Source organism: Lactuca virosa, chromosome 3, assembly GCF_052849685.1.
Source record: "Lactuca virosa cultivar CGN04683 chromosome 3, Lactuca_virosa_CGN04683_v6, whole genome shotgun sequence".
In the NCBI taxonomy this organism is placed as follows: domain Eukaryota; kingdom Viridiplantae; phylum Streptophyta; class Magnoliopsida; order Asterales; family Asteraceae; genus Lactuca; species Lactuca virosa.
This window is the reverse complement of record NC_136428.1, coordinates 279,946,404-280,018,492: the sequence shown is the minus strand read 5'-3', so window position 1 is coordinate 280,018,492 and position 72,089 is coordinate 279,946,404. Positions and strand designations below refer to the sequence as shown.

Here is a 72,089-nt window from a genome sequence, read left to right as displayed (position 1 = left end):
TCAAACACTGTCATATTCTAATTTTATTAATTATCAGCGACATTAACTACATGAATATTACAGTTATTACGTAGTGCATTCGGTGGAATATATATGCATTCAGTCGAGCATTATATAATATTTATCATCCAACAGAACGTTCTGATCTGTTGTGATGCCAAAGTGGCAAAACTGTAGGCATTGGATGTGATTCTTGTAAATCAACTTTTACGTAATAGACATTATGAATGAAGACGAGAACAATAGATCTATGATGTGAGATTTCTTGCGGACCATGCCAAAGCAGAAAACTGTAGGAATCATGTATTCGGCATAATCAATCAATAATCATTTTGTACAGAACCCAATCCAGTGAAACTTAATGAGTGATGTATGTTGTTTATATAATCCAGAAAAATCATTGCATATCATCTCATAAGCTATCTCTCTATCTCTCTCCTCTTAACGGTGTAATAACACCATGAACATACTACTAGGCATGCATGGGTACTGTTACCCCTTCGGTATCTCTCAACCGGTATCCGGGGACTATTTCACCCCTACTACTACTAACACATATATCATAGCATCCTAGCACATAAAGCATATCAGATAGTGGCAAACCGGACAATTATCACAAAGACAATCATCTCAAACATAATCAACTACTGGTTGGGCCGACATTGGTGCCTTAGACCCACCTCTACTGGAAGGTAACTCACCTCTCTCGGTTGAAATGAGCTACAAATGGTCAACTTCGAGTTTTCCATCTCAACTTAGGGTTTCATTTTCCAGCTCCTACTCGTCGAGTTTTCCATCTCAACTCGTCGAGTAGAGAATTCCCTACACGTCAAGTTGAGGCCATCAACTCGACGAGTTTCAAGTCAAAAATGTCCTTTTTATGCAAAATTCAAATACATGGGAGTCGAGGTGTTACAGAACTGGTATGGTGACCGGTTCCCGTTTCAATTGGTTTAACGGTTTGACCGTCACTTCAACCAGGTATCTAAATTTTTCTTGTTTTTCTTTAATTTCCTGCACACATAAACACACGATTTCAAACATTAGAATACACAGAAAAACAAGTCCAAACATTAAAAATACACATAAAAACAAGTTGTAGATCACACCAAATACATTTATCATGTGATTTTATTCAATTTAAAAGAAGTCTAAATAAATATGAAAAGACCACCTAAATTCGTTATGCAAAATACTTTATTTTCGTGTGTTTTTATTCAACTTAACCGGTTGAACCGGCTCAATTTAATTGATTTAACCATTTTTTTTGTGAAAAGCAACCGGTTCGTTCCGGTCCAAAAATATGCATAAAACCGTTGTTGAATCGCTCACTTACCAATTTCCCTATCAATCGGCCGATTCAAACTATTTTTTAAAACATTGAGAATAACAATCTATTGTCGCTTGGTCATTAACTCTCAAACATTATGCTTTGATCTTCTAATTTATGTTTTATTGAATATAATAGTATTTAGAAATAAATAACAAAAATAATAATTAGAAAATTATTAAATATAAATTTACAGCTAACGTGATACTTTATTTCTATATTACTTGTGTCTATTTTTTTTAGTTACTCTTTTTTGTTCTCGATAATTTTATACGTGTCTATCAATTATTATTAAGCAATGTAACTTTTTCACTAATTGAAGAAAATAGAAACATTATAATTAAAAAAAAAGGCGTGAGAAGGAAAGGTTGAGGATGGGAGGAGAGATGTCATCTCAACCTGGGGTTTTAAGTCAAAGTGGTTTTGCTTTTTGTAAAATGGTTTTGACTTTGTGTAATTCGGGTGTGATTAGCAACACCCTCGATATTTGGACATCGAAAAGTCCCTCTTTCAAAGCTCCAAAGCAGACATTTTAGGTTGTTGGGTCATTCTTCCCAGACTTGGAAAATTCTTACTTTTTTTCGGTTCATGGAAACTTTTTCCCTAACTTCAAACCGTTAAAACGTTTTCATATGAACTCATATTTAGTCGATTCCTTTATCTATGGATTTTATATCATGTCAACTAGAACTTTCATTTACAAAACTATAGATATATGTTCAAGATCTTGAGTTATAAAACTCACTGGATTAATAAGCTTCAAGGAAACATTTTCATTAATTTCAAACCACGCATACACTATTCTGTAACACCCGGTTTTCGCGGATAGAATTTTTGAGTAAATTAAATTTTTTATTAAAATAAATTAATAAGTAAGTAACGTAATAAGTTAGAGCGACATGAGTAATAAAATAATAATAATAATAATTTAATAAATAAAATAATTTAAAACAATAAAGATTAACTCACTAGATTAATAGAAATGAGATTTTGAAGACTTAGTGTCGTTTGGTGATAAATTAGGAAGTCATTGGCGCTCCCCACGGTGAGCTACTCTGTCTAATAAAACCCTTCCCCAGCAGCTACTGGAGCTGCGAGGACAACTCCTGCATCTCAGGCGGCGCAAGGCGACAAGATGCCTTGGCAATAGGCACCGCCCCCGTAATCAGATCGATCCAGAACTCCACATGTCTCTCAGGAGGCACACCCGGCAATTCTTCGGGGAAAACATCCGGGAACTCACATACTACTGGAACGTCAGAAATAGAACTCGGCCTCTCAGTGGCAACTCGCGTATCCATCACGTATGCTAAAAAGCCCATACACCCCTGTTGTAGACTTTGCCTTGCCCTGGCGGCAGAACAGAAAGCTGAACCCGATCTAGTTCCCTCGCCATACACAGTAAGTACTCCCCCATTAGGGTCTCGTATGGTCACCATATGACGCTCACAGTCAATCACGGCTCCAAACCGACTCAACCAATCCATGCCCACTATGACATAGATATCACCCATCGCAATCGGCACCAGATCTATCGGAAACGAAACACCGAAAATCTCTAAGACACATCCCCAGAACACATCAGTGGCAAAAACTGCATGCTCATCGGCTATAAAAACCCTCAGCGGTCGAATCAACGCCTTGCATCTAACACTAATGTGACGACTAAAGGATAAAGACACGAAAGATCGACTCGCACCCGAGTCAAATAACACCAAGGCAGGCACATAACTCACAAGAAAAGTACCTATATGCAGCACAGAATACGCATAAATAAATCTCAAAATAACATAAATAAGGAGATACGTACCAGCAACTGAAGGGTTTTGAGCATTCTAACACTCCTAAGGTGTACATGCAACCCTAGAAACCTTGGATCTATGTTTTACTAAGATACATGCAAATTTGATTTTCCAAGGTTCTTAACCTAACTAGCATGACATGGGGAACTTTGAAACATAAAATCTAGTAGAAGAACATACCTTTTTGTTGCTTGGATTCCTTGAGAACTTTGTGAGCCTAGCACCTCAAGTGTGATGCCTCAAATGTTTCACACAACACCACAACTCTTGGAATAACTTTGAGAGAAGTCCACTATCACTCAAAATCGGCTAGCCCTCTTGTTCTACACATAGTGCCGATTTTGGTAGCCCATGGGGTCCTTTTATAGTTGTGTCACAAGTAGGGTTACACCATGTAAACCCTAATTGACATGGCTTTTCATATTCTATGATCCATGGGTTTATAACCTCCATGGACTATCCATGGAGCACCTTATGGGTTTTAGCCCAACTCAATAAACCATGGATCATTAGCCCATTATAAAAGAATGGATGATTTACACAATCAACCCCATATATTTAATTAGTCTCCTTTTTTATCACCAAATTAATTGTAAATTAATTCTTGATCAAAACTAATTGAATAATATTATTAATATATTAGAACTTATAATATATTAATAACCATAAGTGTCTTTTCTCTCATTTAGTCTATCCAAGTGTTGCAATGCCATTCAACCCAAATGGACCATGCCAACCGGGTCAAGTACATTCCAGAAATAGTTATGAACTTAGACACCTAATCCAATAGTCTCCCACTTGGATAAGTCTAATAACTATAATTGCAAGAATGACTTCAGGAACCGATCAGTAATCGTAGCTCTTTCAAAGTCTCGCGGAACTGAGATGATGATGATACGCCATTTAAGATAAGTGATCATATAATCCTCTGTTCTAGATTTCAGCCGAACAAATACATTGAACAATGTCGTACTTATTGTCCAGCTGTTTGTTTCCTGATTTCCGATTTGTTTGACATAGAACTTAATCGAACACATCAATTTAGTTCTGACCGGGCCCGGTACATAGGTCACAAGAAAATCATCGAGGGGGCCATATATCGCTTCTAATCCAAGAAGGAACAGATAAACTTCGACTCATATGCTTGTTCTAATACTTGTTGAATTATACATAAAGGCACGTTTTATAACATCGAGTTACCAATGCGCTTTCATACAATCAATGTATAACCAACTCATAGTTAACAACTCATATCTCTAGGTTTGAAGACTTATATGATATTACCGTCTCATGATCACTCGAGATAAATTCCATGAAGTGATACAAGTGAACGTGGGTTGAATCTAATACTCATAACTTATGAGCACTCATGAATGTTGTAGCTGATGGGTTTTGAGCACAACATCATTCCTATGGTGTACATGCAAACCCTAATAGCTTTTGGATCTAGTTTGTCTAATGAACATGCAATTGAATATCCAAAGCTATAAACCCTAGATCTATCATATAAGAACTGCAATAAGGGTTTAGTAATTACCTTTGATTGTTATATAGTAATAACAATCAATTCCTTGCTTTGATTGGCTTCAGAAAGCTTAGTGCCTCAAGTGTTGCACCTCTAATGGAGTCACAAACACCACTAAGCAACTTGGATGAAGAGGGAGGAGAGAGGAGGCACCAAAAACGGCTGGAAACCCTAATGGAATAGTTCACCACGTTTTTGGGGCCATAAGGGTTCCTTATATATGCTGGCTATTAGGGTTTACAGCTAGGAAACCCTAATCTGACTGCTTAAGCCCTAAGCAGCCCATGGACCCCTTTTGGAACATGCCTTGGACGATTTCTAATGGGCTTCCCCACAGAATTCGTCCAACCTATTATTCCAAGATGATCCATAGCCCAATTGCAATTATCCTATAATTACAATTCCAGTCCCCCAAGTTTAATAAATCTCTTTTAGCCACAAAATTAATTCTTAATTAATTATTGACTAATATTAATTAAACAATATGATTTCTCCTTTAATATATTATTCTCATAATATGTTAATAAATCATAATCAAACCTTTCTCTCCTTAATTCATCCTACATATTGCTATGGTGAAGGCAACCCAAAAGGACCATGCTCATAATCGGGTCAAGTACATACCAAAATAGTTATGGGCTTAGACACTAATCCAACAGTCTCCCACTTGGATAAGTCTAATAACTATTATGCGTATGACTTCAGATCCTGATCAGCAATCATAGCTTTCAAAAGCCGCTGTCAACTCTGATCTTATCAGATACGTATGTCCTTTAGATAAGGGATTATATATTCCTCCATTCTCAAGATATCGTATAGACACAAGACATGAATTTGATCATTCTCTCTATACAGTTTCCCGACTTCCGATTTATGACGAGTGACAACAGACTACAATTGAACATATCAACTTAGTCCCGGCTTGGCCAAGCGCTTAGGGTGTCATCACTAAATCATCGAGAGGCCCACATATATCGCTTTTATCCCACTTTGGGTAAAAGGAATGGATAAACTTCGACTCAAATGCTCGCTTGCATTTACTGATCGAATCACACGCAATAATAAGTTTTATAACACCAAGTTACTGGTGCGTTTTCTTATTATCAATGCGCAACCGACCAACAAATAACAACTCACACGTCTCGGTTTCAAGAATATATAATGTTATCGTCTCACAACCACTCGTGATAAAAACATGAAATGATTCAAGTGAGCGTAGGTTTAATCCAATACTCTAATCTTATTAAAGCACTCATGAACTCTGCAGCAAACTTGTGTTATGTCTAAACACTTAGACAATCTACAGACATATTCATGACAATCTTCCTTCACACCTACTCCCAACGTATGACCGACTGTGGATGTTTGAATAACCTAGTTATTCTGGAAGTCAAAACATGCAAAGTGAAACACAATAATAATATTAATCCTATATGGCCCCAAAACTTTTGAGCGTAAATAAAAACACTTTTATTTAAACACCATATTGATTACTCATTATTCATTGCTTACTGTTTCAGAAAATCAACTTATTACTTAAATTACAACAATAATTGTCCCATGTTCCAAGCATGCACACTTTGTTTCCTATGGTCCATGCTTTGTGAAATAGATCAATCGAAAACCTTTCCAATGATGCTCATTTCACAATTCCTAATCCTCATCGTTAGTGTAAGAACACAAGGTTCTTGCCACTACTAAAATACGTTAGATTCTAACATTTTATGCAACGATCCTTTCGCAAAGTCATAGCACAAAAGTCACCAAGACTTGGCCAATGAAATTACAAGGTCTCTATCAGAAATTGTTACAAACAATTCTATAGACGTGATGTCTCTCAAGGTACATTCCTTTGAACATCCTTTTGCATAAAATTTTCTAATCTGCATAGATTCTTAATTTCCAACTCCCATTTATGGAAACATTTCCATATTTGCTATATGACAACTCATTCTTAAAAGAATCTTATCTATTCATAATAATGTCAATATAGTCCATCCAATACTATACTTCCAACTACTCATAAGTGACTAATCCTTGGCGAACCTTAGATCATCCTTTGATAGTTGTTTAATTATTTTAGTCAAATCCACTTCTAGTCCTTTTTCCCTCTTAATGCCCTAGGCATTTGGAAAGTTTTAGAATGGTCAAATATTATAGCATATGCAATCGATCCTATACTCGAAGCGTATTGGACACGATGCATAATGTCTCACATAAAGACGTGATACTTTATCATCCTTCTGTCATAATATTTTATGTGCCATGTTCCCACAATTCGAACTATGAAGAGGGATGTCGTAATCATAATCGAATTTTGAGAATGCACTATGTATCCTTGACTAAATTTATTAACATTTCTCGATCTAAGCTTTAGAATTTTTGAAACGAAGTATAATATTCTCTCCCTTAATTATAGCAAAACAACTTTTCAACCTTTGCAACTTTGCAAAGTGAATCTTTGTTTTCTATAATTAATATTGCTAACTTGCAATACTTACCATAATAATCATGCTCCCACTAACATGATGATTATTTTCTTACCAGCATAACACTTATGCTCCCACTAGCTTTGACATGTATTCAGAAAACAATTGAACTTCCAGAAAACAATACTTGTTGAATTCCTTAAGTTCATATTTCTAATATCTAATGCTTTGATAAGCCTTTATCTAAGCTTTTTAAGCTCATACACCTTTGCCTTAGATAGCTCATATGTGTGTCTAAACAATTCAGAATTTATGTTACTAAGTCCCAAATGTTCAGACCAATTGCCAAATCTCACAATTCGAACTATGAAAAGGGATGCCATAATCATAATCGAATTTGAGAATACAATTTTCACAATTGCTATCTACTTAAAATCTCTCTTAGTGAAAGCATTTCCTTACAATCATTTTCATGAAGGAGGGGAACCTTATGACACTTAGATTTTAAAGTGTATGCGTTCCTATCCATGCAAATCTGTCAAAACTAAGGTTTGCAACAAATCCAAACTTATATGGACTGAACTTGTTCAATCTTGATTTCTTGCCTTATGGTAACACAAATGCCCACCATGTCTTCCAAGTTGTTTAGCAACTCACCCCTACATATCAATGTACTTTCCATTGATCAAGGTGCTTGCCTTTATGCATTCAAATGAGAACTCATAGAGCTCACATACATAGTTAACTTAATCTGGAATGGCACATAAACAAAATTATGTCAACACGATAGGTTGCCAACCTCAAGTCGTGTGCTAGTGATTAACTATTGGTTTATTCTTGAATTTGTTCTTGAAATGTTTCAAGACATTTAAGACTCCCACTAACTCCTTGACATATAAGGTTCTCTTGTCAAGAAACATTTCTTGACAAAACAAATATTCAAGAGTTAGTGTAGCTTCTTATCAAGTTTAACACTTCACTCAATTGGTCCTAGTTGGTCTTTGTCTTATCCAAGACATCACAACTTACCAATTTCAAATGTACAAGAATAAGAAACTTTCTTATTCTACATTTGATAAGTGTTACAAACCTACTTAAGACTTGTCACTCATGTCACAATCTTGACTCTAAGACTTGATATTGGAACGAAGTATGATTGACTTCTTGATTTAACCATTTCTACAATTCTCGATTCCTCTTCTTAGACATGCAATTGCACTAAGACTCACTTAGAGGATCAATTGAGACATGGTTCTTAATCATTAAGACCTATCATAAAACACAATAAAAGTTACTCTCCCTTCTTGTTAGAATAGAGAAACTTTTATCTTTCTGCCTACTAGATTCTTCTTATTCGTTCTGCTATTGATTGAAACTCTTTCAATCAACTCAGAATTATACTCAATCTTATAAGTATAACCATATTTACTAAACTTTAGTAAATCACGACGAATATCTTTATTACTCTTGTGGTGGACTTGATCGACGCACAACCTAGTGTACTCGATCTCTTAGTCCTTCACTTGACACTTTGTCAAAGAATTAGTCTAATTTTTCAAATATGAAGTTTCTCATTCATCACACAACGCAGGTTGCATGATTCCAAGTTTCTGTCCAATTGAAACTTGGGTGATGAGAAACTCTCCCTATTTGGTAAATTCTCGACACTTCCACAAATAACCTAATTAAGAATCAAATCCATCATTGCTAATAATGAAACATTCAAACATCAATTTTCATACACGCCATTGTAAAATCGGCCCACTCTTCAAGCTTTAAGAGCTTAGCTCCAATAGTGTGGAAGCCTCAAATGGAATCCCAAATCACCAAAACACCTTGGAAGAACTTGAGAGAATATGTATGCACACTAAAATCGGCCCACTCTTATTTTCATACACTTGTATCAATTTTGTGAGCCAAGGACCCCTTTATATATTATGGAGGATTAGGGTTACATCCATGTAAACCCTAATACCCATGACCTTTCATTTACATAGGATCCATGGGTTAAAAGCTCCCTGGACCATCCATGAAAGCTTAGCCCAACCTAAATGAACTTGGCCCATTCCATATATATAAGAGTCCATATTTAATTAGTTCTTTTTGATCACTTAATTAATTCTAAATTAACTCTTGATCAATGCTAATTAAATAATATGATTCCATATTAATATATTAGAACTTATAATATATTAATATAAATCATAAATATACTATTCTCAAAAGACTATCCATATAAATTGTGCCGGTGAAGTGCAACCCAAATGGACCATGCCGGGTCGGGTCAAGTACATACCAAATATAGTTATGGAGTTAGACATTAATCCAACAGTCTCCCACTTGGATAAGTCTAAAACTATTATTGACTATGACTTCAAAACCTAACTGGCAATCGTAGCTCTTAAAGCCGCTGTCGAACTCTGACCTTGTCAATGACTTGTCCATTAGATAAGGGATCATATATTCCTCCATTCTATATATCATATGGACTGAGACATGGATTATCAATCATTCTCTCTGTCCATTTGTTGTTTCCCGATTTCCGATTTATGATGACTGACTGATTGAACAAATCAAATCAGTCCTGGCTTGGCCAAGCACTCACACGTGTCATCGCTAAATCATCGAGGGGCCCACAGATATCGCTTTTATCCCGAAGGTAAAAGGAATGGATAAACTTCGACTCATATGGCTTGTTCTACTACTTGTTGAATCATACACAAAGGCACATTTTATAACATCGAGTTACCAATGCGTTTTCGTGCAATCAATGTATAACCAACTCATAGTAACAACTCATATCTCTAGGTTTGAAGAATATAAGATATTATCGTCTCATGATCACTCGTGATAAAATCCATGAAGTGACTCAAATGAGCGCGGGTTGAATCCAATACTCAGAACTTATGAGCACTCATGAGTGTTGTAGCACCGCTTTGTCCAACATCTTAGACCTCTACAAGCCAACCCATGACAGTCTTGATTCATATCTACTTCCAACATATGACCGACTGTGGATAGTTTGAATAACTTAGTCATTCAGGAAGAATAACCTAGTTTATTCTGGAAGTCAAAACATGCAAAATGAAACACAAGAATAAATGAATCAAATATGGTATCAAACCCTATGAATATAAATAGACCACTTTTATTTATCACCATACTGATTACTCATTATTTAATTGTTTCGGTTTTATCAACTTTATACCTGAATTAAAAACACTAGTTGTCCCACGCTCCAAGCATGTACACTATGTTTTTCTAAACAATAGCTTTACCATACACCAAGTATGCACTCTATGTTTGTCTGTGATCCTTACTTTGTGAAATAAACCAATTGAACATAATTTCAATGATTCTAATTTCACACTCCAAAATCCTTATCGAAAAATGTGAGAATTTCAAATTCCTATCATTTATCGAAATCTGTTTAGATTTTAAACTTATATGCACTGACCCTCCTGTCATGAATATGTACAAAGTCACAAAGACTTGTCAACAGTCATTATAAGGTATTCCAATGAAGATCAACTCCATGGAAACTAAATCCCATATTCAAAGTGCATTGTTTTGGACATGCTTCTTGCATTAAGTTTTCTAATCTTACACAGATAACTTCCACCTATGGAGACAACTCCATATTCTCATTTTGACTATCACTTCTGAATAAGAGATGCCTCTTTTCAGAATATGTCAATATGGTCCTTCCAAAATTAGCACTATACTTCCAACTGTCCCTGAGCAACCAATCTTTGGTAAACCTCAGATTGTCCTCGACAATTGCTTAATCATTTTAGTCATATCCAATTCTAGACCTTTTCCCTTCTTAATGCCTCTGGGCATTTGGAAAAATTTAGAAATGACAAATATTATAGCACATGCAATCGATCCTATACCCAAAGCAAATGGTACACGATTCATGATGTCTCACATAAAGACATGATTCTAGACCAGTCTTTTGCTACAATATTTTTATTTGCCATGTTTTCAAAATTTGACTATGAAGAGGGATGCCGTAATCATAATCGAATTTTGAGAACGCAATATATAGAATTTCCTTAAGTTGAACCAATCCAACATGAAATTCATATATATATATATATATATATATATATATATATATATATATATATATATATATATATATATATATATATATATATTCTTGACTAAAGATGATTAAGGTCTCAATCTAAGCCTTTAGAACTGAAATGAAGTATATCCTCTCCCTTAATTATAGCAAAACAACTTTTTCAATCCCTGCAGCCTCACGAATTGAAACTTTTGTTTTCTATAATTAACATTGCTAACTTGCAACACTAACAATAATTATCATGCTCCCACTAACATGATGATTATTAGCATAACACTTATGCTCCCACTAGCTTTGACATGCACTCAGAAATCAGCTGGACTTCTAGAAATCAATACTTTATTGACTTTCTTACCAAAGTTCAGATTTCTGATACGAGATGCTTTGATAAAACTTTATCAAAATCATACACCTTTCCTTAGATAGCATGCATGTGTGTCTAAACAATTTCAGAACTATGAAAAGGGATGCCGTAATCATAGTCTCAATTGCTTAGACCTTTTGCCATCTGCTTCAAATCTACTTGGTGGAAGTGTTTCCTCACCATCATTTTCATGAATCGGAGAGAAACCTTATGACCCTTAGATTTTATGGTGTATGTGTTCTTATCCATGTGAATCGTCAAAACCATAGTCACAAGACAAGGATAATGACAAATCCAAACTCATATAGACTGAACTTATGCAATCTTAACTTCTTGCCACCTGGCAGTACAGGGCGTGCCATTGCTTCCAAGTTGTTATGCAACCAATTGAGAACTTTCAGAACTCCTATGCAAAGCCAACTTTAACTGGAATGGGCACAGAATATGTCAACACGATAGGTTATAAACCTCAAGTCGTGTGCTAGTGAAGAACCTCAGGTTTTATTCTTGATTAGTTCTTGAAATTCTTTTTAGGATCTTTAAGACTCCCACTATCCTCTTGACATATAAGACTATCTTTCCAAATATTCAAGATATAGTGCGGATTCTTTATCAAGACAAACACTTCACACAATTGGCCTTAGTTGGTCTTTGTTTTATCCAAAACATCACAACTTACCAATTTCAAATGTACAAGAGTAGGACACTTTTACTCTTACATTTGACAAGTGTTTTAAACCTTTCTTTAAGATATGTCACTCAAGTTACAATCTTGGAGTATGACTCTAAGAATTGTTTTGGAACGAAGTATGACTCATCTTCCTGATCTAACCATTTCAACAATTCATGACTCTTCTTCTTAGTCATAAGAATGCACTAAGATGACCTTCAGAGGACTAATTGTGATATGATTTCTAAATCATTAAGATGATCACAAACATGATAATAAAGTACTCTCCCATCTTTTCAGATTTGAGAAACTTTTATCTTTCTGCCTAATTTGATTCTTCCCATTCGTTCTGCCATACATTGAGACTTTTCCAATGTTTCAGAATTATACTTAAACTTGTAAGTATAACCATATTTACTAAACTTTAGTAAATCAAATAGTCTTAACGAGCTTTGTGGTGGACATGAACAGTGCACAAGAATGTGTACTCGATCCCTTTAGTCCTTCACTTGACTCACACATCCATGTGAACAAGTAATTAGTCTTGATTTTCCAATGCTTGAAAATTCTCATTCATCATACTATTCAACTTGCATGATTCCAAGTTTCGGTCCAATTGAAACTTGGGTGATGAGGAACTTTCCTGATTTGGTAAATTTAGACACTACCACAAATGAAAGAATCAAATCCATTTTCCAATATTGTTGTCAGTGGAATCATATAAGCAACAATTTTCTACAAATGCCATTGTAAGGATACTTCAAATAAAAAAAATTAAACAATTTTCTTTTATTTTAAGACTTTGCGGAAAAACTTATCCTTACAATCCACATGGAAAATTGTTGTTATCTATTCCTTAGCAATATATCATAACTTCTTAAGCAACTGCTCAAAATTCTGATGCGATCGAAATCCACCTTCGCGATCAGAATCAGCATATACTTCCTTTAAGATTTCTCTCTATTCTTTGATTCTTAAAACATCAACATGTGACCCAGTCACATCATGTAATGAGGATCTCAGAATAGAACTTAACAGAGTTAGATAATGGGCTCTACCTGATGTAGAGTCAAACTTATTGACTTTAACATCCTTAGGTAAATTTGGCAGCTTTGCAATCAACGCCCCTTCCTTTGGCAAAATAAACATATGGACCCTTTGGTAATGGGACTATCTCAGACTTAGCCTTTCTCTTTACCATTTGGTCAACCGGGTTGACTATGACCAATCCCTTTCCATTGGGAAGAGAATGCTTTTTCTGGATTTCCAGTGTCACCATTGTCACTGTCCATAAAGTTTTTGGGAAGTTGATCTTCTAATCAAATTTGCTTTACTATCGTTCCAAATCATTGCTGATTCAGCAGCACCAAGCAAATAGATATGATCATTAAGGTTCATGTCATAGTCTGTTTCATAGTAGTCCCAAAGGAACTCACTATGTGACTTGGAAAGTGATTGAACATCCAACTTTCTCAATACTTTGACACCCAACTCTCCCGGCTTGTCAATATGTGACTTCATCTCTAAGATGTGATCACACATAGACCTTGCTTGTCATTAGGGCTTGAGTGACCTTGAACTTGTGGGTTAGGGAGAATAATTGGAGGAGGTGGAGGAAGAGAAGTATGACTTCCATGAGCCAAACTCAGGAAGTTATATTCATTAGGAAAGCTTGGTTTGGGAAGATCATTGTTGTCTAAACCAGACATCAACAATGGGAGAAATTCACGTAAAGTTGATTTAAGTCCTTAATATAACACCCAATATGATATATTAAGGCTAGGACCCAACAAACTATTTTATAACTTGGAAGAGGGATGCCGTAATCCAAGCTATAAAATATTTGAAGGTAGGTGAATGACGATTCACCAATTTCCACCAAGATAAACGAAATGTATTATTAGGTTTTAATTGGTTTTGAAACTCCTAGATTCTTTTGAGATTCATTGAACTTTTCAATAGCATGTTTCAATCTCGAGTGTGCCCTTCAGGTTTTGTGACTGGGATCTCAAGGATCACAAAACAAGGTGTGAAGTAACCGTGCAAATATACTTGGTACCCTTAATATTTACCCCTCAATCGATGTGTCGGTTAACCACACACGCTCCAACGATACTATGATAAACATTAAGTTACCCTTTGCCTACCTTGTTAAGTCCAGGTTAGTGTGCCGGTTAACCACACACGCTCCACTAACAGCTTAAACAAAGTGCAAAGTGTAATTTCATGGATTAGCACCTTATTCACATTTTCCTAAGTAACTAAGATTGGGAATTTATAAGTGTTTAGTTACTTAGTATTTATCATTATACTTATAATGAAGGGAGAATTATAGTCCTTGTCCTACCTGTTCGGCTAACGACCCTCCACCGGTCAAGGAAGCGGTGAGTGAGAGTGGACACCCATTAAACTGCCATTTTATAGGCAGTAACCTTATACCCCCCTTATAGACCGGCTTCGTGAATGAGGCCTACTAATGGTAAGACGACTTGCTCTTATACATATAATATATTAAACTTTTAATATTATAATAGTATAAGGGTGTATTTTAAACATTTAAAATACTTGGTGGTTTAATCTATTAATTGAACTAGACTTTTAATTTAATTAAACTCAAACCATATATTTATGGATTAATAATACTCTTTTAATTAAACGCTTTAATTAACTATTAATAAAGTCCATAAGAGTTAATTTGAACTATTCAACAAAACATCATAATTCCAATTATTAAACTCAAAATTAAAACCATTTAATTAATTGTTTAATTTATGAACCCAAGAGTTTTAGAATTCAATTCTTTTTTTCATAAAAAACTTTTCTCAAATTCCAAAACTTGAGGGCAAGTTTTGTAATTCTTGAAAACCATTGGATTCCATAACTTATGGAATTAATGGTGTTTTATGATGAAACTTTCCATGTTCCATAACTTAAGAACAAGTTATGGAATTCTTTAAAACATTAACACCAAATTTTGTAACTCCATAAAAACTTTGAATCAAAATGTTTTTTTTAAAAAAACTTTCATATCCATAACTTATGGAAGTTTCAAAAACCCTTAAGATCACAACTTTAAAAAAAACTTTTGAGCTCCAAAATTTTATGACAAAATATGTAACTCCTTAAAACATTTAGATCAAACTTTTAAAACTAATAAAATAATCATATCATTTTATCTTTTACTAAATTTGACCTAATTCAACTCATATAACAAATGATTCAAATTTTACAAATAATTCGTTTTTCACAAAACAAGTAATTATCTTAAAATTTGACAAACGTCATGTTTTTTTTTCCTTTTTTTTCAACTTGAAAATAAAACATTTGCATCAATATAACAGAAAACAACCCATGGCTTTGATACCACTGTTAGGTTTTGAGCATTCTAACACTCCTACGGTGTACATGCAACCCTATAAACCTTGGATCTATGTTTTCTCTATTATACATGCACATATTAACTATTCCAAGGTTTCATCCTAACTAGCATATTATGAAGCACCTATACTACAAAGTTCTAGTTAGATGACATACCTTTTGATGTAGCTTGATGTCTTCAAGCTTTAAGAGCTTAGCCCCAATAGTGTGGAAGCCTCAAATGGAATCACAAATCACCAAAACACCTTGGAAGAACTTGAGAGAATATGTATGCACACTAAAATCGGCCCACTCTTATTTTCACACACTTGTATCAATTTTGTGAGCCAAGGACCCCTTTATATATTATGGAGGATTAGGGTTACATCCATGTAAACCCTAATACCCATGACCTTTCATTTACATAGGATCCATGGGTTAAAAGCTCCCTGGACCATCCATGAAAGCTTAGCCCAACCTAAATGAACTTGGCCCATTCCATATATATAAGAGTCCATATTTAATTAGTTCTTTTTGATCACTTAATTAATTCTAAATTAATTCTTGATCAATACTAATTAAATAATATGATTCCGTATTAATATATTAGAACTTATAATATATTAATATAAATCATAAATATACTATTCTCAAAAGACTATCCATATAAATTGTGCCGGTGAAGTGCAACCCAAATGGACCATGCCGGGTCGGGTCAAGTACATACCAAATATAGTTATGGACTTAGACATTAATCCAACAATTAGGTTCATCCAGACTTACCAATGTATTATCACTGATAAGTGTATCACCTTCCGCAGTAATATGGAAACCATAGTAATGTGCAGGTGCATTCCTAACTCTTGTGGAACGCCTCAGAGGTACGGACTCGTCAGTCGGATCAACAGGAGTTTCCTCCTCAGGTTAATTGCTAGGGTTTGAGGTTCCTTCACCACTTGAATCTTGAATTTTTCAAGGTCAATTTGTCTCCCACTGTTTCCTTGGCTTATGAACTCTCTCTCGCGAAAGACTCCTCTCCTTGCTACAAAGACCACATTATCATTGGGTCTGTAGAAGAGGTAACCAAAGGATTTATGTGGGTAGCCGATGAAAATACACCTCTCACTTCGTGGTTCGAGCTTATCGTGAGTCTCGCGCCTCACAAAAGCCTCGCAACCCCAAATCTTGATGTGGTCCAGATTGGGAAGTTTTTCAGTCCACATCTCGTGAGGTGTTTTGGCAACCTTTTTGGTAGGGACTGGATTAAGGATATGGGTGGCAGTCTCTAAGGCATACCCCCAAAATGAGATTGGTAGCGAAGCTCGACTCATCATGGAACGAACCATATCTAACAAGGTTCGATTACGCCTCTCATCCACACCATTAAGTTGTGGTGTTCTGGCAGATGTCAATTGTGAGACAATCCCACATTCCTTAAGATAGTCAAGGAACTCTGTACTAAGATACTCACCACCTCGATCGGATCGAAGCATCTTAATGTTCCTGCCCAGCTGATTCTCCACTTCCTGTTTAAACTCTTTGAACTTTTCAAAGGTTTCTGACTTATGCTTGATTAAGTAGACATATCCATATCTACTATAATCATCAGTAAGAGTCACATAGAAGCGGTTAGCATCCCTTGTGGCGGTTCTGAAGGGTCCACACACATCAGTATGTATGAGATCCAACAAACCCTCACCCCTAGCACACGTACCAGTTAAGGGTGACTTTGTTATTTTCCCAAGCAAACAAGATTCACAACTATCATCCGACTTTAGGTCAAATGACTCCAAGACTCCATCCTTTTGGAGTTGGCCTATGCGTTTCTTGCTTACATGTCCAAGACGACAATGCCATAAAGATGCTTTATCCAAGCTAGTGGAAGAATCAATACACAACACATTATTTCCTAGGTTATCTACAACCGACACAGTTTCATATACACCATCACAAGGTAATGCTTTAAAATAAAGAACATTATTAAAGAAAGCATTAATACCACCACATTCATTATCAAACAAAAAACCTTGTTTGTACAAACCATGAAAGGAAATAATATTTCTCGCCATTTCAGACGAGTAACAACATTTATTCAAATCTAATGTTAACCCACTACTTAGCAACAAAGAATAAACTCCAATCTTGGTGACAGGTGTAACTTTCCTATTCCCCATGATCAAGTTTACCTTCCCATGCTCCACATTCTCACTTCTTCTTAGTCCCTGCAAATCAGAACATATGTGAATACCACAACCTGTATCAAGGACCCAAGAATTAGAATATGGTGAGTTATTAGACAATATAGTGTAAATACCTGCATGGTTGGGTTTCACTTTCCCATCCTTAACATCTTGCAGGTACTTTGGGCAGTTTCGCTTCCAGTGCGACTTTTCATGGCAATAGAAGCATTCAGCCTCATTAGGGTTGGCAGAAGGAGTGACAGAACCTCTTTTGGTTCCACTTGAAGAGGATCTATCAAGGGACTTTCCCTTGGTACCCTTCGAAGGGCTCTTCCTCTTCTTCCTTTTACCTTTCCCGATAGCCAGAACAGGGGCGTTGGTAGGAGTAGAAGTAGTAACAACCGATTTACCTTTAAGACCACTTTCGGCGGTCTTTAGAAGTCCTTGAAGTTTGCTGAGTGTAACTTCCTCCTTGTTCATGTGATATGTCATTCGGAATTGATCATAACACGAAGGTAAGAAGTGCAAAATGATGTCAATTGCCAACTCCTCGGGGGAAGTTCACATTCAATTTCAGCAAACGGTCCACGAATCTTTGCATTTTCTGCATGTGGCCCGTGATGGGTTCACCATCCTTCATTCGGGTTGTTATCATGGAGGAGATGATTTCATATCGCTCTTGACGAGCACTCTGATGGTATCTGTCCATCAAATCCTGGTGCATCTCAAAAGGATAAAAGTCCTCATAGGAATTTTGGAGCTCGGCTGTCATCGTGGCCAACATGATACATGCCACTTTGGTGGCATCTCGCTCATGAGTCCGGAATTCAGCGACCTCCTCTGGAGTAGCAGACGACTCATCAAGTTCCTTAAGCTCCTTATTGAGGACATATTCCTTGTCCTCATACCGAGTGACCATCCTGATGTTTCTGATCCAATCCATAAAGTTGGATCCATCAAAGATGACTCTCCCACAAAGGTTCATGATAGAGAAGGAGCCGGTAGGGTTTGAGCCAGAAGCATCATTGTTGGAAGACATCTGAAAAAGAAGAAGGACAAGTTTAGATTAGATATAAAGATAGTCCTTAATAAGACACCCAAATGTAATATTAAGGCTAGGACCCAGCACAATATTTTATAACTTAGAAGAGGCATGCCGTAATCCAAGCTATAAAATATTTGAAGGTAGGTGAATGACGATTCACCAATTTCCACCATGAAAAACGAAATAAATTAGTAGGTTTTAATTGGTTTTGAAACTCCTAGATTCTTTTGAGATTCATTGAACTTTTCAATGACATGTTTCAATCTCGATTGTGCCCTTCAGGTTTTGTGACTAGGATGCTGAGGATCACAAACCAAGGTGTGAAATAACCATGCAAATTACTTGGTACTCTTAATGTTTATCACCTAACCGGTGTGCCGGTTAACCACACACGCTCCACCGATCTATGATAAACCTTAAGCCACCCTTTGCCTACCTTGTTAACTCTTGGTTAGTGTGTCGGTTAACCACACACGCTCCACTAACGAATTAAGCAAAGTGCAAAGTGTAATTTCATGAGTTAGCACCATATTCACATTTTCCTAAAGTATCTAAGATTGGGAATTTATAAACATTTAGTTACTTTATAATCATCATACTTTTAATGAGGATTAAATTCATTGTCTTACCCGTTGGGCTAACGACCCTCCACCAGTCAAGGAAGCGGTGGGTGAGAGTGGACACCCATTAAGCTGCCATTTTATAGGCAACAACCTTATACCCCCTTATAGACCGGCTTCGCGAATGAGGCCTACTAACGGTAAAACGACTTGATCTTATATATATATATATATATATATATATATATATATATATATATATATATATATATATATTATTAACTTATAATATTATAAAGTATAAGGGTTGAATTTTAACTTTTAAAATTCTAGGGGTTGGAACTAAAGTTTTTAAGGTGACTTTACATGTTTCAAAACTTGAGGGCAAGTTTTGTAACTTTCAAAACTTTTCAACTTTCATAACTTATGAGCTAATGGTTTATTAAAATGAAAGACTCTTCATTTTATGTAACCTATGTGTTCATTAACGGACTTTAAAAGAAAGACTTTTGGTAATCCATAACTTGAGGACAAATTATGGATTCCATTAAAAAACATCAAGATCAAGAATTAAACTAACAAGCTATTTGCAAATAATTCCAATGATCTTCTAAATTCATAAGTGTATGAACATTCATATCAACAATTTCAAGAATCATAAATATCACATACAAAACTTAAAATTTTTGATAATAGCCATTGTAAATTGATGAAACAATGAATCGAGTATAAAATGAATCAGAGTTTAATGATCAAAGTAGGATTGTGAGATTTGAACACATATGTAAATATGATCTTGTTTCAGCTCTATTACGCTCTCAAGTTTTACAGAGTACAAATGACAATTCTGTAAAGACTCCTCTACATGACTCTAGTAAACACTCCTATTTATAGGAGAGGAAAGCGTACAAAAAATATACTAAGGACTATGCGTTAAGCTTTGAATACAATGCCCTAGTAAAATAGATTACATAAGATACGAAGACTCAGTACATTTGAAGACATGAAACCCTTCGACTGATTACAACTCTATTTACCCTTACATAAATGGATTAGCATAACCATTACACCATCTAAAACAAGTTTTATAAGACCAAAACAGTTTAGGGTAATGTTTCTAGTCCATTTCCAGCAGCAAAACTCGAAAATCTGCATTCAGGGTCTCCTACTCGTCGAGTGCAAAAACCTACTCGACGAGTAGGATGAAATAACACATGGACTCGTCGAGTCCCCCCATGGACTCGGCGAGTTCATGCCATAGAATGCAGAAAACTTGAGTTTTTTCAACAATTTGCATCAAGTATCAAGAAAATAAGTCTGGGCTCTGATACCACTGAAGGGTTTTGAGCATTCTAACACTCCTAAGGTGTACATGCAACCCTAGAAACCTTGGATCTATGTTTTACTAAGATACATGCAAATTTGATTTTCCAAGGTTCTTAACCTAACTAGCATGGCATGAGGAACTTTGAAACATAAAAGCTAGTAGAAGAACATACCTTTTTGTTGCTTGGATTCCTTGAGAACTTTGTGAGCCTAGCACCTCAAGTGTGATGCCTCAAATGTTTCACACAACACCACAACTCTTGGAATAACTTTGAGAGAAGTCCACTATCACTCAAAATCGGCTAGCCCTCTTCTTCTACACATAGTGTCGATTTTGGTAGCCCATGGGGTCCTTTTATAGTTGTGTCACAAGTAGGGTTACACCATGTAAACCCTAATTGACATGGCTTTTCATATTCCATGATCCATGGGTTTATAACCTCCATGGACTATCCATGGAGCACCTTATGGGTTTTAGCCCAACTCAATAAACCATGGATCATTAGCCCACTATAAAAGAATGGATGATTTACACAATCAACCCCATATATTTAATTAGTCTCCTTTTTTATCACCAAATTAATTCTAAATTAATTCTTGATCAAAACTAATTGAATAATATTATTAATATATTAGAACTTATAATATATTAATAACCATAAGTGTCTTTTCTCTCATTTAGTCTATCCAAGTGTTGCAATGCCATGCAACCAAAATAGACAATGCCAACCGGGTCAAGTACATTCCAGAAATAGTTATGAACTTAGACACCTAATCCAACAACAACAACCTCACGCACTACGCGAACCTCCTCCGCAGTCAGCTGGAATGCTCTCCCTCGAGCTCTCGGAGACTCGGCCTTCCCCGGCCGACCATCAGTAACACATAAAGCTGCAGGAGCAGAAGCTTGGGCTGATCCCTGAGTTAGCTGAGGACACCCGACCTTCCGGTGGCCAGTCTGGTTGCAATGAAAGCAAACCAAAAATCCCTTGGGACAGTCCCTCGCCATGTGCCCCTCCTTGCCACATTTGTAGCAAATCCCTGCTTGACAAGATCCCTCATGGCTCTTGCCGCACTTGCCACAAGTGCAGCCCTTCTGACCTCCTGCTCTCGAGTCAGCGGGCTTAGCCCGCTTCGTCGTCGGCTGCGACTGCACTGGCCTCATGTCTCTCCCCTGAGACTCTCCCTCCTCTCTGGTCTGAATCTTCAGCTCGATCTCTCTCCTCCTGGCATTGGTCTGCAACTCAGCCAATGTCCGATATGACGAGTTCGCCATGAACTCCTGAATATCTCTCCTCAAGATGCTCAAATATCGACTCACACGTGCCTGCTCAGTAGACACGTGCTCAGGGCAGAACAGCGCCCTCTCATGAAACATCCTCGTAATCTCTGTCACTGATTTTATCTTCTGCTTGAGAGACAAAAACTCATGTTCCAAACGTTCCCTCTCCACCTGGGTAACATAATTATCTCTGAAAAACTTGGTAAACCACTCCCAAGTCACTTCAGCATGATCTGCAGGGGTAAAATCATTCGTCACGAACTTCCACCAGTCCTTCGCTCCCAAGCGAAGCTAGTTTAGTGCAAACCGAACTCTCAAGTGCTCCGAGCACGAACACGTATAGAAACACCTCTCAATGACAGAGATCCATCTCATGGCAGCAATCGGGTCCTGGGTCCGTCAAACTCTGGAGGCTTCGTGTTGCTGAACTCTCGGAACAACAACGAGTCACCACCCTGTGGCCTCGTAGCAGTTACGGCTTTGGTGGCTGCAGCAGCAGCAGCCTCCGTGACAGCAGCGTATCTCTCATCAAATGTCTCAATCAGCATGGTCTTAATGAACCTGAACATCTCTGGTATGGCCTCTCTGATAGCTGCGGCCACCTCCTCATGAATGATCCTGCGGATCTCCTCGTCACTGGTACCAACGCTCCCAGGGTTGTTGCGGGTAATCACCATAGTGTCTCTGAAACACAAACACGAAAATCATCAGAGACTAGTGTTAACACGTTGTCGCACGCGTATTAAGCAAATAAATTATCACTGCTGGTTGCACTAAAAATATAGCACAGGGAAGCAGGGTCGAATCCTCAGGGACACAGCCTAATGGTCAATGCCTTTTTACATCAGCTACAATCTAGTCAAGACTGAAATTATTAAGAAGGGGGATTTCGATTAAACTAAAAACTAAAAATGCAGTGATATTAAATTAAACGAAAATCAATAATTAAAACGGTTTCAGCTCTGCTCTGACTTTCCTAATCATGCAACTAACCCAGATCTGATTATTTGAGATGCGTTTTATCTAAGCTGGTACTGAGAAAAACTAACAAGCTCTAGTAATTTCTCTTTTACCTAAATTAGTTAATCAAAACAAGCTCTTCAATTAACTCTAACTTTTTACTGTCTAATTAAACAAGCTCTTAATTAAATCAGAAAAATTGCATTAAGTTCTTTGTAAAATTCCCAGCAATACCCAATACTTCTCACAAGCTCGGAAGCGTAAATATATGATTTTTCAGTTTATAATAAAGTCAAATCCCAAACACGGAACCGATTTATTACTTGTTACTTATTACTTGTTGACAAGAACAATTACGTATTCTATAACTAATTAACCGGAATAATAAAACCCTAGCTAGGTGATCAGACTAACAAGAATTAAAATCAAACATTCATTAAGAACAAAACTGAAGAATCTAGATAGAAACACAAATCAAAAACCAGATCTAATGATCAATCAAATGAAGAGTACTTGTCTTTGCATAACTGAAAACTAAGGTTTATCCAGACATGGCTAAAATCTGATAAAAACAAATGATAGAGACATAAAACAACTAATCTTACTAATCTACTTGAAGGAGATGATCCACAGTCTTCAGATCTTCAGAAATCGTTGAAATCGGAGAAGAAACGCCTCCAAAATCGTATTTTTGTCGTCTGGTACCTCTGGAATCGCCAAATTAGGTTACTGGAATGCTATCAGGGTCTATTTATACGTCCAGCAGCAAAAGCGACGCGCATGCGATCGCATGGGCACAACCTGTGATCGCAGGTTTTGAAGAAAAAGTGTCTCGTGCATTTTTAATGAAGTAGGATGCTATTTTGGCACTTTTTGGCCAACCTGCGATCGCATGTACACAACCTGCGATCGCAGGTGTTCATTTTTCACTTCCGGATGAATTTTTGGCACTAAAAAACCTCGAATCCATGTTGCGACCTAACCTGCGATCGCATAAAGGCTCCATTCGATCGCATAAAGGCAACATGCAATCGCATGTTATGCCTAAGACGTCTGAAATTTCGTCTACTTTCCATATCATTTTGAATCGCGCCAATCGGAGTTACGGTTCTCGAGATATGGTCAAAATACTGACAGGGGGTCAAAGCTGCCAGCAACATCCTTTAACTTTAGATTGTAGATTCTTTCTTCATGTGATCAATTCGATCGAATGTTTCTTGACAAAATCATCTTGCAAGCATTTCGCAACATACACCATAAGTTTCAAGCTCCATTTTAAGCTCGAAACGCACATCCAACTGCTCCCAAAGCACTGCTCCACTCGGACTATCTGAAATTGACATAAAAACATGAGCAGTACGGGAATTCTAACGAAAGACATGAGCTGAACATTATTTAAACAAATGACATGCAAATATACAAAATATGATGCTAAAATGATAATAAAAACTACCCTATAAGATGTATTAAATAGCATCTAACAAATCTCCCCAAGCTTAAACCTTACTTGCCCTCAAGTAAGAAAAAGATAAAACATTATAAACAAATAGAAAGATGTAGATGACCTAAAAAAATTTAAAATAAAATAAAATGAAAACGTAAACTAAAGTACTTCACTCTCTTTTTTGTCACATGATCAGATTTCACAACGAGGAAGCTCCAATGAAATCACTACCTAGACAACAGTCTCAATACTTTGTATTAACGATTCATAATTATATTTAATAAGGTCAAACCAAGCTTGAGCAAATAATTTTTACACTGAATTAAATTTGTGAAAACAGTGTATTTTTAAAATAATTTCACGAAAATTCGTTTATAAAAACTTAACTTGACTAACCCCTCCTTTTTTTCCGAACTCGTCCAGTAAACGCGGTAAGCTCCATTATGGACAGAAAATCCAAGCTTACCCCTATGATTCCACTATCGAGGGATCAATCTCATTATCCCACACATCTTCTTCGTCTTGATCAACTCTTCAGATTTAACTTGTTTGCTTCTTGATTTCGACTTGAACTTGACTTGGATTTGACTTTGAATTGCATATTTCTTCAAGTTGCTTGATGTACCATTTTTAACATATATATATATATATATATATATATATATATATATATATATATATATATATATATATATATATATATATATATATATATTGACTAGGCGCGAATTTTACTTTGAGGCCCACCATATATTCAATACTTCAAAAATGATAATAGATTGTGGGTATAACAAGAGTTCCCTCCCAACCGCAAAAGGCGCAGAAACTATAGGGTTCAGTACTTCAAGGAATGATAAGGGTTATCCAATCTAGGTTCTTTTTAAGGCATTTAAGGAAATTATTTCTAAAACACTGTTTGTTTTTCCATCCCACACTTCCATTGTAAAAATTATCTGACTCATATGTTGGTTCATATTGAAAACATTCAAAGCACTTGAAAAGAAAATTCTTAAAATTGATTTTAATGAGACCGTTATTTTTGGTAACTATCACACTTCATCTTAACAGAGCTATCGAATGTAAAAAGATATCCTCATCTCATGTAAAATATGTTTTTAAAGATTTTTAATTTGATTTTTTATATACAGAAAATAATAAATAAAAATAACTAGAAATAAAAATCTTTGGGTTTTCTTTGTTTTTTTGAATGCAGAAAAATAAAAAGGAAAATATAATATTTTTGGATTTTTTTTTTTGAATTTTTTATATGCAAATGCAATGCAGAAAATAAAATGCAAAAAGAAATTTTTTAAAAAAATTTAACTAAAAAAACTGCAAAACTAAAATTTTAAACAAAAATGCAATTTTTTACAGTAACCCCCTCCCCAAGCTTAAAATAATGCATTGTCTTCAATGCTTAGAGAGGAATGAACAGCTCAATAAAGAAAATAAACAAAAATGTGCAGCCAGGAAAGAATGTACCTGATAAGTTTGCAAAAATCTGATTTTGACGATGAATGTGGCGAAAAATCTGAATTTCAGCGACTTTGAAGATCCTCTGATTTCCCCAAGCTTGCTTGGAACTGCGACCATCTCTTTATTGAAAGCATAAAACTAAAAACTACTCATCGGGTTGCCTCCCGGAAAGTCGCCCATTTTTAAAGTCGTTGGCTCGACTTTTCCCAACCAGATTAATTAACTGGTGTGGTTGGGACTTCTCTGAAGCTCAACTCTTTTTTTTGTCACTCCAGATCCCTTCAAATATGGAAAGATTGGTGGATCTGGAACTTGCTCAACAGACTGAAAAGAATTTAGATTATCTTCAAATAAGTCTTGCAGATTTTCAAACTTCTTCCTCTTTATGATATTCTTCTTTTTCCTATAAGTCTTCACTTCCTTTTCTTCAAACTTTCTTCTTTTCAGATTCATATCTGAAATCACTTCAACGGAATTCATCACTTTTTCCTCTTCTCCTTCCAAAAGTTTGTTTCTTTTCAACTCAATCTCAGCCCCTTCAGATAACTTATTTTCAAGTTTATCAGCTTCTACTGATATCTTTTCAACAACCAAGATCCCTCCTTTATTTTCCCCAAGCTTATCTTCAGCCAGCTCCCCTTATGTGTATGATAAATTCATGTCGGCAAATTTTTCTTGCATAGAGACATTAGAAACTCACAGCAGCCCTCTAATAAAGGACTGCTGGTACCCATATAATTGACAGAAATATTTTCAGAAGTAAAATCATCATTATTAATTTTAAAGTTCACAACTTCCTCATCAAACTCCATTGAAAGTGTACCAACAAAAACATCAATTTTCGTTTTTGCAGTTTTCATAAAAGGTCTTCCCAAAATAATAGAGTTTGTATCTGAAGTGTCCAAGTTTTCCATGTCCAAAATGTAAAAATCAGTGGGAAAAATCAGATTATCCACTTGGACAAGAACATCCTCCAGCACACCTTTTGAGTGTACTGTTGAGTGGTCAGCCAACTGTATAATTGTCCCGGTCTTTTGTAAGGTTCCTATTTTTAATTTTTCAAAAATAGAATAGGGAAGGACATTAACTGAAGCTCCTAGATCAAGCATGACTTTTGGAAAACTAAGGTCCCCCAATTTACAAGGAACTGAGAAAATCCCCGGATCCCTGCACTTTGGAGGCGAACCTTTTTGTAAAATAAAGGAGATATTTTCGCCAGCTTTTACAATCTCATTAAATTTCATTTTTTTCTTTGAGACACATAAATTTTTAAGAAACTTAGCATAGTGAGGGATATGTTAGATAATATCTAAAAGTGGTATATTTACCTCAACCTTGCGAAAGATTTCCATAATATCTTCATCATCTCTTTCGCGCTTCGTGCTCCTCAGTCGCGATGGGAAGGGCGGTAGTGGCTTGTATTCTTTCAGAATTGGCTTGGGTAGTGTTGGAGTTTCTTTTTCTTTGTCTTTTTCAGCTTCTTCTTCAACCAAAACCTCTTCATACTCTTCAGCTTCAACTCCTTTTTCTGTCTCTTCCAAATCTCCTTCTTCCACTAGAACTTCTTCAAATTCTTCATCAACCTTATTTTCTGGTTCAGATAAGCTTGGGCCTTCATATGTCTTTCCGCTTCTCAAGGAAATTGCACTCACATTATGCTTTGGATTGTTTTCTGTATGTCCTGGTAACTTTCCTTGAGATTCCAGTCGACCCATAGAAGTGGCAAGTTGAGACACCTGCTGCTCTAGATTTGTGATACTGACTCTGGTTTCGTTCTGGAACGCATGAGTGCTGGTGGCCAGACTTTTAACAATATCCTCCAAGGCCATACTAGAGCTGCCAGAATGTTGCTGCTGTATGTTCTGATTCTGGTAATTTGAATTCTGGAAGTTGGGCTGAAAATGAGAATTCTGCTGATTTTGGAAATTTTGCTGAAAACCCTGCTGCTGAAAATTTCTCTGCTGCTGAAATCCGGGTGGAGGAAGAAATTGTTGTTTATGCTAATAATTATTCTGAAAATTCTGTTTGTAGCCCCCGACAGCTTTGACTGCAACTGTATCCTCTTGTAATATTGGGCACATATCAGTTGGGTGCCCCGTTTTGCAGCAGATCCTGCAAGCTTTGACTTTTAACTCGATACCTTTTTCTTTTGTTAGCAAGAGGACAGCCTTAGTCAATTCTGAAATCTGAGATTCCAGGTGGGAATTACTTATTTCTTTGACTCCTTTTGGCTGGTCCGGGTACCACTCTTCTTCAGTTGCTGAATGCTTAGATTCGTTTGCCAGCTTTTCAATCAATGTCTGGATCTTTGTTGGTGTCATATCTGAAAGTGACCCTCTACTTGATGCATTTATAAGTCGCCTCTCCATGGGTATCAAGCCTTCGCAGAAACACTGGTACAACTGATAATCACTAATGCCGTGTTGAGGGCATCGGACCAGCAGCTTCTTGAACCGCTCCCAATAAGTGTGGAGAGCCTCTCTTTTGCCTTGATTTATACCAAGAATCTCTCTGCGCAGGTTTGACACTTTCGCCTCAGGAAAATATTTCTCTAGAAAAAGTTTGGCGAGTTCTTTCCAGCTTGTTATTGAACTAGATGGGAGGTCATATAACCACTCCTTTGTTGCATCTTGAACCGAAAAGGGGAATGCCCTTAGTTTGATCTGGTTTTCAGTAATCGCATGTGGCTTCATTCCAGAACATACCATATGAAATTCCTTGAGGAATTTATGTGGGTCTTCGTTTTCTAGTCCTCTAAACGTAGGGAGAAGGTGTATCAGCCCAGATTTAAGCTCGAAGTTCTGGGCTTCCGGAAAAGTGATACAGAGGGGCTGATGATTGACCTCTTGAGTGGCCCACTCTCTAAGGGTATTTTCTGCTTCGTCTCCACTCATGGTTAAGTCTTCAGATTTGGTTTCTGAAGAATCTGTGGTTTCAGATTTTACGGAAGAGTGTGGGGAGTAAGTTTTATGAGGGCTGTTTTGAGGAGAAGATGGGGGTACTTTTGGAAGAATCGGATCTGATTCGTTCCACAAGGGAGTGCCTTGTGGTGTGGAGGTTCCTAGGGGTACGGAAGATGGTTATGAACCAACTAATTGTTTTCTCTTTTTTGCTTATTTCTTCAGTTTCCTTGCATTTCGCTCAATTTCTGGATCAAAAACTAAAGGTGTACCTAAATGAAAAATTCTTGGCATAAAACTATTAGAAAGCACCGTGTCCCCAGCAACGGCGCCAAATTGTTAACACGCTGTCGCACTCGTATTAAGCAAATAAATTATCACTGCTGGTTGCACTAAAAATATAGCACAGGGAAGCGAATCCTCAGGGACACAGCCTAATGGTCAATGCCTTTTTGCATCAGGCATAATCTAGTCAAGACTGAAATTATTAAGAAGGGGGATTTCGATTAAACTAAAAACTAAAAATGCAGTGATATTAAATTAAACGAAAATCAATAATTAAAACGGTTTCAGCTCTGCTCTGACTTTCCTAATCATGCAACTAACCCATATCTGATTATTTGAGATGCGTTCTATCTAAGCTGGTACTGAGAAAAACTAACAAGCTCTAGTAATTTCTCTTTTACCTAAATTAGTTAATCAAAACAAGCTCTTCAATTAACTCTAACTTTTTACTGTCTAATTAAACAAGCTCTTAATTAAATCAGAAAAATTGCATTAAGTTCTTTGTAAAATTCCAAGCAATACCCAATACTTCTCACAAGCTCGGAAGCGTAAAGATATGATTTTTCAGTTTATAATAAACTCAAATCCCAAACACGGAACTGATTTATTACTTGTTACTTATTACCAGTTGACAAGAACAATTACGTATTCTATAATTAATTAACTGGAATAATAAAACCCTAGCTAGGTGATCAGACTAACAAGAATTAAAATCAAACATTTATTAAGAACAAAACTGAAGAATCTAGATAGAAACAAAAATCAAAAACCATATCTAATGATCAATCAAATGAAAAGTACTTGTCTTTGCATAACTGAAAATTAAGGTTTATCCAGACATGGCTAAAATCTGATAAAAACAAATGAAAAGAGACATAAAACAACTAATCTTACTAATCTACTTGAAGGAGATGATCCACAGTCTTAAAATCTTCAGAAATCGTTGAAATCGGAGAAGAAACACCTCCAAAATCGTATTTTTGTTGTCTGGTACCTCTAGAATCGCCAACTTAGGTTACTGGAATGCTATCAGGGTCTATTTATACGTCCAGCAGCAAAAGCGACGCGCGTGCGATCGCATAGGCACAACCTGTGATCGCAGGTTTTGAAGAAAAAGTGTCTCGTGCCTTTTTAATGAAGTAGGATGCTATTTTGGCACTTTTTGGCCAACCTGCGATCGCATGTACACAACCTGCGATCGCAGGTTTTCATTTTTCACTTCCAGATGAATTTTTCGCACTAAAAAACCTCGAATCCATGCTGCGACCTAACCTGCAATCACATAAAGGCTCCATGCGATCGCATGTTGTGCCTAATACGTCCGTAATTTCGTCTACTTTCCAGATCATTTTGAATCGCGCCAATCGGAGTTACGGTTCTCGAGATATGGTCAAAATACTGACAGGGGGTCAAAGCTGCCAGCAACATCCTTTAACTTTAGATTGTAGATTCTTTCTTCATGTGATCAATTCGATCGAATGTTTCTTGACAAAATCATCTTGCAAGCATTTCGCAACATACACCATAAGTTTCAAACTCCATTTTAAGCTCCAAACGCACATCCAACTGCTCCCAAAGCACTTCTCCACTCGAACTATCTGAAATTGACATAAAAACATGAGCAGTACAGGAATTCTAATGAAAGACATGAGTTGAACATTATTTAAACAAATGACATGTAAATATACAAAATATGATGCTAAAATGATAATAAAAACTACCCTATAAGATGTATTAAATAGCATCTAACAACTAGCTCAAGCACTCACGCCATTACCCACCCTTACGTGCTCCTTAGTATCCTAAGGTTCTTACTTGGGTCGCATACAAATCTGGTGCTTTCAGTAGTACGGGCCCAATACTACCTTCCACACCAACTTGTAGTCGTCCCAAGTCCTCCTCCTAGGATCCTAATTCACAAGTACTCTATCCCTCACGGATATCAAACTACTCTCTCAGTAGATTCCTCAATGCTCATCTAGGTATCTCTCCTAGATTACTCAAAACTCTCTCTAAAAGATTCCTGCTATGTATCCCTACTCAGCACACACACAGAGCAAATAGCAGATGATATCAATCAATAGCATTCGCTAGGCTAAGGCATCATGAATCAGGCAACTCTAGCTCTAAATTCCTAAAATACCTAGCCTATCCTCTAGCATTCAACTATAATATCTCGTAAGTATCTCATAATATAAACAAGTAGTGGTATTTTGGGAAATAACCGTTCGGGCTCTGGCGGATTGTACACACTGCTCCATCTCGTTTTCTCTTAGTAACTCTTACTCGTTTTTAGAAAAATCATTTCTTTTTAGAAAATTTCCTCAATTCCTCAGTTTGAGTCCAAACATACCCGAGAGTACATCTGAATCCCTCAAACCAAGGCTCTGATACCAACTTGTAACACTCTAAATTTTCAAATAAAATTTTCATTTTTAAAACCACATAAAACCCATTATCACATTTCTTAAAACCCAAATGTATAAATTGTTCAAAACACAAGACCACAAAATGTTTGATAATATCCCAGAATCCTCAAAAACATAATCTCAAACTGGTGTGTACAATCAAGCCAGTGCCTTCCCGCGATCCTGAGAAGTACCTGAAACACATATCACATAACATTGTAAGCACGAAGCTTAATGAGTTCCCCAAAATATCATGCACTATTAGTTAGCTACTCATGGCTATATCTCAATAAGGACCCTCCGGTCATGTGTCTCAGTGAGGACCCTCCAGTCTCACAGCTCGGGTCGGACCCTCCAGTCCGGTATCTCAGTGAAGACCCTCCGGTCTCAAAACTCGGTTTGGACCCTCCGATCCTAACTCAATAAAGCACAGAAATAATATATAGCATAAATCACAAGGACAAAATGCATGATATCACATAACTCAGTATTGTTGGATTAGTGTCTAAGCCCGTAACCATATTTGGTAAGTACTTGACCCGGTTGTGCATGGTCCTTTTGGGTTGCCTTCACCAAAGCAACTTGATTGGAGAAATAATAGAGAAAGAGGTTATTATGGTTTATTAATATAATATAAGAATAATATATTAAAGGACAAATCATATTTGTTTAGTTATTATTGTTCAAGAATTAATTAAGAATTAATTTTGTGATCAAAAGGAATTAACTAAACTAGGGGGACTGAAATGCAATTATGTGATAGTTGGAAAGTAGGGCAAAGGATGACCTAGGGATAGGGTGGACGAATTCAAGGGGATAAGGCCCTAGAATTCGTCCAAGGATAGGGCTTCTGGAATTATCCTTGGGCTGCTTGGTGGCTAAGCAACCAGATAAGGATAAGGACTGAAACCCTAATCCCTACAGCTATATAAAGACCCCCTGAATTAGGAAAATCGGCCACTTGATTATTAGAAGTCCTAGAGCCGATTTTCTACCTCTCCCCTCTTTCTCTCTTGCCTCTCCATTGCTCTTGGTGTTTGTGAGCCATTAGAGGTGCTACACTTGTGGTACATGCTTTCAAGACAAGAAGATTGAAGATTTGAGTTGTTATTACAATATAACAACAAGAGGTATGTAAACCATTCTCCTTTGTGAATTTCGAAATTACTAGGAGCATGCTAGGGTTCTTCATGTGTTCATAATGTTGTATATCTAATAGCAAAACATAGATCCAATTCTAGGGTTGCATGCACACATAGGATTGTTTGTATAAAACCCATCAGTGGTATCAGAGACTTTGGTTTTGTTGTTTTCAATTAGTTTATGCAAAAGTATGAATTAGACAATTAGGGTTTATGGTCAATAAACCCTAGGAGGCAAATTTTCAAAATTAGGGTTCTTGAACCCTAAATTTCGAAATTTGATAAGGGTTTTTCGAACCCTTTCCTTAGCCCCCAAGATTTCGAAATCTAGGGTTTGCAAACCCTAGGATTTCGATTTTAGCCTCCTCCCCAAGATAAGATCCTAAATTTTAGGGATTAGGATAATACCTTATCTTGTAATTATCTTTGAAGTGTTAAAAATATGGTAATTAAAGATTTTGAATTATCCCATCCCATATTTTCGATTTTAGGGGATTTAAGGGATTAGGTTAAATTAATTGTTTAATTTAAAAGATAATCCTTTAAGATTTGATAATTAAAATAAATTGTTTATTTCAAGGATAATTATTAAATCAAGAGAGTTTTAATATTTAAAATTTTTTAAATTAAAAGGTTTAAAATTCGAAAATTTTAAATTGAAATTAAAACTCTAGTGTTTTAAAATGTTTAAAATACACCCTATACTATTATAATATTACAAGATTAATATATATATATATATATATATATATATATATATATATATATATATATATGTATGTATAACTTAAAATGCTAGTCTTACCGTTAGTAGGCCTCATTCACGAAGCCAATCTATAAGGGGGGTATAAGGTTATGGCCTATAAAATGGCCGTTTAATGGGTGTCCACTCTCACCCACCGCTTCCTTGATTGGTGGAGGGTCGTTAGCCGAACGGGTAGGATAGGGCAAACCCTTCCTCATTAAAAGTATAATGAACTATAAAAGGAACTAAATGTTTTTACAAACAATTCCCAATCTTAGTTATTTTAGGAAAAGTGAATTGGTGCAATTCCATGAAATTACACTTTGCACCCTTGCTAAGACGTTAGTGGAGCGCGTGTGGTTAACCGGCACACTAATTGGATTCTAAGCATAGGTGTCAAAGGGTGACTTATTGTTTGTCATAGTTCGATGGAGCGTGTGTGGCTAACCGGCACATCGAATAGGTGACTGTAACAATAAGGGCACCATGTACATTTGCATGGTTATTCACACCCACTTTGTGATCATCGGCATCCCAGTCACAAACTAGAGGGGTACATCGAGATTTAAACATGCCATTGAAAAGTTCAATGAATCTCAAAAGATCTAGGAGTTTTCAATACATTTAAAACTTAGCTTTAATTTGTTTTTCATGGTAGAGAATTAGTGAATCGTCATTCACTTACCTTCAAGTTATTTACCTGTTAGATTACGGCATCCCTCTTCTAATTTGTAAATAATGTTGTTGGATCCTAGCCCTAATTTCTCATTTGGGTGTTTAATTGGGGATTCATTTCTAATCAAACTTTGTTCTTTTCCTTTTCAGATGTCGACCAACAACAACAACAACGCTTCTGGTTCAAACTCCTCTGGCACATTCTCACTCATGAACTTGTGTGGGAGAGTGATCTTCGATGGGACCAATTTCAACAATTGGATCCGCAACATTCGTATGATCACTCGCTACGAGGACAAAGAGTATGTCCTTGATGAGAAGCTAAAGGAGATTGATATCAACACTGCCACTGCTGAAGAGATCGCGGCCTTTGAGGCCCACGAGCGTGATGCCACGAAAGTCCATTGCATCATGCTAGCGACTATGAGTGCAGAACTCCAAAAGTCCTATGACGACATGTACCCCTATGAAATGCATCAGGACCTGTTGGACCGGTACTACCAAAGCGCAAGGCAGGAAAGGTACGAGATCATCACTTCGATGATCACTACCAAAATGAGTGATGAAGAGCCCCTCACTGCCCATCTGCAAAAGATGCGGAGATATGTCGATCGCTTGCTAAAGCTAAATGTTAACTTTGATGAAGAGCTGGCAATTGACATTATCCTTCACTCCTTGCCTCCCTGCTATAGCCAGTTCCACATGACCTACCACATGAACAAGGAGGAGGTTTCTTTGAGCAAGCTTCAGGGCTTGTTGAGGCCTGCTGAGAGCAACCTCAAGGACAAATCTGTTGCACCAACTCTAACTCCCACTGCTGCCCCTATCTTGGCAATAGGACAAGGGAAGGGTAAGAAGAGGAAGGCTCCCTCAAAGAGCCACCACAAGGGAAAGTCCCAAGATGGTACCTCTTCTAGTGGAACCAAAGTTGGTTCTGCTAAACCCAACTCTAACCCTAAGGAGGCAGAGTGCCACTACTGCCACAAGATAGGGCATTGGAAGAGAAGCTGCCCAGAATATCTGCAGGCCATCAAGGATGGGAAGATCAAGCCATCTTTCGCAGGTATTTACACAATTAAATCTAATAGTTTATCATATGCTACTTCTTGGGTTCTTGATACAGGATGTGGTTTTCACATATGTTCTGATTTGCAGGGACTAAAAAGAAATAGGGATGTGGAGCATGGAAGGATGAATCTGATCATGGGAAACAGAAGATCGTCGCATGTGACCAAGATTGGAGTTTATTCCTTAGTTCTTAGTAATGGATTAGGTTTAGATTTGAACAAATGTTGCTATTCGCCAGATATGGCAAGAAACATCATTTCATTTCATGGTTTATATAGACAAGGTTTTAGATATTCATTTGATAATGTTTTATATTTTGAAGCATTGCCTTGTAATGGAATATATGAAACTGTGATGGTTGTAGATAACTTAGGAAATGATGTATTGTGTGTGGATTCTTCCAACAGTATGGATAAAGCATGCTTGTGGCATTGTCGTCTTGGACATGTCAACAAGAAACGCATAACCCAACTCCAAAAGGATGGAGTGTTGGAGTCATTCGACCTTAGGGACGATGACGTATGCGAGTCTTGTTTACTTGGAAAGATGACAAAGTCACCCTTCACTGGCACTTGTGCGAGGGGTGAGGGTTTATTGGATCTCATACATACAGATGTATGTGGACCCTTTAGATCCACCACAAGGGATGCGAACCGCTTTTATGTGACTTTCACTGACAATTATAGCAGATATGGGTATATCTACTTGATCAAGCACAAGTCATAAACCTTTGAAAAGTTCAAAGAGTTTAAACAAGAAGTGGAGAATCAGTTGGGCAGGAAAATCAAGATGCTTCGATCTGATTGAGGTGGAGAGTACCTAAGTCTTGAATTCCATGACTACCTCAAGGAATGCGGAATAGTTTCGCAATTGACGCCACCTAGGACACCGCAGTTGAATGGTGTAGCTGAGAGGCGGAATCGAACCTTGCTAGACATGGTTCGTTCCATGATGAGTCGTGCTTCACTACCTATCTCATTCTGGGGGTATGCCTTACAGACTGTCGCCCATATCCTTAACTTAGTCCCTACGAAGAAGGTTGCCAAAACACCTCACGAGATGTGGATAGGGAAAGCTCCCTCGTTGGCACATATCAAAGTTTGGGGTTGCGAGGCTTTCATAAGACGAGAGACTCACGACAAGCTCGAACCTCGTAGTGAGCGATGTATTTTCATCGGCTACCCGCAAAAATCCTTTGGATATCTCTTCTATAGACCGAGTGACAATGTTGTCTTCGTTGCGAGGAGATGGGTTTTTTGAGAGCGAGAACTCATAAACCAAGGAGACAGTGGGAGGCAAATCGATCTTGAAGAGCTTCAAGAGTCGAGCGATGAAGGAACCTCTAACACCGGCGCTCAACCAGAGGAGGAAACTCCGCTTGAATCGATTGACGAGTCCTTACCTCTTAGACGTTCCGAAGGGGTTAGTGTTCCACCCCAGTTTTATGGTTTTCATATTACTATGGAAGGGGATACGTTCATTAGTGATAGTACACTAGTAAATTTGGACGAACCTAACAGCTATAAGGAAGCCATGGCAGGCCCGGAGTCTGCGAAATGGAAAGAGGCTATGGACAGCGAGATTCAGTCCATGTATGACAACCAATTTTGGAATTTGGTTGACAATGTACCAGGTCGTAAGACGGTCGGGTGCAAATGGATCTTCAAGAAGAAGACATACATGGATGGAAACGTGAACACTTATAAGGCGCGATTGGTTGCGAAGAGTTTCACTCAAACTCCTGGAGTTGACTATGATGAAACCTTCTCACCAGTTGCGAAGATAAAGTCTATCAGGGTGATGCTGGCCATTGCTGCATTTCATGACTATGAAATATGGCAGATGGATGTCAAAACTGCTTTCCTTAATGGGAAGTTGGCTGAGGATGTTTACATGGCTCAGCCAGAGGGTTTTGTCAATGCGAAGCATCCCAATAAAGTGTGTAAGCTTGAGAAGTCCATTTATGGACTTAAGCAAGCGTCTCGCAGATGGAATCTTTGTTTTGATGAGAAGGTCAAAGAGTTTGGTTTTCTACGAAGCGAGGATGAATCATGTGTATATGTCAAAGCCAGTGGGAGCATAGTTAGTTTTCTCGTATTGTATGTCGATGACATACTACTCATAGGAAACGACATCCCGACATTGCAGGAAGTTAAATCTTGGCTCGGGAAGTGCTTCGCTATGAAGGACCTCGGAGAAGCTGCCTATATTTTGGGAATACGGATAGTGAGAAACAGAAGCAAGAGACTAATAGGACTTAGTCAGAATACTTACTTGGACAAGGTACTAAAACGTTTTAGTATGGAGAATTCAAAGAAAGGGGAACTACAAATCCAAAGTAATGCCAAGTTGAGTAAGACTCAAAGTCCGAGCACCGAAGTCGAGATAGCAGAAATGAGCTGAGTACCATATGCTTCCACAGTTGGCTCGATTATGTATGCTATGACTTGTACTCGCCCTGATGTGGCCTTCGCTTTGAGCATGGTCAGCAGATATCAAGGGAACCCTGGCAAAGCACATTGGATCGCAGTCAAGAATATTCTTAAGTACCTTCGGAGGACCAAGGAATGGTTTCTAGTCCTCGGTGGGAGTGATGACTTAAAGGTGCGAGGGTATAGTGACGCCAGTTTTCAGACCGACAGGGACAACTACCGTTCGCAGTCGGGCTGGGTTTTTACCCTCAATGGAGGAACAGTGACTTGGAAAAGTTCCAAACAGGAAACCGTAGTTGATTCAACGTGCGAATCAGAGTAAATAGCGGCGAGCGAAGCGTCAAAGGAGGCGATATGGTTGAAGAACTTCATTGAAGACCTTGGAGTTGTGCCAGCCATACGAGAGCCTATGGAAATTTTCTGTGATAATGAAGGAGTGGTTGCCTTGACCAAGGAACCAAGGGATCATGGTAAATCTCGACATATCGACAGAAAATATCATTTTATTCGACATCGGGTGGAAGAAGGACTCCTCGTAGTAAAGAAGGTATCGTCGGAGGATAACCCAGCAGATCCCCTTACGAAGGGACTGAGTAGGGTTAAGCACTTGCAGCACGCTAGGAGCATAGGACTGAAGGACGATATTAGTTTAGATTAGATAGTTTAGAAACGTGTAATAGATAAATGTAATTGACATTTGATGATTAAATAAAAGGGTATTATTTATAAGTAATGTTACTGTCTTATGTTAATTGTTTACCTATTGTTTCATTTTGCATGTTTTGACTTCCTGAATAAAAAAATTATTCAAACGATCCACAGTCGTTTATATGTTGGAAGTAGGTATGAATGAAGACTGTCATGAATTGGTGTGTAGATTGTCTAAAGTGTGTTAGACATAGGTTTGCTACAACGTTCATGAGTGCTTATGAACAAGTTTTGAGCATTGGAATAAACCCACGCTTGCTGGAATCACTTCATGGAATTCATCACGAGTGATCGCAAGACGATAATATCATATGTTCTTAAAACCTAGATATATGGTTTATTGTTGGTGGTTGGTTATGCATTGATAATGCTAAACACATCAGTAACTTGATGTTATAAAACGCATTGTTGTGTGTGATTTGATTAGTAAATAGTAAATGCATATAAGTCGAAGTTTATCTATTCCTTTTATCCTAAGAGGGTAAAAGCGATATCAGGGCCCCTCGATGATTTGATTTGACTTATGTGCCGAGCCCGGTCAGGACTAAATTGATGTGTTCAATTAAGTTCTATGTCAAATGAATCTGAGATCGAGAAACAAACTGATGGACAATAAGTATAACTATGTTCCATGTGATTGTCCACACGATATCTAGAACAGAGGATCATCCGATCCCTTATCTAAAGGACAAGTTACTGATAAGATCAGAGTTCAACAGCGTCTTTGAGAGCTACGATTGCTAATCAGATTCTACTTGCATTTATGGTTACTAGACTTATCCAAGTGGGAGACTGTTGGATTAGTGTCTAAGCCCGTAACCATATTTGGTAAGTACTTGACCCGATTGTGCATGGTCCTTTTGGGTTGCCTTCACCAAAGCAACTTGATTGGAGAAATAATAGAGAAAGAGGTTATTATGGTTTATTAATATATTATAAGAATAATATATTAAAGGAGAAATCATATTTGTTTAGTTATTATTGTTCAAGAATTAATTAAGAATTAATCTTGTGATCAAAAGGAATTAACTAAACTAGGGGGACTGAAATGCAATTATGTGATAGTTGGAAAGTAGGGCAAAGGATGACCTAGGGATAGGGTGGACGAATTCAAGGGGATAAGGCCCTAGAATTCGTCTAAGGATAGGGCTTCTGGAATTATCCTTGGGCTGCTTGGTGGCTAAGCAACCAGATAAGGATAAGGACTGAAACCCTAATCCCTACAACTATATAAAGACCCCCTGACTTAGGAAAATCGGCCACTTGATTATTAGAAGTCCTAGAGCCGATTTTCTACCTCTCCCCTCTCTCTCTCTTGCCTCTCCATTGCTCTTGGTGTTTGTGAGCCATTAGAGGTGTTACACTTGTGGTACTTGCTTTCAAGACAAGAAGATTGAAGATTTGAGTTGTTATTACAATATAACAACAAGAGGTATGTAAACCATTCTCCTTTGTGAATTTCGAAATTACTAGGAGCATGCTAGGGTTCTTCATGTGTTCATAATGTTGTATATCTAATAGAAAAACATAGATCCAATTCTAGGGTTGCATGCACACATAGGATTGTTTGTATAAAACCCATCAAGTATAAGCACAAAAGACCCTCCGGTCAGTAACTCAAATAAGACCCTCCGTTCAATAACTTAAATAAGACCCTCCAGTCACACAGTATTACCACTCAGGTAAGTATAGTGAGAAGACTCACCTCGTAAGCAAAGCAAGTATGTCTCGTACTCAACGATCAGTCTTGACTCCGCCTACATATCATAATCATCTCTAATTAACACTTTGTAATAACCACTCTAAAGATATTAAGCTAACCCCTTTACTAACTCTTGGAAAGGGTGAAAAGACCATTTTACCCCTCCATGGCCTCCATATCCATAACTTGACCAACCCTAAAAGTCAACAGAAGTCAACACTCGAGTCAACAGTCCATGTTGACCCAAACTCGTCGAGTGCACCTATGCGACTCGTCGAGTTCCTCCTGTTCTCCGAAAATCGGGAAAACTCCAACTCAACTCGCCGAGTTGTCTCATCAACTCGTCGAGTTTGCATGTGTCCAAACTATAGGGGAAAACCCTAACCGTCTCGTCGAGTTGGATCATCCACTCGTTGAGTCCCCTTAGTCCATTTCTCATTCAGAAGATTTTAAGCAGAACTAAAGTCCCATACTCTAGATCTAGCCTCCCAAGGCTGAAATACCACGTAAAGTTGCAAGCTTTACGTCCATGCATGACACCTAGGGCTCAAAATGCCAAAACAAATCTCTATAGAGGGTTAATGTATGAAGGTTGGACAATAGCTTGATAAAGCTTGAATCTTTAGGCCCAAGGGACCTCATACTGTCAAGATCTAAAGTCTCAACTCCATGGCAAGCTCAAACGACTTAAGGACCCAAAGAAGGATGGAAATAGCCACAAACTCCCTAGTGAAGAGATCTAACCAAACAATGATCAAGGTGATAGCTTTTTACCTCCAAATAGCAGCTAACACTAAAAGAACACCAGATCCAAGGGCTTCTTCTCGTTCCAAGCCTTTTGCTCTCCAATCTCCTTCCAAAAATGCACTAGAACATACAATCTTAGCTTTTCTCTCTCTCACAAATGCATACAGCTCGATTAGGGTTTCTCTCAGTGTGTCAAAATGATAAAGGAGGCGGAAATGAAGGCTTAAGGTCCTTTAAATAGGGTACAAACTCTGAAAATTAGGGTTTTCACACTCAACACCTACTCGTCGAGTTGGGGTCCTCCAACTCGTCGAGTAGACTCTAAAAATCCCGTGGCTATTTCCATCTTTACTCGACGAGTTGGGGCCTCCAACTCGTCGAGTCGCCCTGAAAAAATGAATATAACTTAACTAAATATTATACCTGGGATTCGGGATGTTACAATTTTGTTCCTTTAGCTAGTACGCGGTGCGTACTATGTGGTACGCTTGGCGTACTAGCCCGATGCATGATCGCAGATTCCATCCATGTACGCAGGGCGTACGTGGAGTATGCGTGGCGTATGCACGGCTGGGACAAACCCTATAAATTAGGGTTTGTCCCCTATTTAAATGACTTAAACTCATCTTGGACCTCTATTGACCAGCCTCCACCCTCCTTGTCCCATAAAACGAAACCATAGAGTGATTTGGTGAGTTTTAAGCTTGAAAGAGTGTTTGTTGGTGGTTTGTGAAGGAGAAGAAGAAAAGGAATACTTGAAGGAGTGGCTTGAGCTTGAAGATCCAGGATTAGCTTCTCATTTGCAAGCTTTTTGAGGTAAAAATCTCACACCTTGATGATCATATATATTAGATCTAGTTTATGGAGTATTTTTGGAGTTTTTGAGTCTCTTGTGTTAAAGGTGAGCTTTTGATCTACTCCATAAGCAATGGATGCTAGATCTTAGCTCCATTCAGTCCCTATGTTCATAAAAATGTCAACTTTATGGAGTGTTTTGATCCATGCATGTATTAAGACCTTTGTTAAGCACTTCTTGAGCTTTTGAGTCCCATTAAGTCATGCATGTATGTAAAGTTGCCAACTTTACGTGATAAGTATCCTTATAGAATAAGATCTGAGGGTTTAGCATTTTATCTTAGCTGATTAAGTGCTTAATGAGATGGTTTGGTAGTCTGGGGAGTACGTTGGGCGTACCCAACCGGTACGCTGCACATACTGACCCTGGACGGAGTGCGCTTAGCGTATGAGCTGAGTACGCCCCGCATACTCAGGAGATGGGCTTTTGGGCTTGACATTCCGGTTTGGGCTATTGTTTGGGCTTCCATTGTTTGGGCCTTGATGGATCATTATACTTCTCTTTTGGGTTATTATCTAGAGTATTAGGCTCCTTTGGATTTAGGCCCACGATGGGTGTTGGGCCCAATTTGGAAGATTGGGCCATATTTGGGCTTTGGGTTGCCAAGTAGGATTTGGGCCTTCTTAGTAGTTGAATTGGGCCTTGGCTTTGGGCCATGTTAGATAAAGGGTAAAATGGTCTTTTGCCTTGGTTATGGGCCAAATTTATTATACTTTTGGTTATGGGTTAAGATCCAATTAATAATTGGATGTTATTGATATTGATAGCGCGGGGATTTTCCGGACCAGTAGTCAGAGATTCTTTAGAGAGATTCAGCAGCTAGAGGTGATTTTCCTCACTGTGTTTAGCGGGTCGAAGGCACCAATGCTGACCCATGGTTTATTATGTTAGGATGCTAGATACATGCGTGACTCTTGCATGTGTTTTTGCTTGTATGCTTATCAGGAAGGGCCCGATGACCATTATGTATGTTATCTATCTGTGATTGCATGTGTTATGTTTTTTTATGTTTATATGCTTGTATGTATACCAGGCGGGGCCCGATGACGGGCAGGGCCCATTATATGTTTAATACGTATGGTATGTGGTATTCTAGGGAACTCACTAAGCTTTGTGCTTACGGTTTTTTAGTTTATGTTTCAGGTACTTCTGGTTCGAAATGGAAGATCCCGGGATGATTGCAGTACACACACCACTTGATGTATTTGATACACTTTGTTTTACTATGGTTTGATGATGATGTTTTGGATAATTGTTTTAGTTATTTAAAAATTAAAACTTTTTGGTCTTATTTTTCGGACGTTTCAACATCAAGTCATAATCAAGTTAAATGACAACATTGAGAACTAGAAGTAGAACCGTTCCAACAAATTGTTTACGAATTTATTTCCTTTTCTGCATATTTTTAAAGTAGATTGTGTTGGTTTTTGAGCATTCTAACACTCCTATGGTGTACATGCAACCCTATAAACCTTGGATCTATGTTTTCTCTATTATACATGCAAATATTAACTATTCCAAGGTTTCATCCTAACTAGCATATTATGAAGCACCTATACTACAAAGTTCTAGTTAGATGACATACCTTTTGATGTAGCTTGATGTCTTCAAGCTTTAAGAGCTTAGCCCCAATAGTGTGGAAGCCTCAAATGGAATCACAAATCACCAAAACACCTTGGAAGAACTTGAGAGAATATGTATGCACACAAAAATCGGCCCACTCTTATTGTCACACACTTGTGCCAATTTTGTGAGCCAAGGACCCCTTTATATATTATGGAGGATTAGGGTTACATCCATGTCAACCCTAATACCCATGCCCTTTCATTTACATAGGATCCATGGGTTAAAAGCTCCATGGACCATCCATGAAAGCTTAGCCCAACCTAAATGAACTTGGCCCATTCCATATATATAAGAGTCCATATTTAATTAGTTCTTTTTGATCACTTAATTAATTCTAAATTAATTCTTGATCAATACTAATTAAATAATATGATTCCATATTAATATATTAGAACTTATAATATATTAATATAAATCATAAATATACTATTCTCAAAAGACTATCCATATAAATTGTGCCGGTGAAGTGCAACCCAAATGGACCATGCCGGGTCGGGTCAAGTACATACCAAATATAGTTATGGACTTAGACATTAATCCAACAGTCTCCCACTTGGATAAGTCTAAAACTATTATTGAGTATGACTTGAAAACCTAACTAGCAATCGTAGCTCTTAAAGCCGTTGTCGAACTCTGACCTTGTCAATGACTTGTCCATTAGATAAGGGATCATATATTCCTCCATTCTAGATATCATATGAACTGTGACATGGATTATAATCATTCTCTCTGTCCATTTGTTGTTTCCCGATTTTCGATTTATGATGACTGACTGATTGAACAAATCAAATCAGTCCTGGCTTGGCTAAGCACTCACATGTGTCATCGCTAAATCATCGAGGGGCCCACAGATATCGCTTTTATCCCGAAGGTAAAAGGAATGGATAAACTTCGACTCATATGGCTTGTTCTACTACTTGTTGAATCATACACAAAGGCACATTTTATAACATCGAGTTACCAAATGCGTTTTCGTGCAATCAATGTATAACCAACTCATAGTAACAACTCATATCTCTAGGTTTGAAGAATATAAGATATTATCGTCTCATGATCACTCGTGATAAAATCCATGAAGTGATTCAAATGAGCGCGGGTTGAATCCAATACTCAGAACTTATGAGCACTCATGAGTGTTGTAGCACCACTTTGTCCACCAACTTGGACCTCTACAAACCAACACATGACAGTCTTGATTCATATCTACTTCCAACATATGACCGACTGTGGATGGTTTGAATAACTTAATCATTCAGGAAGAGCGACTTAGTTATTCTGGAAGTCAAAACATGCAAAGTGAAACACAAGAATAAATGAATCAAATATGGTATCAAACCCTATGAATATAAATAAACATTTTTATTTATCACCATACTGATTACTCATTATTCATTGTTTCAGTTTTATCAACTTTATACTTGAATTAAAAACACTAGTTGTCCCATGCTCCAAGCATGTACACTATGTTTTTCTTAAACAATAGCTTTGCCATACACCAAGTATGCACTCTATGTTTGTCTATGATCCTTACTTTGTGAAATAAACCAATTAAACATAATTTCAATGATTCTAATTTCACACTCCCAAATCCTTATCGAAAAATGTGAGAATTTCAAATTCCTATCATTTATCGAAATCTGTTTAGATTTTAAACTTATATGCACTGACCCTCCTGTAATGAATATGTACAAAGTCACAAAGACTTGTCAACAGTCATTATAAGGTATTCCAATGGAGATCAACTAAGTCTCAAAGTACATTGCTTTGGACATGCTTCTTGCATTAAGTTTTCTAATCTTACACAGATAACTTCCACCTATGGAGACAACTCCATATTCTCATTTTGACTATCACTTCTGAATAAGAGATGCCTCTTTTCAGAATATGTCAATATGGTCCTTCCAAAATTAGCACTATACTTCCAACTGTCCCTAAGCAACCAATCTTTGGTAAACCTCAGATTGTCCTCGACAATTGCTTAATCATTTTAGCCATATCCAATTCTAGACTTTTTCCCTTCTTAATGCCTCTGGGCATTTGGAAAAATTTAGAAATGACAAATATTATAGCACATGCAATCGATCCTGTACCCAAAGCAAATGGTACACGATTCATGATGTCTCACATAAAGACATGATTCTAGACCAGTCTTTTGCTACAATATTTTTATTTGCCATGTTTTCAAAATTTGACTATGAAGAGGGATGCCGTAATCATAATCGAATTTTGAGAACGCAATATATAGAATTTCCTTAAGTTGAACCAATCCAACATGAAATTCATATATATATTCTTGACTAAAGATGATTAAGGTCTCAATCTAAGCCTTTAGAACTGAAATGAAGTATATCATCTCCCTTAATTATAGCAAAACAACTTTTTCAATCCCTGCAGCCTCACGAATTGAAACTTTTGTTTTCTATAATTAACATTGCTAACTTGCAACACTAACAATAATTATCATGCTCCCACTAACATGATGATTATTAGCATAACACTTATGCTCCCACTAGCTTTGACATGCACTCAGAAATCAGCTGGACTTCTAGAAATCAACAAAACATCATAATTCCAATTATTAAACTCAAAATTAAAACAATTTAATTAATTGTTTAAGTTATGAACCCAAGAGTTTTAGAATTCAATTCTTTTTTTCATAAAAAACTTTTCTCAAATTCCAAAACTTGAGGGCAAGTTTTGTAATTCTTGAAAACCTTTGGATTCCATAACTTATGGAATTAATGGTGTTTTATGATGAAACTTTCCATGTTCCATAACTTAAGAACAAGTTATGGAATTCTTTAAAACATTAACACCAAATTTTGTAACTCCATAAAAACTTTAAATCAATTTTTTTTTAAAAAAACTTTAATATCCATAACTTATGGAAGTTTCAAAACCCTTAAGATCACAACTTTAAAAAAAACTTTTGAGCTCCAAAATTTTATGACAAAATTTGTAACTCCTTAAAACATTTAGATCAAACTTTTAAAACTAATAAAATAATCATATCATTTTATCTTTTACTAAATTTGACCTAATTCAACTCATATAACAAATGATTCAAATTTTACAAATAATTCGTTTTTCACAAAACAAGTAATTATCTTAAAATTTGACAAACATCATGTTTTTTTTTCTTTTTTTTTCCAACTTGAAAATAAAACATTTGCATCAATATAATAGAAAACAACCCATGGCTCTGATACCACTGTTGGGTTTTGAGCATTCTAACACTCCTATGGTGTACATGCAACCCTATAAACCTTGGATCTATGTTTTCTCTATTATACATGCAAATATGAACTATTCCAAGGTTTCATCCTAACTAGCATATTATGAAGCACCTATACTACAAAGTTCTAGTTAGATGACATACCTTTTGATGTAGCTTGATGTCTTCAAGCTTTAAGAGCTTAGCCCCAATAGTGTGGAAGCCTCAAATGGAATCACAAATCACCAAAACACCTTGGAAGAACTTGAGAGAATATGTATGCACACTAAAATCGGCCCACTCTTATTTTCACACACTTGTGCCAATTTTGTGAGCCAAGGACCCCTTTATATATTATGGAGGATTAGGGTTACATCCATGTAAACCCTAATACCCATGACCTTTAATTTACATAGGATCCATGGGTTAAAAGCTCCATGGACCATCCATGAAAGCTTAGCCCAACCTAAATGAACTTGGCCCATTCCATATATATATAAGAGTCCATATTTAATTAGTTCTTTTTTATCACTTAATTAATTCTAAATTAATTCTTGATCAATACTAATTAAATAATATGATTCCATATTAATATATTAGAACTTATAATATATTAATATAAATCATAAATATACTATTCTCAAAAGACTATCCATATAAATTGTGCCGGTGAAGTGCAACCCAAATGGACCATGCCGGGTCGGGTCAAGTACATACCAAATATAGTTATGGACTTAGACATTAATCCAACAGATTGTTATTTTTATTATTTAACTTTTGCAAACAAAACCCCTTTTGTGACCAAAGTACCTTACACGAAGAGGTATAGATTTTATCTCGTGTCTCTGTGGTTCAACCCTGCTTGCCTTGTACCACTTTTTAGTGCATTAAAACATTGTATTTGGAGTCTATTGTACCCCTATCATTTGTTGGGTTTGACATGCCTAACAAGGCATAATGTGTTTGAGCACTATGTCTTGATGTTTGAACCTTTCTGTTGTGCGTTTTCAGTATGGTGGCTATCAGAGGTTCATGATCATGTGTTGGCAACCCAGAAAGGTCAGGTCTTAGTGATGAGGAGATTCGCGAGATCATTGCTGCCGAGGTGGCAGTGGCGATCAGAGAGGCGATTCCGGATATGTTTAGGTTTGTCAATACGATGCTGATTAATGAGTTCGACATGAATTATGTCGATGTCTCACAGGCTGTTGTTGCAGTGTTACCACACCCATTGCAGTTGTCACCACTGCAGGACTTCAGAAAGGTAGGACGATGCATTACCAATAGTTCAGTAGTACCAAGCCTTCGGAGTTCAGCAGGGACAAGGACCCGATTATCGCTTTGAGATGGATATATGACGTGGAGGGGTGTTTCTACACTTGTTTGTGCCCCGATAACCAAAAAGTGAAGTTTGCATTGAACCTTCTTCGATAGGAAGCGAAGGATTGATGGAAGTTTACGACTCAGACCTTTTCGCGTGCAGAGCATTGGTGATTGTGAGAAGGCGAAGTCGTGACAGTACACACTTATCAGTAACATTAAAGATTAAGCATTTATTATATTACTCTGATTTTCAAACAATTGTATTTTAGAACAAATGAGTCTTCTTAACTTGAGTTTTATGGAAATGGTGTTTTACCTTAATTAAAAATGAAAAAATTGTTTGTGAAAATGGGATGTTAATCACGACTGTTTTGTTTCACGATTTTCTAAAATGGAACTAAGAGGTGGGTTTTCTGAGGCAAGGAGATATAGGGAGGAGGGTAAATGCGAAGGAGATTGGTGAAGGCTTCTAACGATGGTGTTGATGGCAAAAGGTCGATGGTTTTGAAAAGTGGAGTTCGACGATGGTCTTCCAACTATGTGTGTTTGTGTGTGTGTGTGAGAGAGAGTGTGTGTGTGTGAGTGTTTGTGTGTGAATGAGAGATAGAGAGTATTTATTTCTTAATAAAAAAATTAATAATAATATAATTTGAGAAAAAACTTGTGAAATGACAAATATACCCTCATATGAGGAGCATGTGACCAACTTAACTGGAGAAAGATAACGACGGTTAAATTGAGAGACCAATTTTGCATCGAAGTTTCAAATATGGACCATCCATACGTGAAAAAAAATTTGGCCCAAAACTGCACTTTTTGGTAAACCTAAGGGACCAATTTTGCAATTTACTCCAAAAAAAAAAAAAAAAAAAAAAAGCGAACGCATGGTGAGGGATATCGAAACTAATACGGTTATGTCACGAAATCAAGAATCCTCGTAGGTTCCTTGTAGGTTCCAGACGGAGAGAGAGGGGATGACAGATGCATGTATATCCATCTATCCATATATATCTTTGATTTCAACAAATTTTACTACTGAAAATCACTTCAGATTGTGCGAAGATTTTTACAAACAGAAGAAGTAAAATCAAAATGGAAGGAAATGGAGCACCACCACCACCATCGGCGGCGATAATCGAGCACAAGGCGTATGCTCGAATTGGACTACTCGGTAACCCCAGCGACGTGTATTACGGACGTACGATCTCCTTAAACATCTCCAATTTTTGGGCTTCTGTTCGTTTGGAACCATCTTCAGATCTCGTCATCGTCCCTCACCCGACTCACGATCTCGTTAAATTCACTTCACTCTCTCACTTGGTACTCCTCAATTCGCTTTCCGCTTCTTCTTAACTGCATCGTTTATCCTTTAATTCCTGATCTATGATTTTATGATCCACTTCCCTATCTCACTTGTCATTTTTCATGTTAATTACGTTTTCGGACTTACGAACTTTGTGGTTCTCGATCTGTGTTGTTCTATTTTAATTCGATTCGGTGATGAATATAAACGACGGATTTGATGTACTTCAATGTTGCTAAGATTGAGAACAGTGAATCGATGCTTCTCGAGATTATACTGTTGGTGCATTTTAACTTGTAGGAGTCAAATCCAATGAAAGTTCTCATCTATTTTTTACAAGTATAGAATTTCAGAAGTTGAATCTTAACGAATTTCATATCCATATTCAATTCGGAAGGTACTGTGCTTGATCTAAAACGTCAAAATGTAGGCTGTTTTCTGCCATTAAACTGTAGTTACACTTACATCATTCAATTCGATCTGCTATATTTTGTTCTTACTCCTGAAATGAAATTCCTGCTGAGAACTAGAATCGTATTCTCACACATTTGTGTTACAGACAAATCGATTGGAGAATGAAGGTTACTATGGAGGTGTACGCCTCCTCATGGCAACTTGTAAAGTTTTTACCAAATACTGCAAAGAACAGGGGATCGATCTTCACAACAACAACTTTTCTATTTCATATGAGACCAACATCCCTCGTCAGGTAAATCTTTCAAGTTTCAACCATTTCTGTTATCTCTTCTTCATTGTATATCCAATGATCCTTCATCCCAAATCTGGTGTTATCATTTTGGAAATTCTATCTTGCCCTTTTCATCTCTCAGACAGGGTTATCTGGTTCCAGTGCCATTGTATGTGCTGCATTTAGCTGTCTTCTTGACTTCTACAATGTCAGAGACAAAATAGGAGTGGAGATTAGACCTCAACTTATCCTCAATGCAGAAAAAGAACTTGGAATTGTTGCAGGTTTACAAGACAGAGTAGCTCAAGTTTATGGAGGCCTTGTATACATGGTATTAGACATAAATAATTTAGTTTTTCTCATAGTTTTTAATATATAATATAATAAAATCTATTTGCAGGAGTTTGACAAGGAGAAGATGGATAAATATGGGCATGGAAATTACACAGCGTTGGATACAAGTCTTCTTCCACCTCTTTATCTCATCTATGCTGAAAATCCAAGTGATTCTGGAAAGGTATTTAAATAGTTAAATACAAGAAATAGCAAATTACTTGTATTAATTTTGTTTATAAAATAAAGTTTTCATGACTTTAGGTGCATAGCACAGTTCGACAAAGATGGTTAGATGGAGACGAATTTATAATATCATCAATGGAGGAAGTGGCAAACTTAGCTCTTGAAGGAAAAACAGCTTTACTTGAAAAAGATTATTCTAAACTTGCTACCCTTATGAATCAAAACTTTGATCTAAGAAGGTAAAACAAGAAATAGAAATGTACTTTCATTGATTTGTTTGTTATTGCATCCTATTTTCATTTCTTCATATTACAGCATTATACTTTGAAAAAAGAAAAATCTACCTAAGTCCTAAATTATAATTTATAGCAATAGGGAAATCTCCATAAGAATATCCTTATATTTTGGCCTCATAATCGATTTTTGTCCTTATATATATATTTTTTATTCAATTAAGTCTCTAAAACCGGCAATTGTATTTATTTTGACCATTTTACCCGTTAAACAGGTCATGCCTCTTTCAAAGTTCACACTTTTGGCCTAGATTCTAAATTTTATTACAAATTTGGTCAAAATTTTACACTTTTGGCCCAGATTGCAAAATTTTGTTATGAATTCTCCCTAAACTTAGTTTTTTTACATGTTTTTTTTTTGAAGTTAGAGTGCATTGTTACGAATTCACCCTAAATTTAGGGTGAATTCATAACAAAATTTTGCAATCTGGGCCAAGAAGTGTCAGTTGTGGACCAAAATTGTAATAAAGTTTTGCAATCTGGGCCAAAAGTGTAAATTTTTGATCAAAATTTAATAAAATTTTGCAATATGGGCCAAAAGTGTAAAGTTTTGACAAAATTTGTAATAAAATTTAAAATCTGGGCCAAAAGTGTAAATTTTGAAAGTGGAATGATATGTTTACCGGGTAAAAAGGTTAAAATGAATACAATTGCCGGTTTTAGGGACTTAATTGAATAAAAATAAATATACAATGACTAAATCGATTATAAAGCCAAAATATAAAGGCTATTATTGAAATTTCCCTATAGCAATATCAGTGTGATGTGATAATAAGAATAGAAAATTGAAATTAGAAAGGTATTTCAGGCGGATGTTTGGGGATGCGGCGCTTGGTGGTTTAAACATAGAAATGGTGGAGGTGGGAAGAAGAGTTGGGGCAGCTACAAAATTCACGGGCAGTGGTGGGGCAGTTGTGGCATTCTGCCCGGACGGAGCATCACAAGTTGAGCTTCTAGAAGAAGCTTGTAGGAAGAGTGGGTTCTTTATTCAACCTGTGAAAGTTGTGCCTTCTCTTCTTAATGAAATCGATGTTAGAACTTTATCATCAAAAAAATGAAGACTTGAGTGAGTGTTACTAAATGCTATGTGTAAGGTGTTTTATTATTATTATTATTATTGGATTTGTAGGTTTAATGTGTAGAAATTGTGACATTATGAAGTTTGTATGTTCTATGTTCGTTTTGATGAATATATTTAGGAATGGAATCTGTTGAATTAGGAAATTGAAACATGAAGGAATTTTACAATAATGTTTTTGAAAAGAATGAAATCGAGGAAATTCAAATTTTATAAAAGAATTAAAAAGTAGCTGATAAACTAGTTTTTTAAAATTGTTATTTTACAATAATGGTTTTGTTTGGTTCATTACAACTAGTTTATTTTTCAAACTTTTTAAAATTGTAATTTTTGGCAAGCAAAAAGTAGCTAATAAATTAGCTTTTAAAAAAACTATTTTAAATAACTTTTTAGGAGCTTTTTGAAAATTTCCCAAATATACCATTAATTAATTAAAAAAATATATTATTCTAAATGTTCTTTATGTCATTTTATATTTTTCATTTAGTTTATCAGTTAGTTTTTACCGAACGTCATTTTTTATCAGCTAGTTTTTTAACTATCATCTAGCTTTTCAGTTATTACCTAATTTTTCAGGTATCATTTAATCCAAAAAAAAAAACTTAACTTCAAGAGTGCTCTTCTAATTATTCTTTTCTATTCAATATCCAAAAAAACAAAACATCATTGGCTTTTTTTGAGAAAAAAATATCAAAATAATCCAAAATAAAAAAAATCTTTTAATGGTTAAACAACAACATACAATAGTTTTTATAAAATTTTACTAATTTATTATCATTTATTTAAGTAGTTTTGCCTAGAAAAAATTAGATAATTTTAAGATAGTATTTTGTCGATAATTTTAGATAATCCAATATGCAATAGATTGTTTACAAGAAAGTATCATAGGGATTTTTGGTTGAAATTTCCATGTATTCATATTTGTATATCAAAATCTAGCATCCAAAATTTCTAAATATGTAAATTGCAAACCATATGCACCACGGAATGGAATCCCATATTCCAATTCCGTTGTATTCCACCAAAATCAACAAAGTCAGCAAGAAGCAAGTAAAACATTTGAAAGTTTTTAACTAACAACTTATGTACAAACATTACAACCTTCAATTTTCTTAACAAATGCTTCAAAATAAATCACAACTTTCAATACTCACAAAAACCTCAACATTTCATAATCTGTACTACAATAATTACTTGTACAACATGTCAACATCAACTAACTCTACTACATTCATGGTTAGTATCAATATCATCAGCTGTAATCCTATGTATCTATGTCAATATGGCAACAGATTCTTGGATAAGATCAAGATTTCTTTAATGATTCCGACTTGGCTTACTTTCATCGAAGAAATCTCATTCTTCACATAATAATGATGTGATTAGTTTTCGTGGGGATGATTCCCAAATTGGTAGATACACAAATGGTTGTTTCAACAATTGCTCTTGAGCACTACATAGGGCTTCAGCAACATCACATAATCTCGAAACTTGGTTTATGGAGGCTTCTTGAGCTTCAACCTAATCAAATTACCCCCAAATTAGAGATAAATACGGGTTTCCTGATTGAATGCCCTAGGAAAAGTGGAAAACTCCCTCCTTTTTCGAAAATTGACAATGATAGTGATGCAAATTTTGAATTAATAGAGGGCATTGTTTAGGGTTACAAACACAAACGAACTGAAATTTGAAAATGCGATTTGATACCTGAATCAGGAGGGTTTGAGCGAGTTCATGATACGTGGAATTCGTCGAATGATCTGTTGATTGGGAGACATACGGATCTGGTAACGCCGTGAGTAGTGGTTGTGTTTGGGTACGCTCTTGCAATGCCTTCAAGGTGTTCGACAAATGTTCCCATTGGTTAATCTCCTGCTGATACCTTGTTTTGAGTTTTAACAGTATTGTCTTCTTTCTTTCCTTGCGATTTCTCTCTTCGGCAGCAGGATCCGGCGGCGGTGTGACGGAGGAGGTGGAGACGGTGGGATCAACGCGGAGGCGCTTGAGACGCTTGTAAACGAAGCCGTCGTCGTTGATGAGCTCCCAATCTTCGTCATGAAGTTCCATGGAGTTTTTTCAGGGTTTGAAATCTGATGACGTTAGCAAAACTCCACGGGTGGATTGAATCGAAAATGGGGAATGAAATTTGAAAAAGTGGAGCGGAGGGAGTTTCGGAAGTATTTGGAAGAAGAAAGTGTGCCAATACAGTGATACACGTCACACAAGATGGCATCTGTTCGTGGCTCCATGAAAAATTTAGGATGCATTTTCATATGTAAAACCGTTTTCATTTTCTATAAAAATGTTTTTGGAAAATAGGGTTGAGTTTTCATTTTCAATTTTCAATGAAAACGCGTTTGGTTGGAACTAGGGATGAGTTTTGGAACCGGACTGGTTTGGAACCGGAATCGGTTTTCCTATATTATAAGAACCGGGAACCGGACCGCCGGTTCTAGCGCCGGTTCCGGTTCCGGTCCCGGTTTTTCGGTTATTTTTCAAAGTAGAACCGGTTGAAATACTATAGATTATATGCTATCTTCTGGAGCTTGTAAATGATTCAATATTTAACCAAATTATGATTTTTTACATTCTAAATTGAAGTACAAACACTAAATTACATGATGAAAAAAGAATCAAGTAATTCCGACTTCATATGAGTGAGTTATGCGCATTTTAAAAGCGGGGACAGATTCCAAAAAAATAAAAAATGCTGAAACAGAAAAAACGCAACATTGATATGTTGTCTTCCGGAGTCTATAACTGATTCAATATCTAACCAAAATATGTGTTTTATAGTCTAAAATGAACTACAAACACCAAATTACATGCTGGAAAAAAAATTAAGTAATTCCGACGTCATATGAATGAGTTATACACATTTAAAAAATGGGACATATTCAAAAAAACAAAAAAATAATGCTGAAATAAAAAAAAACGCAGTATCGATATGCTTTCTTTCGGGGCATGTGTCTGATTCAATATCTAACCAAAATATATGTTTGTACCGTCAAAAATGAATTACAAACTCCAAATTATATGTTGGAAAAAAAATCAAATAATTCGACTTCATATGAGCGAGTTATGTGCATTTTAAAAAATGAAAAAAATGTCAAACCGGTTCCGGTTTTTAGAACCGGGACCGGTTTTCATAAAAATGGAGAACCGGTAACCGGACCTATTACCAATTCCGGTTCCGGTTCCGGTTCCGGCGGTTCTAATGCTCGTCCCTAGTTGGAACGGGTGGAATTTTCATTTTTCATCTTAGAAATTTGGAAAACTTTGGAAAACCGTAAAAATCACTTTTCTAATTTACATACAATTTGGAAAACTGAAAATTTTCATTTTCTTAGAAAACTTTGGAAAATTGAACTAACCAAACGCGTTTTCAAAATTTCCATTTTTCTTGGAAGATTTTCCTAGAAAGCTGGAAAATTTTCCACAACCAAACGTACCCTTAAAATTTTAAAATAGACGAGTAAACTACAGTTTTGGCCCTTGTTGTTTACACCCATATGCAATTTTAGTTTCGTTTTTGAATTTTAGACATGGCTAGTCCTTGTAATTTCCAAAAGTTGCGCGCATGGCCTTGAGACTAACTCCGTAAATTCACATTTGTTAAACACCTGTAAATACAATTATATCAATCTTTTTATCTTTTCGTTTTTTTTTAAAAATTACTATAAACTTCAAGGATCAATTATGTAACAATGAAAGTATGTCCTAGCCATCAACTCCCCATCGTCCTCAACAATCTTTGTCTTTTCCTTTTATGCTAGTCCAAGACCTTCGGCGTCGAGGCCGCAGGCCCGGCCCAATACATAGGCAAGATGGGCCAAAACCTAGGGCAGCAAAATATGTAGGGCATCTATTTAGTCTGGTAAGTAATGATGTATATATCAGTTCGGCCCAAACAATTTAGCCGAGTATAGAGGATTTTTGTTTTCTCGACACAAACAACATAGTGGATGTTAGAAATTTGGGGTATAGAAAGGCTTGAAAATTCTGAGAATTGTGATATCATTTTCAGATTAAAGTATCTGGGTGGTACTCTCAATCTTTAATCGGATAAGACTCAGAATATGAGAGCAAGAACAGAGAATGTCATTGTTATGAATTTCGAATGTAACAGAAAATGAGACCAAAACCAGATTTATGATCTCTGTTTGAAAACTGTCATATGACAGTTTCAAAATGTCACAAGACTACCAAAACTGACATAAAAACGAGTATTTGGATAAGGGTCAAAACAATGATCAATTCTCTGAAAAACGGATATTTCAACCCCAGCCAGGGGCTCTGCTCCTTGGACCCCGCTCCTAGGGGCGTTGCCTGTAACGCCCGCAGAGCCGGGTTAGTCAATTTAGAGACAATGAGCATCAAAAATGAGTTTTTGATGGAAGATTATTTAGAAGGAATAGTCTTAATAAAAGTTGTAGCATATGTTACAAGGATTCCATACATATAAAGAACGCTGAAATCCGACTTATAACGAAGAAGTTATGGCCCGTTGAAGTTTTACGGCAAAACCGGCACGACACGGCGCGACGTAAATAGTGAATTTACGATAGAAGACTTTTTGGCCTTAGTGATCTAAACAAAAGTCGTAGTATACGTTAAACCGAGAGCGTGCATAAAAAGAACGCCAAAATCTGAATTCGTATGAGGAAGTTATAATTTTTCTAAAATTTGGCATAGCAGTGCACAACCCGGAATTCGAATTTTAGATCGAGAGGTTTTTGGCCTACGCAACCTAAATGAGAGTTGAATATCTCATTAATAGAAACTCAACGATAAAAAATACAAACGAAAACGGAGTCCGTATGTAGAAGTTATGAATTTTACGCAGACATTTAACAGTGTAATCACCTCCTACTGTTAAATTTAAGATCGGTCGAGAATTAGCCGACGGAGTAAAAAGGAAAGTTGTAGATTTTATTTTTACCTACGTGTGGATATAAATAATGTCAAAAACGAAGCTCGTATGCGAAAGTTATGGATGAAGCTTAGTCTCTACTTTTCGAGCGCGGCGAATTCGATACAGTTTTGTAAATCCGAGATAGAATGAGAATTAGCCAACGGGGTCTAAATGAAAGTTGTAGTCCTCGTAAATACCAACGCATGGATATAAATAACGTCGGAAACGGAGCTCGTATGCGAAAGATATGGACGAAGTTTAGTCGCTACTCTTCGTGCACGATAAATACGATACAGTTTTTGTAAATCTGAGATAGAAGGAGAATAGCCGACAGGTTCTAAATGAAAGTTGTAGTACTCGTAAATACCAATGCGTGGATATAAAGAACGTAGAAAACGGATCTCGTACGCGGAAGATACGGGCGAAACTTAGGGGCTACTTTACTATAAAACTCCTATAAATAGAGGGTGAACTCTTCATATTTTCTTCACACCATAAGCCTTTCTTTCTCTCTCTAACTTCTCTCTAGCCTCCCTAAATCCCTCCCAAGTCTAGGGAACCTCCATAGCACGAGAAGGAAGCCACGGAGCGCCCAACGGCTCCGAGAAGAAAAGCTTTCGGCTCGGAAACGCTGCTCCAGCGAAGCCCGGTTTTTAATAAAAACCCGCTGTAAGTGAGCTACGCCTATACTATATTTAATATAGCTTTTATTTAAATATAGTAATGTTATTAGGACCTTTATAATAATTATTTGAGCTATTATTATGGGTTATATAAGTGTCGTTATAATATCTTTTTAGCCACTCGCGGTACGGGGAATCTGGTTTGGAGGGCCGCTTGGGTTGCTGGATTCAGAAGTGTTATATGCCAAAATGATCCTGCCCTCCGGTGTTCCATATTTGGCCCCTGTCTGTACATAGTGGGTGAAGAGTATTGTTTACCGCTTATATAATAGTAATAATAGCTAGACTATTAATTAGTCTTGGTGAATATTAGACTAAACTTTAGCGATAATAATGCTAGGTTTCGTCGAAGGAAAATAGAATCGTTAAAAGCGAAGCGTTGCCCAAGTTTGGAATCATCACTTTAACAAGTGAGTGCATAGTTACTTTCATCTTACACATAGATATGAAGTATTTTATATAAATTACGTGCTATGTGTGCATATTATCTGTATACTTGCTATCTATGATGGATGAACGATTTTATACGTGTTTTAAATGATTTAAACTGTATATGTATTTTATATCTACATAATATGTTGGGTAAAACATGGGTAGATGACATATGAGTTGGATGATGAGTTGAGAGGTGATATAGACCATGAGGTAAAGGTGAGAGGTGGACGATGTGAGAAGCCTTTTTCCCAAATGATGTCCCCGTCATCTAGCAGAGTATTGATGACAACCACGGACTATTCTAGACAGTCCAGTGGAACACTATCAGTCTCGCAACCTGTAGGTGTTGTGAACGATGTGTTCACTCGGTGTACTCTAAACCCTGGCGATCATGCAAACTTGGTGCCTAAACCTTGGCGATCATGCAGACTTGGTGCCAAAACCCTGGCGACTATGCGGACTTAGTTCCTGTTGTATAAACCCTGGCGACTATGCAGACTTAGTGCCTAAACCCTGGCGACTATGTGGACTTAGTGCCTGTTGTATAAACCCTGGCGACTATGCAAACTTAGTGCCTAAACCCTGGCGACTATGCGGACTTAGTGCCTGTTGTATAAACCCTGGTGACTATGCAGACTTAGTGCCCGTTGTGTAAACTATGGCAACGATGGACTTCGTGCCAATTCCTTAGGATGATCCTTAGGAGTGAATGAACGAGGAATAGCTGATTCTTAGGGTAGATCCTAAAGAATAAGGAAGATAATGGGGATGGGTAATTGGGTTAATTGTTTGATGATTAAATGTAATATAGTTATATTATTGTGGGTTGAAAACCCTATGTACTCACCAGGTTTCCCAACCTGACCCACTCCAGCTTATTTGTATCACAGGTGTCGATACAAAGCTACTTTACACTGAGAGATTAAAGAGATGTAGATCACTAGTGTAAATGAATGTAAGTTCTATTTATGCTTATGTTTCTGTATTGACGATGACATCCCAAATGTTTTAAAATGAATAAAAATACATTTCTTCGGAAATGCTTTGATAATGTATTTATCATGTTTTTCTGGGAACAAATTCCGCAACATTTTTATTAAAAGAGTTACTCTGATTTTTATAAAGCATAAACAAAATCGGTCTTTTCTGGCCGTGAAAATGGGGATGTCACAGTTGGTATCAGAGCATTAGTTTAAGCGAACTAGGAATAAGGATTTATTTCTAGACTTAAACTTAGAATGCTAAGCGATGATCGTGAGGAGTGTGTCTAATATATTTTAGGAAGTGCACCTGAATAGACACAAGCACTAGCTCATTTAGGGAAGTGCACCTGAATAGACACAAGCACTGAAAAATGGATATTTCAACCCCAGCCAGGGGCTCTGCCCCTTGGACCCCGCTCCCAAGGGCATTTCCCCCGAACCCCCATTCGTTCAGGGACTTCGCCCTTAAATAACAGTGTACTTTGAAACTTGATCAAACTTAAACAAGTGTGCAATCCACACCTCCCTTACTTGTTTAATATATATCAAGATCACTTTTGTCAACAAATTAATCCTATTACACTTAAATAACTTTGATGATAACAAATCAACAACAGTGGATTGACGCTAGAGATGTTGTCGGCATTTGTGATTTGATTGCCAATCAATGCCTAAAAAAAGAATTCTATAGAAATCGAGGAGTCTGACTGTTCTAAAACTATATTCTAATTTCTCCTATTATCTATCCTATTTTAGATTTCCTTTTTATTCGAAATCTATCAGTTTTATTCAAAATATGCATCTTTGATTTCACATATATTCTCCTATTCTTCTGGTTTCAAAGTTGTGGTTTGCTTCAAGAGTATAACCGTAGCATATATGAGCTTGAACTTGTGAGTCGTGCTTTGAGTCAGAAATCAGAAGTTGACAATTTTGAAATTTATGATGCTTACCTTTTCGGTTTCTTGAGTTTTGTAGTTTATGATTCTAATTAATGATTATCTTCGTGATTTCTGATTTTGATTGAAATTATAGTAACTATCATTGATTTTCGATTTTAGATTGAAGTATTTGGATTTCTGATAACTTAAGGACGATGACTCTTGGGGCATTGATGTAATTTCACGATTTCAAGTTTGGATGAAATTTACACATAGTGTTTTATTTTTGCTACATTTGATGATAATTTCCCTTATGTTAAAATTTAATCGGTTCGTCGTTTTGAAAATTGCCAAATTGACTGAATCCATGTGTAATTGGGATTTTGTAATTGCATAAATCCTTGAAATTTTAAACCTGTGTAGCATCCCAAGATTTGTCATTTATAGTCCCCGGGGATAGATTGGTGAAGCCATGAGAAGCATAAGGGTTAAATTGCAATTTTGGGATCAGGAGGAGTACACTGCGCGTACATAAGGGTACGTTGAACGTACTAAGCGCGCCCTAGTACGCTGGGTGTACACTTGTGTATGCTGGGCGTACTCATGACAGAAGGAAACCCTACTATTTAGGGTTTGAGTGCTATATAAATGTCCTTATGAGCTCAAAACCCTCCCTTACCTCAGCATCTACTGTTTAGAGCCATTTTCCCCAAACCCTAGCCATTTCCTTGAGTGTGTGAGCTAATAGAGTGTATTTTGAGTGTTTCGAGAAGAAGGTGTTGCATCAAGGAGTTGGAGAAGAAGATCAATCTTGTAGATCTGAAGTTATTTAGTGCCCTAGAAGCTCCAGAAGGTAAAAAGCTTCAAACTTTATACATGCATTTTATAGATCTTGCTATTTTGGCTTTAAGGAACCATTTCTTGTCCCAAAAGCCCCAAGATGGTGCATGATGTGATTTGGACGAAATAAACTGTCCTTTTGGACTCTTGAAGAGGTTTTGAGTGACCAAAATGAGGTCCTAATGGCTTAAGATGTCCCATACATGGAGTCTGAAGGTCTTAATGGATTGAGAACAAGTATTAAGAGCTTTCTGGATGACCAAAGTGTTAAAGTTCGTGACTTTATGAGTCCTGGGCACATTTGGTCATTGGATCTGAAGTTTGGGCTTAAGTGCTTAAGCCATTAAGCACTTATTAGGGTTTTGGCAAAACCCCGCGTACGCCCAGTGTAAATCCAGTATGCCCAGCGTACTGGGTCAACCACCCCGATGGTGGTCGACATCAGGAAGAGTACGCCCAGCGTACCAGTGGAGTACGCCCCGCGTACATCCTCTGTTGGGCTTTTGTCATTTGGGCTTCGGGATTTGGGCTGTTCATGGACTAGCTAGACTTGGGCCTTTGCTGGACTTTATGATTATGGTGTTTTGGCCCAGTTTTGAATATGGATCTTGGAGTGAGGCCCAATTAGGGAGTTGGGCCCAATTTGGTAAATTGGGCCAATAATGGGCTTTGCATGAGGACTTTCAAGATAATGGATTTGGCATTGGGCCTTGGCCCAAAAAACAGAAAGGACATGATGGATTGTGTAGACCCTTAGTCAAGACTGATATCTTGTGTATTGACTTGGTATTTATTATGTGATAGTTCGGGATTCCCGGTGAGACAACGATAAGAGGTTTTCAGTACTTTCAACACTACTTGCGAGGTGAGTTATCCTCACTATACTCAAGGGTCTAAGGCACCAAGGCCGGGCCTTTGATTGGTTGTTTGGAATTATTGATATTGTGATATGTTAGCTCGGTATTCTGGTAGATAGGATGGATATATGCTAGTATGATCTATTAGATCGGTATCCTCGTAGATAGGATGTGGTTATGCTTAGAGACATGTAGTTGGTCTGACTGTCTGTATACTGTTTGGTGATTACCTGTTATATGTGCAGATGCTTGTTATGGTAGTTGAGGGTATTCCATTCCGAGGATGAGTAGACTCTAGTATGTTGTCTTTATAGACCGTTATATGATTATCTGATATAGGTGCACATGTTTGATTGGTTGTGGGCATTCCAACCTGATGGTTGTGGGCCGAGAGTATTCTATCCTGATGGATGATTGGACTCATAGTATGTGGGCATTCCAACCCGATGGTTGTAGGCCGAGAGTATTCCATCCCGATGGATGATTGGACTCGTAGTATGTGGGCATTCCAACCCGATGGTTGTGGGCCTGGGGTATTACATCCCGATGGATGATTGGACCCATAGTATTGTTATATATGTATTGTGTGTGGGCATTCCAACTCATTGGTTGTGGGCCGAGAGTATTCCATCCCGAGGATGATTGGACTCATAATATGTGGGCATTCCAACCCGATAGTTGAGGGCCTAGGGTATTCCATCCCGATGTATGATTGGACCCATTGTATGTTGTTTGTTATTGTATGTGTATGGGTATTTTAGGGGTAACTCACTACGCCTTCGAGCTTACATTTATCGATTATTGTTTCAGGTATAACGGATGACCGCGGGAAGACGAAGGCGTGAGCGTATACTTCCTCGATTTATGATTATTATTTCTGGGAACTCTGATGTTTAAACTATTTTGAAAACAAATTGTAATAACTGAATGGTTTTAAATGTTTTAAAAAGTTTTAAATTGGGTCGAATTTTTATGGGTGTTACAAGTTGGTATCAGAGCCTTGGTTTGAGTGAATTGGAGGAACACTCGTGTGAATCCAGTCTCAAATCAAGGAAAGGATTTTCAAAATGATTTTTAAATGGTTTTCAAAATACTAAAGGAGGATGCAGGGTGTATGATCAGCCGGAGCTAGTAAGTAGACCCAAAAATACCATACGATTATGTGATATTATGATATGTTAGAACAACATGCTAGTACTAGGCTAGGGATATTCAGGAATTGCATGATATAATTTCCTGATTACATGATGCCTGATAGCATAGAGTTTTCTTTACATAAAATTGACATAAGTACTGTAGTTGCTTGTGTATGCATCACGACTGTACATAATTAAGATCTTATAGCCTGAGAATGTTTGGTTTGGCCTTATTTCCTGTTCTTGGTTCATGAAGGGCTTAGGGTAGGATCATGTATTCGAAAGTCTATAGGGTCCAACATTATGTATGGCTAGCATACACGACTGCTGCAGGGTTGGTGGAAGTTTCATGAATGGGTTGTGCGAGGCCGGTAGGCCAGTTTTGAGATATTTAGCATTCCTCTAGGAGTGAGGATTGAGCGCTCGCCATGTTATGTATACAACTAGGGCGTTGTGGTGATCCTTGAGACAAATATGGGTAGGTGTGGAAGGTAGTATGGGTCTGTACTACTGAAAGCATAGGACCCATACGCGTAGCAAGGAAGTCACAACCCCTAGGGTTTTGGTTGGAAATTGGTTCCCGGATTGTTATGAGGAGTATTTGATATCTTTTCAGTATGTTTTCAGAATGGTGGTTACACGACGATTCGTGATTGGATCCGGGTCAGGATCAGGAGAGGGCGGACAGGAGGCGCCGACAGCGCCCGAGACTATCGGCCATACGAGGCCAGATGAGATGGATGACAGGATCCGGGAGATCCTGCATGATGAGGTTGTTGCTATATTCCGGGCTCAGTTGTCGGAGATGTTTGGGTCTATCAAGACCGCTATGGTGGAGTATTTCGATGATCGCTATGCAGCCCTCACAGAGGCGGCTGTCGCAGTAGCCACAACAGCTGTATCGGCGGCAAGGTTAGGAGCTGGTCGAGCTTTTCAGTACCGGGACTTCGACAACACAAAGCCCCCTACATTTGATGGTACTCAGGATCCGATTGTAGACATGAGGTGGCTATCCGACGTGGAGGGATGTTTCTTCACGTGTTCATGTCCTGCTGACCAGAAGGTCAGGTGTGCTCTGAACCTGCTGAGGTCTGGAGCAAACGATTGGTGGAGGTTGATTACTAGATCATATTCGGATGAGCAACGCGCTGTGATTACTTGGGATCGATTTCGGGATATGTTTCGTACCCGTTACGTCCCGCGGGTTAAGCGGGAGAGACTATAGCAGGAGTTCTTGGATCTGCGACAGGATTTAGAGTCGGTGACGGAGATCACCAACATGTTTACTGAGAGGGTGATGTTTTGCCCTGAGTTTGCTTCGGAGAAGGCTCAAATGACCCGATATCTGAGCATGCTCAAGACGGACATCAGACAGTTCGTGTCCATGCAGATATGTGATACCTTGCTAGAGTTACAAGAGGCCGCTAGGCGGCGTGAGTTGGAGATTAAGCTTCAGCTGAGAGAGCAGAGACGGGCCCCAACACAGTCAAAGCCTGCGTCGAAACGATTTAGGGCCGCTGATTATAGACAGGGGAGTCAGAGGGATCGTACTTGTGGAAAGTGCGACAAGGTACATGATGGGGTTTGCCGATCTTCTTCAGGATGCCACAAGTGTGGCAAGGAAGGTCACATCGCGAAGGATTGTAGGCAGCAGCCTCCAGGGGCTGGTGTTAGACTTTGTTACAATTGTGAGTAGGTGGGCCATATGAAGGCCCAGTGTCCCCTACTAGCTGTCAGGCTGTAACACCTGGTTGGATTTGGAAAGGTTTTATGCATGGACTCGGTGAGTTGGAAGATCAACTCGTCGAGTAGGGTCGTGGTATCATGGAACGCGGAACGGGACCGACTCGGCGAGTCGGAGGGTCGACTCGGCGAGTCCGAGCTGTTTAAAGAAAACCCTAAATTTTGAGGTTTGCCCCTATATAAACGACATTATACGCCTTTGTAGCCTCCCTTAGCATCATAAGAGATCGTTTACGGCCGCAAACACTTGGGTGTGTGAAGTAAGAGCTTTGGGAGCTTAAATCTTGGGGTTGTGGAAGGAATTACAAGCTTGAAGAAGAAGTATCAAGGGGAAAACACTAGATCTAGCATCTAGTTCGTCTTGGGCATTGAATTGAGGTATGAATCTGTTACCTTAAGCCTAGATTCTATTTGAGAGTTGTGACCAACTTTGAGGAAATGGAAGGAAGCTTAGATCTGGACCTATCACAAGGATATGGTTCCAGATCTGGACTTTCTTAGGTCCCAAATATCATAAAGTCACACCTTTTTATAAGCTTATCCCCTCTACATGCATTAAAACCTTGTTTGAAGGTTAGTTTTGGTGTTAGGGCCTTGGGAGGCTATGCATGCACGTAAAGTTTGCAACTTTACGTGACATCTTCACTAGGAGAGTATGGATCTAAAGTTTGAAACCTTAAATCCCAATGGAAAGAGGCGGCTGTCGCAGTAGCCACAACAGTTGTATCGACGGCAAGGTTGGGAGCTGGTCGAGCTTTTCAGTACCGGGACTTCGACAACACGAAGCCCCCTACATTTGATGGTAATCAGGATCCGATTGTAGACATGAGGTGGCTATCCGACGTGGAGGGATGTTTCTTCACGTGTTCATGTCCTGCTGACCAGAAGGTCAGGTGTGCTCTGAACCTGCTGAGGTCTGGAGCAAACGATTGGTGGAGGTTGATTACTGGATCATATTCGGATGAGCAACGCGCTGCGGTTACTTGGGATCGATTTCGGGATATGTTCCGTACCCGTTACGTCCCGCGGGTTGAGCGGGAGAGACTATAGCAGGAGTTCTTGGATCTGTGACAGGATTCAGAGTCGGTGACGGAGATCACCAACATGTTTACTGAGAGGGTGATGTTTTGCCCTGAGTTTGCTTCGGAGAAGGCTCAAATGACCCGATATCTGAGCATGCTCAAGACGGACATCAGATAGTTCGTGTCCATGCAGATATGTGATACCTTGCTAGAGTTACAAGAGGCCGCTAGGCGGCGTGAGTTGGAGATTAAGCTTCAGCTGAGAGAGCAGAGACGGGCCCCGTCACAGTCAAAGCCTGCGTCGAAACGATTTAGGGCCGCTGATTATAGACAGGGGAGTCAGAGGGGTCGTACTTGTGGAAAGTGCGGCAAGGTACATGATGGGGTTTGCCGATCTTCTTCAGGATGCCACAAGTGTGGCAAGGAGGGTCACATCGCGAAGGATTGTAGGCAGCAGCCTCCAGGGGCTGGTGTCAGACTTTGTTACAATTGTGAGTAGGTGGGCCATATGAAGGCCCAGTGTCCCCTACTAGCTGTCAGACTGTAACACCTGGTTGGATTTGGAAAGGTTTTATGCATGGACTCGGTGAGTTGGAAGATCAACTCGTCGAGTAGGGTCGTGGTATCATGGAACGCGGAACGGGACCGACTCGGCGAGTCGGAGGGTCAACTCGGCGAGTTCGAGCTGTTTAAAGAAAACCCTAAATTTTGGGGTTTGCCCCTATATAAACGACATTATACACCTTTGTAGCCTCCCTTAGCATCATAAGAGATCGTTTATGGCCGCAAACACTTGGGTGTGTGAAGTAAGAGCTTTGGGAGCTTAAATCTTGAGGTTGTGGAAGGAATTACAAGCTTGAAGAAGAAGTATCAAGGGGAAAACACTAGATCTAGCATCTAGTTCGTCTTGGGCATTGAATTGGGGTATGAATCTGTTACCTTAAGCCTAGATTCTATTTGAGAGTTGTGACCAACTTTGAGGAAATGGAAGGAAGCTTAGATCTGGACCTATCACAAGGATATGGTTCCAGATTTGGACTTTCTTAGGTCCCAAATATCATAAAGTCACACCTTTTTATAAGCTTATCCCCTCTACATGCATTAAAACCTTGTTTGAAGGTAAGTTTTGGTGTTAGGGCCTTGGGAGGCTATGCATGCACGTAAAGTTTGCAACTTTACGTGACATCTTCACTAGGAGAGTATGGATCTGAAGTTTGAAACCTTAAATCCCAATGGAAAGAACCAAATACGTGAGAACTCGTCGAGTCCCTCTGGTGACTCGGCGAGTCGAGAGGGCTTTCTCATTTACGACCAAGGGTTCACGGCCAAGGGTTTACGGTCAAGGGTGTTCGGTTGGTGGTTTACAGCCGTGAACATCAAGGAACTCGACGAGTTAAGCAGGGGACCCGACGAGTGACTGATTGTGCTCGACGAGTCAAGGTCAGTATAGACTGTTGACCTTGACTTTGACCAGGGATGACCGTGGGGGTATTTATGGGATTATGCTGAGTTACTTACTTGTCACACCCCCAAACCAAGGATAGCGGAAACGTCCGGGGGTGGAGGACTTCATGTATAGTATCACAACAACGAGTATAATAGTGCTCAAAGAAAATACAACCATCATAAATATAATTGAAAAAGTTATATCATAGTATGTTTTACATGTTTCAAATCAATTACACTATGATGACAAACTAAAATGTTTGACGATTTAACGTCCCATCCTCAAAAGCAGTTGATTTCCTGTTTCACTGAATCCTGAGAATACAAGTAGTTTGAAAAAGTGTCAACAATTAAGTTGGTGAGTTCATAAGAGTTTTATTTGAGAAAGAAACTGTTTTCCTTGTAAAAAAAAGCGATAGAGTATGATTCTAGAAAATTCAATATTTTCTTTATTAAACGCGAAATGGACTCTCCTATGTTATGCAATAATGTACCCTAGAAAGACCCGTAGATTCCTTCTATAATTACCCAGTGTATATAAGTTATATAAAATCTAAGTTAAATAAACCGTTGAATATAATGGGTCTGCCCTAGGTCCACAACCAAACAAGGAACAGGAAATAAGGCGGGCCCACCAATTCTAAGTTGATTGTGACTAGATTCTTATATAACTCTAGCATATCTTAGCAATTATAGCTGAAGTCTAACAATTTTAGATGAAATGTAGTTTTGATAGAAGTATGTTTCCAAAGAAAATCCAATATTTTCCTTATAAAAGTCATGTAGTCTTAATTGTCAAGACCGAGAATATGTGTGTGTTTTGTACTTATAATGTTCATAATGGTAATGTGTCTCCAAATAAAATCAAATATTTTCTTTATAAAAGTCATGTAGTCTTAATTGTCAAGATCGAGAATATGTACAAGTATTTTTCCATACTTAAAGTAATTCATGCAAGTTTAAATCGACATAAACTCGTTTAATTTAGAAGTAAAACCCCTTTTCAAAGTAGAATTTTCCCTGTAAACTTGAAAGATTTTTAACTCCCTATGTGAGTCGCTATAACCATACTACGACAGAATAACCTGCTGCGACGTTCTTCAGGCGTCGGAAACGAAATGACATTTGTCACCCCCGATCGGCCGATCGGACTTATGCAAGCAGCATGGGTGTGGATTGTCAATCCCAATATAGATCTATACACAATTATCACGCTCTCCCTACAAGAGACTCTGGTTATAACTAATTCAGGATTTTCTGTGGTACTTAAGAGTACCCCGAAGGAGAATGTCTCACAACTTACGTTAACTAGTTTACATATAGTTTTGAGTATAAAACCTCTTCCGTGGAGGAAGTGAAATCACCTTTTATGAAAATACATTTGTGATATAAATCCATAAACTATTACTATTATAGTTTATCAAGTAGTATATGAAAAACCCATTTGTTTTGAGAGTAAAACCTTTTCCATGTAGTATGCTTTTATCGAAACTTCATAAACTATACTTAATGTAGTTTATTATATGTGTTCGAAATGAATGGAGGAAAAACCTTAACATGAATGACTAATTTCTGTTTATGATGATAAACTAACAAGAATGCATCCAAACATTGAGAAACTTATCGTTATGCACTTTGCTGAACATACTACAAAGTGTTGTTAATATGGTAAACTATGTAACTAGTTTTTATCCTTTCTGTACTGTTTTGAAATCATCATAGAAAAATCATACGAAGTAAAAAACTAACTCCGTAAACTCTGAGAGTTTAGAAAATGTGTCTAGTTTATTCATAATTTTTATTATGATTTTTAGAAGTCTCTAACTTATGTGAAAGTGTTCATAATCACAGACTGGTCCGAATTCGTTTCTGAAATGATAGGCAGTGTTGTAAAAATCACCATAAATCGTAGAAAAATCATATGGAGATGTGAAAGTAGTAATTTTAAAGGTATAAACCTGAACTACTTGCATATTAAACAGTTTTGAAAGATATTAAGTTTAAGTTGGGTAATACAGTTCGTGAACAGGTCACAACTTTTCTGTTGTAAGCTGTCAAGTTGAGTTTTGAATATGTTTTGGTATTTTAACTTGTATTCCCCCCCTGAAAACTGAAGAAAACTAGAAAATGTAGGGGTATGAACTCATCTTGAGTGATTTCTTGAAGAGTGGAAGGTTGAAGATGATGAGTTTCAAGTCTAGATCACTTGATGAACACACGAAGTTTTGGATGATCCTAAAAACGATTTTTGGTGTTAAGATATGAGTCGATGATCCAAGAGTGTTATGAAAACATGTAATAGCACTTGAGTTAGAAGGAAATACTTACCAATAAGTGAATAAATGACTCAAGAACACATCAAAAGTGTGGCTGAAAGTTGAGAGAAAAGAGGCCCTCTTGATGGTTTAAGAAGTGTATAATGTTTGATGGTGAAGCAAATGATCAAGGAAATCCTAGACATTTCCTTATATGGAGGGTTGCTGGAGCAAGTGGCTAGGGTGAAGGGATGTTTGCCTTGGTTTGTGTGATGTGGATAAAGTTGGACCAATGAGAAAGTGACACATAGGAGGCAAGTGGGTACACTTGACCCACTTGTGGTGTAGGATACTCTTCTTAATGTAAAATAATGATTTATAATTAATAAATCCTTGAAAAATAATTAAAATAAGAGTTATGGGGGTTAAAAATGATAAAAATATGAATTTGGTGAAAAAATCCCGTCAAAAACGGGCTTAGGAGGCGAAAGTAGTCAAAAACCGGCATTAGGGACCGAACCTGCGAGGTTTGGCTCTTAGGAGTGTGAGAACCGAGAAGAGGGGAGAAGGAACCGAGAAAAGGAAGAGAAGACCGAAGGTCCGAAGGGAGGGTGCGAGGGTCTCGGATGGGGGGACGAAGTTCGGTCCTTGCTGCTGGCTTTGGTCCGAGATGGCTTCTGACAATTTCGCTTCTGACAATTTCGCTTCTGACATGTTCGGCTCCTAAGAGGGGTTTCGGTCCTATATAGCTGTTTTTCGAGAAATCTTTCCGTTTTGCGTGATTTTTGACCAAGTTAAGGGTCGGGATGACCCGGATGACTATAAAAAGTTTGAGAGAGATTTTGGGAGAGATTTGGGAGAGATTTCACATGCTTGGAGAGATTTCACATACTTGGAGAGGTTTGGGAAAGATTTCACATACTTGGAGAGATTTGGAAGAGATTTCACATACTTGGAGAGATTTGGGAGAGATTTCACATACTTGGAGAGATTTGGGAGAGATTTCATATTCTTGGAGAGATTTGGGAGAGATTTCACATACTTGGAGAGATTTCACATACTTGGAGAGATTTGGGAGAGATTTCACATACTTGGAGAGATTTCACATACTTGGAGAGATTTGGGAGAGATTTGGGAGAGATTTCACATACTTGGAGAGATTTCACATACTTGGAGACATTTGGGAGAGATTTCACATACTTGGAGAGATTTCACATACTTGGAGAGATTTAACCTTAGCCATTATTATCGTATAATCTCGTAATGCAAGGTTCGTGAACCCTGTTATGCTTCGTTAATGATCGTTTTAAGTCCCCGAAAGGGTCCTTAGTCGTGTTTTGATGCGTTTAATTCCCTTTTTAGGGTTTTTACATTGTTAACACAGAGATTCTTCGAGACACTTGAATTTTTGACATACAAATACACATTTTTATACATAGAGTAACTTTTTAACCTACAAGTACTAGTTAAGTTTGACCGGTTTGACTTGTTGACTTTGACTTAAATTTGGCGGTTGTCACATTATCCCCCCGTTATAAGGAATTTCGTCCCGAAATTTGCATTTTGAGTGGGACATCAAGAGTTGGGGAATAGATGTGGGTATTTTTGCTTCATTTGGTCTTCGTGTTCCAAGGTGAACTCGGGTCCTTGTTTCACGATCCAACAGACCTTCACAACAGGGATGCGTCTTTGGTTTCGTCGGGAGGTATCACAAGAGTCTCGTCGGACATACATTTCTTTAAATTTGACGCGTGGATGGTTGGATGTACATTATTAGGTTCTTGGGGCAGTCGGAGTTTGTATGCTACTGGGCCAATCCTAGCAAGGATTTCGAATGGCCCGATGTACCTTGGGTTTCGTTTCCCATGTTTACCGAAACATATCATTCTTCTCAATGGTGAGGCCTTCAGTAAAACTCGGTCACCAACCCGCAATTCCGAGGGTTTGTGTCGCTTATTTGTGTAGTTCCTTTATCAGTTTCGAGATGCTTTCAGCCTTTCTCGAATTTATACTAGGTCATAAGTAATAACTTCCCCTCGAAGCGTTGTATAGGGTCTGCTTTAGTGTTTCTCGTTTGATTAGGTCGGTAGGGAGCGTATGGGTTCGGTTTACAAGACTAGACTTATTTGGATGGTAGAACGTTCATTCGTACTCCTGGGTAGCCTTGTCCCGAAGTTCATGGTAGGACTCGTACCTGGTCCATCGTATTTGTCCCAAGCTTCTGTGCTTGATCTTGTCCTGTTATACGTGTGATATTCTCGAAGGGTTTACTAAGAATAATTTGAAAAGGTGCGGAAAGTGTAATACTCCTCTGGTGAGTGTTTTGAGGTTTCACAACGAGAGATGGCCCGGAGGTCCGTGTCGGATTTGCGTTTATAAGAGACGAGGGTTTCGAGGTTAGGTGAAGGGTCTTTTCGTAGCCATTTAATCAGGAAAAGAGGACTAGACCAATCGACATCGAATGACGACAACGGATCTTTTTAGTAATACATGAGTTAAGTTGTATTCGTACGAATTATTCGTTAGGGAGATAGAGTATCATGTGATTCTTGTTAGTGTGCTCCGTTTCGATCGATGTTATTGTTACTGCAAATGATTCATACCGCAACAGCTAGCACTGGTAGTGAGTGTGTTCTGAATACTAGTAGTGAATCCTTATATCATGATCCCCGACCGATCATTCCATGATCGATCGGTATATGTATGTCGTATGTAAATTGGTATTGATGAACTCGTCGAGTGGGTGGCTCTACCCTAATCTCACTACTAGACTTGGAATAGGAGTCAGGACGGAATTATTTGCTTTAAGTCTGTAGTATTTTGATTATGATTAACCCTGATGTATATACCAAGTTATCCCAGCTCACTGGTAATGATCCTAAGATCATATATAAGTGTCTTTGATTTGATTGGACGAGAGAGTATTTTAACTACTTTTTGATATACGGCAATTTTAGCAAACATACCAAATTCATTACAAACATATGGTACTTCAACGTTTTTGTTGTTGGAAACATTACAAAAGTCCTAATAAGGTTCCTTGTTGCTCCTGCTGGTTTGTTTGTCACGCTCCTCCTGTTCCTCCGTCCTTCCTCTCAGTTGGACAGTCCCTCTTGAAGTGTCCCGTTTCACCACATAGGTAGCATACTGGACTTACACTGGTATAGGTGATTGAAGTGATGTGCTGGGTCTGTTTCCTGCAGAAGCGGGCAGTATGTCCGTCCTTGTTGCAGTTTTTACAGTGAAACACCCGGCAAACCCCATTGTGATGGTAGCTACACTTGATACACTTTGGGAGTGTTCCCATATATCGTCTGGCCGGTGCTTGAATGACAGAC

General features: G+C 37.7%; 2 protein-coding genes across 2 annotated transcripts; one reads left to right on the top strand and one right to left on the bottom strand.

The window, feature by feature from the left end:
* Positions 1-48,628: 48,628 nt before the first annotated feature.
* LOC145167229 (glucuronokinase 1-like) lies at positions 48,629-51,679 on the top strand. Its single transcript, XM_079086359.1, has 6 exons — positions 48,629-48,994; positions 49,537-49,686; positions 49,808-49,996; positions 50,066-50,182; positions 50,263-50,423; positions 51,286-51,679. The coding sequence occupies exons 1-6, from the start codon at positions 48,767-48,769 to the stop codon at positions 51,533-51,535; spliced, it is 1,095 nt and encodes a 364-aa protein (XP_078942485.1). The 5' UTR covers positions 48,629-48,766; the 3' UTR covers positions 51,536-51,679.
* Positions 51,680-52,658: 979 nt separating this feature from the next.
* On the bottom strand, positions 52,659-53,797 carry LOC145162969 (uncharacterized). Its single transcript, XM_079081921.1, has 2 exons — positions 53,263-53,797; positions 52,659-53,076 (listed from the first exon to the last, which is right to left on the bottom strand). Exons 1-2 carry the CDS (start codon positions 53,620-53,622, stop codon positions 52,912-52,914), a joined length of 525 nt encoding a protein of 174 aa, XP_078938047.1. The 5' UTR covers positions 53,623-53,797; the 3' UTR covers positions 52,659-52,911.
* Between the last annotated feature and the right edge of the window lie 18,292 nt (positions 53,798-72,089).

Excerpts from the sequence above, each read along its gene's own strand:
- LOC145167229 (XM_079086359.1), top strand. The coding sequence starts at position 48,767 with ATGGAAGGAAATGGAGCACCACCACCACCATCGGCGGCGATAATCGAG. Across the intron at positions 50,183-50,262 it reads ATCCAAGTGATTCTGGAAAG|GTGCATAGCACAGTTCGACA; the intron begins GTATTTAAATAG and ends TCATGACTTTAG. Across the intron at positions 50,424-51,285 it reads CAAAACTTTGATCTAAGAAG|GCGGATGTTTGGGGATGCGG; the intron begins GTAAAACAAGAA and ends AAGGTATTTCAG.
- LOC145162969 (XM_079081921.1), bottom strand. The coding sequence starts at position 53,622 with ATGGAACTTCATGACGAAGATTGGGAGCTCATCAACGACGACGGCTTC. Across the intron at positions 53,077-53,262 it reads CTCAAACCCTCCTGATTCAG|GTTGAAGCTCAAGAAGCCTC; the intron begins GTATCAAATCGC and ends TAATTTGATTAG.